Source organism: Protopterus annectens, chromosome 5.part1, assembly GCF_019279795.1.
Source record: "Protopterus annectens isolate FY-2018-M chromosome 5.part1, PAN1.0, whole genome shotgun sequence".
NCBI lineage: Eukaryota > Metazoa > Chordata > Ceratodontiformes > Protopteridae > Protopterus > Protopterus annectens.
The window spans coordinates 208138204-208210292 of NC_056736.1; positions in this window are offsets into that span (position 1 = coordinate 208138204).

Sequence of the window (72089 nt, forward strand, 5' to 3'; positions counted from 1 at the left end):
GTCCATCCATGTGAATTGCCTACTGGACACTGGTATAGGGCTGTACACATTTCACACCTGCATTTAGCATTCTCCGGTGGATGCTTTGCATTATTAGTGGGGAGTAAGGCAGGTACTACGCCCACATCCCTCCCATGGGGCGGGACAACGGATTATCTGCCAGACAGCACCAAGCCCCATTTCTGCATACCCAAGATCCCATGGCTGCAACCCTCGACAGTACCCATTACACATCCTTCATGTGTGCGGGACTGGGATGTGGACGCACATGTATGGACACGTCGATCTGGGGATTTCTGTTCATATGTCCTGCATTTCATGGACACCTGTCATCAACCTTAAACACGCTGGTGGTGCATATGTCTAACTGTGGCGTAGTCACGGCTATCGCACCATCTGTTGTTCGGAAACGGCTGGAGGGAGTTCTGTTAGAAGGTATTTTTGGGTCCTTCAGTGGACACCAATGTGCATATGTAAAGTTAGATGTTGCTGGACTGTGTCCAACTGGCCAGTGGTTTTGACTGCTGCTGTATGTTCCCCAATCGCGGATGTCTGTTTGACTACCCATTCTACGTGGTGCTACGTAACCAGGTGATTTAGAACTGTGAACAAATGGTGTACATCCAAAGATGCAGGTTAGCAACTGCTTTAAATAAACCTCAGACGTCCCAATAGGACATATCCGTCACTGTATTATCAACATAACACCACCGGAACATGTTGATCCCCTATGTATTCATTGAAGCATGTTTTCTTCATAGGTGGGAACGCCATAGTTTACATATCCTAGTTGACGTTGTTGGTGTGCCATTAGTATGTGTTCCACAGGTTGCCCATCTGTTCCGCAGTATGGTAGCGAGTGCTCCCCATTTTGTTACTGGCAGATTGAGTGCTGTGTACGCCGGTGTTCGCACGGCGGTCCAACTTTGTCTGGGGAATGTCAACTGTAGTCCCTATGTGTATTTCCTGTGTTATGCCTTACCACGGCTGTGTAATTCCACCGGGTTTGCAGTTATGGGTGCCATCTTGGTCGTACACTTGTCCATCCATGAGAATTGCCTACTGGACACTGGTATAGGGCTGTACACATTTCACACTTGCATTTAGCATTCTCCGGTGGATGCTTTGCATTATTAGTGGGGAGTAAGGCAGGTGCTACGCCCACATCCCTCCCACGGGGCGGGACAAAGGATTACCTGCCAAACGACACCGAGCCCTGTTTCTACATACCCGGGATCCCTTGACTGTAACAGTCGACAGTACCCATTACACATCCTTCATGTGTGTGGGACTGTGATGTCGACGCACTTCTATGGACTCGGAACTTTGGGGATTTCTGTGCATATGTGCTGCATTTCATGGACAGCTATCATCAACATTGAACACGCTTGTGGTGCATATGTCTAGCTGTGACGTGGTCATGACTATCGGTTCACGTGGGTGACGATGAAGGCTGGCACGCATTCCGTACGGGAAAATTTTTGGGTCCTACAATGGACACCAATGTGCATATGTAAAGTGTAGAGCTTGTTGGACTGTGTCCGTGTGGCCAGTGGGTTTGACTGCTGCTGTGTGTTCACCAATCGCGGATGTCTGCTTGACTACCCATAGTGTGTAGTGCTACGGAAACCATGTTTTCCGGGACCGGAACCAAATGGTGTACATCCAATGTTGCAGGTTAACAAAAGCTTTAATTAATCCCCAGAGGTCCCGGTTGGGAAGTATCGCCACTTTATTGTCGGAACGACACCTCCAGACTAGGTAAATCACGGGCACTTTGGCACGGTCTTAACGGCCATTTGCAAATGTAATTAGCAGACACGTGTCAATACATGTATAATAATACATATTGTCATGCCGAAGTTAATGTATGTTATTTGGACAATGGCTTCTGCTATTGACATCCGTTGCTGTGGGTGTTGCCGGTTACCATACACATGGCTTTCTCAAAGGCCGAATTCACAATTCTGAACACTACTGTGGTCTCCTTTAAGGACCCTGAGCCAGTGGTCAACAGTACTGCAGCCACTGCATCACTTACATATGGCGTCTGCCGGTACCTACAGGACTGCATGGATCAGGCATTCCCTTACCCAACTGTGGTTCATTGTACCAATGCCAAGCATCCAGTGTGGTGTACCCCAGCCATACACAAGCTGTACAACGAGGAGGTGGCTACTACAAGGCAGAGCAGACACCTTGTGAGGTATGACACCCTTGGTCATTATATGTGTAGAGCTACAGGCTGTCATGACATGGTCCGAGGCACGTTCCACAGATATATCTCCATGGACCTGGCTGACAATCATACAGCCTTCATTTGCTATGCTGGACACCTGGGAGGTCACTCCCACATATGCTCTGACTGGGTTCACGATGATGTGGAGTTTACTCAACATACACACATTGCCAACATACGGGCTGACAGGTTTGGTGAAGACATCTCCACACCCTCCCCCCCACATGAAGAGATGTCTGTACCGGCGGTTTGTGGTCCCCGAATGTTCTGTGACGCATGGGTGGAACATGCTCTCTCCAGGGTAGTGAACATAGCATCCATGGGACCAGCTGGTGACCTGACTGTGTACTCCACGATCTCATTGAGGAATTAGACCCACAGTTTGGACAGCTGTTTATTTCTAGCCTCACCTCGGGTAACGTACCCGGGTTGTGTCGCACGGCGACTGTAGTCCCACGTCACAGGGCCAATGCCTCCACTGACCCTGGTTATTACTGTCCCATTACCATGAGGAGACCTATCTGCAAAGACATGGGAAGGGATCATACTGCGGCTCGTAGATGAAGGCATAGGGGACCTGCATACTTTGCATCCAACCTGGTTTGGCTTGGTCAGGGGCAGTTCATGCGTTTAAAGCATGGTTGACGTTTTCGTGACAGTCACCGAGGCCATTGATGGGGGTCTTGCAGTCCATACAGCCTACCTCGACCTGGCAAAGGCCTTCAACACAATACCCCCCTCGGGTATCATTGATAAACCCATCGGCTTGGATGTGAACACGTACATCGCAGGATGGGTTGTAAACTGGCTATGTGACACGGCCCACGCGGTCATAGTTGCTGGCAGCATGTCGGGGTCCCACGGGGCTCTGCCCTGGGTCCACTCCTCTCCTACATCTACATTTCCACAGTACAGGCACACACAGGGTGTTATGGGCGACATTGTTTGTAGATGACTGCGAACCGGGTGCCATAGTGGGAGGGACATCTGACACAGATATCCTTAAAAGGGGCCTCCCAGATATGCATATCTGCTGTCAGGGACATGGCCTACAGCTAAATGCAAGGTAATGCAGAATCATACCCGTCGAGGAGAACGAGGTCACCCCTGTCCGGCATATGGGTGGCAGTCCACTGAGCGCGGGGGTAATTACCAGGGATCAGGGGACACAGGTTGTCAGTCACCATTCGTTCAACACACACGTTGCTTTCGTGGTTCGGTAGGACTTCTACATTGCCCACCTGTTTGTGCAGGGATTCACATCTAGATCAGGGTAGGTCATTGTCTCCTTGTACTCATTACGTGTTACACCTATGATTGAGTACATTGCCCCATTCGGAGGGTATCTGACCCGACACCTACAGCAGCTGGGAAGGCCTCATAGGTTAATTGTCATACAGATGCAGGGTGTCAGGGATTTGTGTAATGCTGCCCCACTGTTAGGACCCCTGCTCCATTCGGTCACATACCTCTTGTTCGGTGTTGACCTGTGCCTGACATACGAGGCCATGTTGACCCATATGTCATGTCTATGCTTCACCTACTGTATCTACATCCCTCGGAACCACAAGGGCAGGTGACGTGAACCTTGACGCGGTCATTAATAGGATGTGTTGGAGTGACACATACGTCACCCAGACACTCACTATGCTGTGGATCTACATCACAGTACATGTGAGGCAGAGATCCTTGCTAGCCTTGTTCGAGGGGGATCTTGTCCGTTGGATGGGGGATTGCAGATATACCCCAGGGATTACATCATTATCACTGCTTGACAGAGGTACGGCAATATCATAGGCATTTTATCTCTGGACCGGAAGGTTGGCAAAGGAATCCTAACTATGGACTAGGGTTATGGCTGACCTTGGGTAGATAGCCTACCCTGTACCTATGGACCTATGAACCTATGTTCATAGTTTGTCCCATTTACACTTGTCTATCCCCTATCCTCTTTCTCATGTGTATATTTCTGTGGCACGTGATTGTCCTCTGTATTACCTGCAGGTATGCTGTCTACAGTGCACATACATCACGGTTGATTACAGTGTATCTGTGTCCCTACTACTGTGATACTGAGGACTACCACACATCCTTCACAACATTACATGCATATGTCCATTCTATTATTCTTTGGCCTATGGGGGGGTGTTAAGGCAACGGTTACACGTGTCCCTGTTTGTGCACGCTTCATGGTGGTCTTTGACCAGCCTCCGTTGTGGTCATGGGATGGACGGTAGTGTTGCTGTGTGTTTGGCATGTGTTTTCATTGCCGGTACATCTGTGGGAGGTGTGGTTGGCACATGTTCCTCTTTGCAGGGAGCCCCATCCTGGGGTTTTGTGTCATGCATCTACACTTGGCACGTGCCATATGTCCTGTGCTATTCCCACAGTCGTGTATGCCTTCATGCATTACTACTGCATGTTACTGGCTGTTTGTATGTGGTACACATGGCGATTGTGGTGGTTGGCTTGGCCTATTCCCATGCTAGGATATACACATCTGTCAATTAAGTTGTTAAAATCAGACTGTAACACTCATTAGGCTTTTCAAAATGACAGTCAATAACACAGGAAGCTCAGTTTCACAACGTTTTAATAGTGTACACCAGGAGGCAAATAACTATGCAGTACAAGTATAGAGTTTTGTCTGACTCTATACAGGAAGCAGCTCTATGTGTATTGTGTATACAATCAGCTTTTGCCCACCTTAATGACGTGGTCAGTCACAGGGCATTTACATCACTATAGTCCACAATATTCTATTCATATGACGGTGCTAAGGTAATGCTTATTAAATGTTTTCCCATGAGAATAGCACAGCCTTGCAAGGCACCTAGTCAATTAGAATGTCCTTCTGTAAATGTTGCTCTGTCAAGGTTCCAAGCCTGTTCGGATACAATAGTCAGTTAATTTCCTACTAAGTTCCTTTGTCTCTCTGGTGAGCAGCTGTACTCTATCTTCGATAGAGCTCACAAGGCCATCCTCCTCAGTGGAAGGAAGAAAGATATACATGTACATACATTTATTATTCTCTAACCCAGCGGATAATTAATGCTGAATGACATACGCCTGCTGAACTGGTTACTGCCAGGGTCAGAGTTCAATCACACTGCAGCTACGCTTCAGGCAATTACATGCATGATAAGTTCTACTGCCATATTGTAAAATAGAATAAAATGCATTATACACTATTTGCTTCTAAACTAGCACGTCATATATGTTTATATATATATTTTTCTAACATTCTCCCTCCTTTTAATGCTTTTATTCTATCCAGAAACATATACAACATTATTTCATTCCCTAGCCTCTTCCTCTCTGGAACTTTTAACTAGGCAAGTCATTTGTTTTACATTTCAGAAAGAATTTCATTTGGTATTAACAAATTCCACTCCAGGTCTTGATACATAGTCTCGGTTACAGATCGTCAACAGAGTCCCTAACTAATCCTTTCATACAAGGTATCCCAACAGACACATGCTCCCAATATGAGCAAAACAACACAAATGGCAATCAAGATATTCATTATGAGTGAACCCCATCCACCAAATGGTTTCTGGAAATAGTTCGTCAGTGGGTTTGGGCCTGGTTCCGCCATGGCTGATACCTGCTGTATTACCTCTAGGTGGTCGTTGATATCGTGCTTATTATGTGGTATATACGCACAGCAGTCTTCTTTGATAAGCGCGCACGTACCACCTCTCGCCGCCAGGGTGCAGTCAAGAGCCATTACATTTTGTAGCACAACAGTTCTCATTGCATTCAGTTCATCAGTCACAGGTTTGAGAGCGGAAAAGTCGCATTGCTCACTACTTCGAGAGGTTTTGACAACTTCCTCAGTTCCTTGATTGATTTCACTGCTCCATAAGCTGGGATTATTCCAGCTCAGGATATAACACTGTCACTCAAGTCCATAGGAGTCAATTTTCCTTTATCTCTTACAGAAGAATGATCTTTCCAAACAGCTTCGATTTCACCCACTGGATTAGTAGGTTTCTCGACTGAGTTCCCAGTTCTTCGAGCTATATCTCTTACATTTCGTATCGTACCCAGAGGCAATTCTGCAGTATGTCATATGGCTGGAACCAGATAACCCAAAAACAACTGTCGGACCAATTCTCAGGTAACCATTGATATGCTTTTTTCCCCACAAACAAAATAACAATATTCTACTTTACTACTGATGCGGGTTAACTCTGCATGTAACATTTTCCTGTCTATAACAGACAACTGTTTATACAATTCAGGATGTTTCTGCACATCTTTCCACGTTGTTCTCATTAAGCTTACATACGAATCATAAATCATGCTACAACTAGTACTGTGATCTTTGGCTTTTATATGACATTTGTAAGACACAGTTATGTTACAATTACTCCCACCAACTTGGACTGTATCATGTTTATAAAAACAAACAATTCCTTTTTGTGTAACAGGTAAGTACAGTGCCACTTTGTCCTGTGATCTCACAGAACCTGTATCAAAAGGTTGATATTCACAAGTCTCAATTTATCCCCAAGGGGACAGCAGACATCAAAAGTCCTCCATATGCTGTAGGTATGGCAGTACAAACCCAGCAATTTGAAATGTTCATAGTCTCTACATGCACACGCTTCATGGCTAGGTATGTGTTGAGGTTTGGATGCCAATCTGTGGCCAGTTCATCACGTTTCATTATTTGTATCTGTGTAGTTATATGCAGGAAAGATCCCAGCAAAGAAAAGTCACCACAAACATGGTTAATAGGTGTATGATCAGTAGGACAGTAAACCAATGTCTTTGGGGTTGCTTTGTATTGTTATACACTCTGCCCCTGGTCATTCTGTCTCTGTGGTATATCGGCTACGACATGTAAATCAGACTGGATATTCTTTACCGGTTTGCAAAGGGTCAGGTGAACCCAGGATGACCTCTCCGCAACCTTTACTGCAGTAGGCGTTGCCAACAGTACCTGGTACGGACCTTCCCACGTTGGACTCGTCCGGTTACTTGTTTGGATAACAGTCAACCACACCCAGGATCCTGGAGTCAGCTCTGCGTCTGGCTTCATTTGTTCTTTATCTGAAAAAGAGTTTAACTGCAAAACAGTGTTATTGGTTAACAATCCTCTCATGTAACTGGCTAATGAGCCATCGACCTCCAGCTCTGCAGGCATGAGAGCTTTCCACTGTGGCACATAATATGCCATTCCAAATACTACTTCAAAGGGGTCAAACCCTTTACATTTGGAACTGTTGTCATGCTCAGCAATGCTAGAGGTAGACAGCAAATCCAATTCGTCTGGGTGTCACACATCAACCTCCTCAACTTATTTCTCGAAATCCCATTGTACCTCTCCACCAGTCATGCTGACTGTTGGTGGTACGTGCAATGATTATTCAAGGAAATCCCAAAGTATCCCCCAGGTTGCTGGGTTGTCTGGTTCACAAAATGTGTTCTATTGTCACTGTAGCTTCTTTCCGGTATGCCAGATCTAGGGATACTTTATTTTACTGGGGCCTTTGCCGCTGTTGCTGCATCCGGATTCCTGGTTGGAAATGCTTATACCCATTTTGAAAATATCTATAATCACTAAACAGTATTTCTTCCCTTCACATTTATTCAGCTCTATAAACTCCATACAAATAGTATGGAACGGATATGGTGGTGTAGGGAAACTCCCTCACTTCGGTTGGAATGCTCCCTGTGCATGATGTTTACTGCAAATATGACACGCTGCTCAAAATGTTTGTATGTGGTTCCTAATTCCGTATGTTAGGAATATTCTGTTAACCAACTGTACCATCCCCCCTGTTGAGACATGGCTCTGCCCATGGCTCAACAAAGCCGCATATCTATATAAATTAGACGTTAATATTGGCTTTCTCACTTTGGAGATGTACAGTCCGTCTTCAAGGATTGCTCCTCGTCTTACCCACGTCTGCTTTTCTGCTTTCGTAGTTGATGTTTACATTGTTTCTAACATTTCTAAATCTAGAATCTCTGAGAATTGTCATTCCTCATTCAAAAAGAAAGTTTCTGAGTGTGAGGCTGCTTGTTTTGCAGCTGCATCAGCTCGTGCATTACCTTTCGTAATCTTATCCTGTTGCTTTGTATGAGCTGCACATTTACAATTAGCTACTTTAGTAGGTAACTGAATGGGATCTAATAAATTCAAGATCAATTGCGCATGATTAATCGGTTTACCAGTGGATGTTATCATTCCCCATTCTTCCACTGCTGCGCATAAACATGCACTGTAGAGACAGCATACTGACTATCGGTATATATGTCCACACATCTGTTTTTCGCTAGAGTGCAAGCACGTGTTAAAGCTATCAATTCTGCTGCTTGAGCAGACAAGTTATGCTGCAGGGGTTGGGCTTCTACAATTTCAATATCAGTAACTACTGCATAACCTACTTGATTCTTTCCTGTAGGACCCTTTCTACATGATCCGTACACATAAACTGTCACCTCTGCATCATCTAAGGGTATATCAGTAATATCCTGTCTGGGTAAAGTTATTTGCTCCATTTCCTGTAGGCAACTGTGTGGTGTGCCATATAGGGTTGCCACCTTTTCAAATGGCCAAAGTGGGACATTTTTGGTACAAACATCAGATTTTACAGGCCGACACTAACCCACGGTCAGTACAAAGGATAGAACTTAACTTTTTTGCCTAAATAACAGCTTATTCTTGTAGCATTTTAGTTGCTTATTCTGTTTCTTATAACATTTAGGTAGTTTAGATACAGGATAACTGTTTTATGCAACTATTACATAAAATATAGGAAATAATTTTGTCCTAAAATCTCAGGACATTTGCCATTTTGCAATTTTTTGTCAGGACACAACTGCCCAAAGAGGGACTGTCCCTCGCAAAGTGGGACAGGTGGTAACCCTAGTGCCATACACAGGTGTCGGACGTGACGTTGATGGGTTTAATGTTGTACAATGTTCAATCACCATATGAGGTTGACTCAGGTGTATGGTCAAACAAGAAAGATGTCTAGCATGGGTCAGGAATGCTATTTTCTCTTGCAGCTAAATTATCGCAACTGCATGAGGCACTCTCACAGTGAGAGGGTGGAATAATACCATTGATGCCGAAGCCTGTTCTGCCATGGCTGCTGCAACAACTGCCTGTACACAATGTGGCAATGACCATGCCACTGGGTCCAACTGCGATGAGTAGTAAGCTATGGGGCGTTGCTTACTTCCATGCTGTTGCGTCAAGACTGACGTCATATATCCCTGCTTACAATCTACAGTCTGAAAACATCTGTTATGATAATTCGGGAGACCTAAAACAGATGTTGAAGCTATCAATCGTTTTAGTCTGCAGAAAGCTGTTTCTGCTACTGGAATCCAGTGTAGTATATCTTGTGCTGCCATAGGTGTATTAAAGATTAAAGCAGACAATAGAGCCGATTCAAAAGCATAGTTTGGTAACCAGCTTCAACAAAAGTTAGTCATCCCAGGAAGGACATCATTCCCTTCTTGGTAGTTGGCTTGGGTGCTTGTGAAATTGCTGCCTTCCTATCTTCATCTAATGTTCTACCCTCCTTGGATACCACATATCCCAGGTACTTGAACTTATTCTCCAAAGTTGCAATTTATGCTTGTTTACTTTATGTCCCTGTTCTGCTAAATATTTCAATAATGCTATTGTATCTTCCCTACATTGCTGCTGGGTAGGGGCCGCAAGCAGGATGTCATCCACATAAAGTAGAACTTGACTGCCCCCGGGTGGAGTAAACCCCGGCAGGTTGCTAGCCATCTCCTGTGCGAATATTGTTGGACTTTCACAGTATCCCTGCGGTAGATGAGTATGGCTGTATCTGTTACCCTGAATGTAAATGCAAACCAATACGGACTATCTGGATGTATAGGTATTGAAAAGGAAGCATAGCTTATATCTACCACGGTAAGATACTTCTGTTGCGGTTCATATCATTCAATATAGTGTGTGGGTCTGGCACCATCGGTACCCTAGGTATTATTGCATGATTTACAGCTTGTAAATCCTGTACCATCCGCCATTCCCCGTTTGCTTTTCTAACAGGAGATAGAGGGGTATTGCATGGTGAATAGTGATTACTTTGTGGATGGGGAATTCCCTCTGCAACTTTCCGGATATCTTCCGGTGTCCACGGTCTATACACTAGGGGAGTTGGGTCCTGGCCTTCCTGTCCTGCCTGAGGGTCCGGTACTTCAATTAATTGACAGATTTCCTCACTCTGTTCTAGTGACTCTCTTCTTAGTTGAGTGTCCCTAGGTGTTTTACATGTTCGGGATGTAGTTTCAATAGCTTCTCTTACAAATGGTTGTTGTGATACCTCTGTTGCCACAGGATAACGTGGGGGGGGACTAGCCTGCCCTCCCGCTTCATATCCTGGATGTGGTATCGGAGGGGGTGGAGGGGGGGCCGTCGCTACTACTGTATTATTATCTTCTTTGTCTACGTATGATGCTTTCGCATTTTTAGTCTTCTGTTCCCTTCGGTTCACTACCTCAATCCACCTATGTGCTTGAGGGATACCCAAATGTCGCTGTTTTTTCGCCTGAACATCTTAGGGTTGCCACCTTTTCAAATGCCCAAAGTGGGACATTTTTGGTAGGAACGTCAGATTTTGCAGGGCAAAACATACCCACGGCCAGTACAAAGGACAGAAATTTACTTTTTGACAGAATAGAAACTTATTCTTGTAGCATTTGAGTTGCTTATTCTGTTTATTATAATATTTTGGTGTTTCAGATACAAAATAACTGTTTTATGCAACTATTAAAGAAAATATAGGAAATAGTTTTGTCCTAAGATATCGGGACATTTGCCATTTGTTCAGTTTTTTTGCAGGACACAACTGCCCAGAGAGGGACTGTCCCTCGCAAAGTGGGACAGGTGGTAAACCTAGAACATCTGCATCACATTTTAAGTGATTCCAATATTTCACTAATGATATTTTGCCTAATATACCATCAGTCATATTTATTACCCCATTTTGCAAAATATCTCACATTATCTGCTCTCTGCAATTGCATATACTTCGCATCATCCGCCAAAGGCGGATCTCACGATCTCTTAGTGCACTAATTTCCCATGTCCTCTAAACGGCTGTTACGTAACCCTTCTCTCATACCACGTGGTATCTCCTTCCCTGTATCCACTGTAGTGTCTACAATGACTATTTACTCTACTCTGTGTTCCCCTGATCTATGTCCAAATGTAAAACTACTTGAATTGGTCTTCGACCTGCTATCACAACTGTTAACAAAAACACAATGTAGCCTGGTCCCTGATCTACAACAGAGACAAAGAGGCAAACTCTCCTTACCTGAGCCTCCCATTTATGACTGCATGTTTTCTTCTTGGGATCCAGTTTTCTGCTTTTCAGCCACAGATTAGAAAGTGGACAGCCTCTTTACACACAACAATTCAGTCGGAGGTCTTTTCACTCAGGAAGAACCATTTAGGCAACTTCTCCTGCGCAGATCTCTTACCACCCATGCACTCTGACTTGTAGCTTACCAAGAGAATTCCGGCTAAGAAGGACCACAATGTCAAATAAGTTGTTAAAACCAGACTGTAGAAATCAGTAGGCTTTTCTAAATGACAGTCAATAACACAGGAAGCTCAGGTTCACAACGTTTTAGTAGTGTACACCGGGAGGCAAAAAACTATACAGTACAAGTATAAGAGTTTTGTCTGACTCTATACAGGCAGCAATTTGTTTATATAGTGTTTACAATCAGCTTTTGCCCACCTTACTGACGTGGTCAGTCACAGGGCATTTCCATCACTATGGTCCGCAATATTCTATTCATACGAGGGTGCTGAGGTAATGCTTTTAAAATGTTTCCCCATGAGAATAACACAGCCTTGCAAGGCACCTGGTCAATTACAGTGTCCTTCTGTAATTGTTGCTCTTTCAAGGACCCTGGACTGTTCGGATACAATAGTCAGTTCATTTCTTAATACGTTCCTTTGTCTCTCTGGTAAGGAGTTGTACTCTATCTTCGATAGAGCTCACAAGGCCATCGTCCTCAGTGGAAGGGAGGAAGATATACATGTACATACATTTATTTTTCTCTAACCTAGCAGATAATTAATGCTGAAAGACATAAGCCTGCTGAACTGGTTACTGCCAGGGTCAGAGTTCAATCACACTGCAGCTAAGCTTCAGCCAATTACATGCAAGATCATTTCTACTGCCATATTGTACAGTAGAATACAATGCATTATATACTATTTTGCTTCTAAACTGGCACTTCATATGTGTTTCTATTTATATTTTTCTAACAACATCCATCTGGCCATATGCATGTTATTCCGTCCTTTGCCTTGGCCGTGGGTGTTTGGTCGTCCGGCAACGCTACTCTCCACATGTGATGTCCCACCTTCCCCTTCTGTGCCTGTGGCACCCTGTTAGGACGTCCTGTTTGGTAGGCAGATGTTCCGCTATATGTGTTTGACATGTCTGCATAGCTAATCATCGGTACGGTGGTTGAACATCCCGACTTGTCCACATGTGTACAGTTATGTGCACCGTGGCGTGTGCAAGCCTATGGTGTTTGGACGGGTCCATACCACATGCGGGATGTACACATTCTGCCGACACATTCACATGCAGCCATTTGCATATCTGTACCTGAGGTGGGTTGTTAACATGTGGGGTACATATTTGCCCGCGTGGCACTGCCTAAGACAATACTTCTTACCACATTTCAGGTATGCCCATTGTGTGTAGGTGTGTAGCTGCGCAAGGCTGCTAGCTGGGTTGGGTGCACTGTCGTACATGGGTGGGGGTTACATGCTATAATGGGGCTATTGTGTATTACATTTGCATGCATGGGTTCTGCTTCGGGATATCACGCTTAGACATACGCCATCCTGTGTATGCGACGAGCACGTTGCTGGGTGTGGTACATGTTGCTATGCACATGTTTGCCTGTGTTTAGGGTATCTTGGTTCCTTCTTGTTGTTATGTTGACATGGCTACCCGGCTGTGTACTCTCACTACTGCTGGTGACCATTACGGTTGCCACCTTTTCCAATGCCCAAAGTGGGACATCTTTTGTGGAAACATCGGATTTTGCAGGACAACACATACCCACAGCAAGTAGAGATGACAGAACTTCACTTTTTTGACAAAATATACGCTTATTCTCATAGCATTTGGGTTGCTTATTCTGTTTCTTATGCCATGTATGTGTTTCATATACAAAATATATGTTTTATGCTACTGTTAAAGGTATATTGAGGGAATATTTTTGTCCGGAAATCTCAGGTCATTTGCCATTTTTCGGTTTTTGGCGGGACACGACTGTCAAATGAGGGACTGTCCATAGCAAAGTGGGACAGTTGGTAACCCTGGTGACCATGCCCATGTCGCTACTCCTATGTCTGTGCAGCTCGCTGACATGCTGCGGTTCACCTTCTCTGGGTATGCCCACTGACAGTGCATTGCGGGACGAACACGGTATTAAGCGTATCCTTTGTTCCTTGGACGGGTGCACTTAGGGCTTCGTGGGTTGTGTTTGCTTCTCTGTTTTGTTGGGACAGGTACTATGTTGCATACTCTGCGTGCGTTTCATTCTGCACGGGCCCTGGCTGGTGCCATTACTATTATGGGCGGCCTGTGGAAATCAGCACTTTAGGTTGCTCATCGCCTGCCGGCTTAGCCACGCCTCCGGATGCATCCTACTTGGGCTCGCTCACGTAACCTACGCATGTGTCTGTGGTTGCGGCGCGCACTCATTACTATGCATATGGCGCTACTACACCGACTATTCACTGCACCGCCGGCGCAGGCCTTACACCGGCCTTGCGCCGAGCTTCATGAATCCCGGGGCTTATATTTTGAATTATATGTTAAGATGTCAATGAAAACAAGTCAGATAATAAGCAAAAGACAGTGAATTACATTCTAAGTCACTCACAGGAATTAAATACTTCTGAATGTTTTCAGTATACAGAAAGGCTAATTTATATACTAGCTTATAGAAAGTCACTTTAAAAAAATTAGGATTGTGTTTCTTTATTATTGTCTCTTTGTAATGATAACAAAACTTAATATCTCAGCACAATTTATTATGGAAAGTTTGAATCTTAAAAGGGTAGATTTTTCAGATGATTGTTCTGATGCTATTAGACATACATTTAAGGAAAAATATATATCTGATTCTAACAGTAGTACACGATTAAAGTGAATGAAATATATAAGGGTAAATATAAACATTCTAATATATGATATTCTACACAAGGATTATAGCTAAAATATAAAACCTGGGAATATAGTAATAGTACAAGACATATGATACAAACAGAAATAGAAAGAGATCAGAATAATAAGTAAATATGTATATAAAGACTATAACTCTGTCTACAAGGGTAGAAGGTTGGCTTAGTGGTTAACTTATAGGTGCAAGGTGCAGGTTTGATTCTCACATGGGGTAACGGCAGGGTTTGAATGGCCCACAAGGGCAGTTAGCCTGCTACTAATTTATGAACTTATGATCCTATAAACAACTTTACACATAAATAAAATAGAAAGAATATAAATCATCTGACCTATAAATTATTAAAAATCAAAATAACAACTGACTTCCTCCCTATAGTAGACTAGGGAGATAATGTCAGGTACAGGAAAAGATGATTATAGATATTCAGTTTAGTCAACTTATAATAAAGATTGTAAACACCTGTTTAACCTTTCTTATTCATAATAACTTAGTGACATGCTTTTTTAAGATAATGCATACTAAAAATATGGGACACATTAATATGAATCAGAAGCATGAGCTAAGTATTGGCTAATGTAGAGTCTGAGAGATAGTTTGTTCATTTTTTTCAACAAACTAAGATTACATTATTCCATTGTAGAATATTTTAGTGTTATATCAGTAGGTAATTATTTATTTCTTTCAAACGTTTGTCCATAGGTGAAGAATTTCATATTGTCATATATAAAGTATATAATAAGTTCTGTACATAAATGTGATTTCATTATACCTGTGTTTTTTCTCTTATATAAATGTCTGATTTTAAATGCATATCTCTTAATATTAATGGCTTGAATAATCCAGTAAAGAGGGGGAGTCTGTTCAAATACTTCCAATTACATAAAGCTCAAATGGTATTTTTGCAGGAAACATATTTACTTAAGAAACATGTAAATAAACTTTCATTAAAGTATTATTTGCTTTTAACATGTTCTGGCTTTTGAGCTAAAATAATAGGAACCCTCCTCATTTTAAGGGAGAATTCACCAATATTGCCTAAAGTAAAAGATACCTAATTTGATAAAAATGGTATGCTAAGCATTGTTACAATTGAGTGGAGCAGAAAACTATATACATTGTAAACTCTTATTGGATTCAAAGAGTTGGAGCTAAAGATACAAAAAAAAAACTTAGACACTATAACCTATTACATGAAAGTTGAAGTCATTATGGCTGACAATTTTAATTGTAATTTATTAGACAAAGATTCCAATTCAGATAGAAAGCTGAGAATCACATCTTCATCCAAACACTTAACATATTTTGTAAATCTAATAAATTTAAAGAATATATATGAGCTAAGGAAAATAAACTCACTTCAGTTTACCCATTATTCATATAGACATGGTTCACAGACAAATATTGATAACATTTTCGTCTCAAAAAATTATCACATATCAAAGAAGTTTCTATAGATTCATGACCATTATTGGACCATAATGCCTTAATCTTTAATATTATTTTAAAAACTGACATTTTAATACATTGCAGGAGATTACCAGCATACATTATTAAAATAAAAGGATTCAAGGATTGGTATGTTAAAGAATTCAAAAATTTCCTAGAAATAAACATGAACGTTGACGTCTTTGACATTGTCCTCTGAGATTCACTAAAGACTTACTTAAATGGAAAAGTTACAAGCTGGTATATTAGTAAAATAAGAGAATAGGACAAAGAATTGAATACACTATAGGCCAAAATAGAAACACTAAATTTAAATCTAAAACCAAATGACATTATCTGTCAGTCAACTTAAAAAAATAAATACAAAGTATGTTGAAATTCTAAATCATAAAGTTTCAATAAACCTGGAAAAACTTAAACTTTAGGCATATTCAGTAAATCATTTAAGCTTGCATAAACTTGCTCTTAGTTCAAAAAACAATAAACTAAATCATATCAAAGAAAGGATAACACATGTAAAATAAAAAAAGAAAGAAGAACAGCTGTTAAAGGTATTATTGAGGGTTTTAAAATATTTTATGAAAGTCTAACTAATAATACAAATAAGAACAAATCCAACAGGACAAAAAAGCAACGAGGAACAAAATGAAGTAGATCTCATAGCTTCACAACCACTTTTTATTCAAAAACTTGAGCGCTTTCGTTTGTCCCGGTATCTTGGACTTCATCAGAATGACAGTACAACCCACAAACATACTTAAATACTTAAAAAGTACAACCCTATAAAACCTAAGTAACCTATCAACAAGTAGAATTAATTAAAGTTTTCCACCAAGGTAAAATTAACTCTTGCAATACTGATGAACAGCCTTTTACTCTTACAAATATAAAAATACAAATATTCTAAAAATTTCAACATATAACAAGCTTTCATTCTTAAAAAAAACTGCTCAAAGAGACATAATCATTCTGACCCAGATGGGTCACAGCATTAGTTTGTAAAATCCACTGTAATTCAATATATGCTAAATAATCTGATTCAGGACCTCCCCTAGGACCTAAGTCACACTGGTTAATAATAGAGAATTTAAATACATGGTCCTTATACTCCAAAATGTGTCTACACAATGCATTTTTGGTGTCCATTTTCTTAATATCATACAGATGTTGGTATATCCTGTCTTTCAGTGCTCTTACAGTATTTTCCTATGTAAAAAAAACAGTTACATGACTGACATATGGCAACATATAGCACTCCCTTAGAGTAACAATAGAATCTGCTTGGAACTTTTATAACAGTAGGTCCCCCACTACACACATTATTACACACCAAAATGTTCTTACATTGGGCACAAGCCCCACATTTTGACATTTTTCCATTCTTATAGTTTTTTCTCTACCATTTCCAGCAGCTGTTTAAAGCTGCATTTTTATATACAATGTTGGGTTTCTCTCCAACAACCTGTAGAAAATCTGGGTCAGCTCTAAAAAGATCCCAGTTTCTCCTTATTATACTACAAATAGAGTAAACGTCCTTGTTAAATGGTACAATGCATGACTTGTTCCACTCGTCATTCGTATTCTTCGTGGAGGTAGTGTTTAATTCAGTACTAAACACAAACGTGCCTATAATGGGTGCATAAATATCAACATTTCTTTTCCTTCTTACTTTACAAAAAAATGTTTTCAACGAATAAGTCTGGGTAGCCCCTTTTTCCTAACATTTCCTTCAATATTTCACATTGATCAAGGAATAAATGGTTTTCTGACACCATCCTTGCTAAACAAACACATTGGCCCTTAACTAATGCTTTCTTCTGATGTGGAGAATGACAACTATTGAAATGTAATAAAGAGTCTGAGTATGTTTGGTTCTGGTATAATGTGGACACAACATTTTTATTAATTCTGTTTTTGTAAATGGTTACATCAAGATAATTAATTTTCTAAGCCTCAAAATTCATGGTAAACTTTAAAAATCCTGTACAATTATTTAAGTAATCATAGAATTCCATTAATCGTAACTCACTACCCTTCCAAATAATTACTATATCATCTAAAAACCTGCCATACATACTCCACTCTTCTTCAAAACCTGATGTAAAAGTACAGGTTTTCTCCCATTGGGCCAAAAAAAAATTTGGAAAATTGGGGGCACATCTTGCCCCCATTTCTACCCCGTTTGCTTGTTTGTATATTTGGTTTAAAAAAAAAAACAAAAATTTATTTTCTAAAACCATTTAAACCATTTCCATTAGACTCCTTAGGGTGTTGTCTTTCCTTCCAGAAAAAACTGGATGTTGACAGATAAATTCATAGAACATTTCCAAACCTTCCTCCTGTGGGATTACAGAGAACAAGACACACATCCACTGTAACTAATATTAAACCATCAGGGTAAAAATCATTTTTAGCTTTTGATAAAAAGTACCATGAATCTTTAATAATGTACTCATAGCCAGTGAGAATGTTCTTAAAGTGAAAGTCTAAATACCTAGCTATAGTGAAAGTGATAGAGCCTGATGCATCAACTATAGGGGTTATATTTTTGTGTATGTTTGGGATCCCAAACATAGTTGAGATCCTGGGTTGGTCCATAGATAGGTATCTACGCTCATCAACAGTGAGTTCTTCATTAGTAACCATCTGGTCCAAATTTAGTTTGACATTCCTATATACAATATTTAATTTGTTCCTTGAAGCCTCGTCATAGGTGTCAGTAAATAATATGTTGAACATCCTATCAATATAATCCACCCCATCCATTACAACCAATCCCCCACCCCTATCTAGTTTCATAACCATAATGTTTTTATTAAGTACAATCTCATTTAATAAGCCCACTTCTTCACTAGTTAAATTCATTTGAATAGTATTATCTGGTTTGTTTTTTAATATCTCACGTACCTGTTGCTCACATTCTTTTTCAAATAAACTATTCACAGGATGAGCAACTGGCAAAAAACGCACTTGGCCTTAATAATTTATGAGTTTGTTTATCACTTTTATCCTTAAATAAAAAACCTAAATTCAATTTCATTGTGAATGATTTAAGTTGTATAACAGTTTGTACCGCATTACTTCTTTGACTAGGTGGATTCTATTGTTACTCTAAGGGAGTGATATCTGTCACCATATATCAGTCAAGTAACTGTTTTTACATAGGAAAAATTCTAAGAGCACTGAAGGATAGGATATAACAACACATGTATGATATTAAGAAAATGGACACTAAAAATGCATTGTTTATACTAGGGGTCTCAAACTCAAGGGAGCATGAGGGCCACAAATAACCCTAAGGATTTTTTAAGGGCCCACAAGTCCAAGTCATCCACAAACTATATATATATATATATATATATATATATATATATATATATATATATATATATATATATTTTTTTTTTTTAATTAGCAACAAAGTAAGTTACAAAAAAATAGGTTTGAAGCAACAGACCGATACTAGTCTATTGTAATAGTTTCAAATATTCTAGTAATTGCACCCAAGTCTAAGACAGAGAATTTGTTGTTCATGAAAATGATTGCCTTTCTTCAATTTGACTGCTCAGTTGATAACATTTTGCAGAGACCAGGACGTCAACATTAGGCTTTATGCCACGTGAAGCAGCCACTCCCAAGGTAGCTGTTAAGTGTTCATCAGTCAACCTTGACCGTAAAACAGATTTGTTGAGCTTCATAGATGAAAAAAATGTTCACAAACATATGTACTAACAAACATCACAAGGATTCAAGCAGGCATAGAGAAAAGCTTTGGAAATGTATCTTGACTCATATACTTATAAAAATCTGGAACAACAGCATCTATGAACTTTTGTTTCAGAACACTATTGCACTGAAGTTCCAACAACTCCATCTGGAATTCTTCAGAGACAGTGTCAACACCTATGGAAAAAGGCATAGTAAAGATGGCAAATAGGGGTTCTAGTGCCTCGAAATCCTGAAACCGACGGTCAAATTCTGCTCATAATTTGCTGACTGCATTTAAATATTCTTTCAAGAACTGTTTTTTGACAGTTCTGAGTGACTGTATGGCAGTGAAATGAGCTAGGTTATCATCCATCAATTGTTTCACCCACAGGGAAAGTTTACATCTGAAAGCCTTGACACTGTCATACATCCACGTTATCATCTGTTTTGTGCCCTGGAGCTTGAGGTTGAGTTCATTAAGATATGTATTATCCATCAGAAAAGCAAGGTTAGATATGAAAGATGGATCAGCTAGTTGAGGAATTTCATTTTCTTTCATTGCCATGAAGATTGCTATTTCCTGTCAAAGTGCAAAGAATCTTTTCAGCACACTTCCCTACTTAGCCGTCTGACTTTGGTATGATAGAGTAATTCTCCATATTCGATATCAAGATTAGACAGAAAGTCATTAAACTGGCAGTGATTTATACCTCTAGAGCATATAAAATTAATCACCTTAACAACAACATCCATGACTTCCTTCATTTTGAGACTTTTTCCACACAATGCTTCCTGGTGCAAAATGCAATGAAGTGCAATGAAGATGTGAGTAACAAAACCACTGTTGAGCATTGCTTTCAGTAACCCAACAACACCAACTTTTTCAGAACATATTGATGATGCACCATCAGTCGTTACCTTAACAAGCTTATCCCATGGCAAGTCCGACTTTTCTATACATTTTTCAAGTTTGCCAAATATGTCATGTCCAGTGGTTGTGCCTTTCAAAGGTAACAGATCTAGTAATTCTTCCATAACATTCAAGTTCCTGTCCACACCTTGAATGAACACAGCAAAGTATGAGGTATCTGTTATGCCAGTGCTCTCATCAAATGCAACTGAAAAAGCTTCAAACTGTTTGCCAGCTGCAAGTAGCTGCTGGTGTACATTGCTGGCCAATTCAGTAATTCTGCTGCCCACTGTATTTGCAGACAAACGTATACCTTCAAACAATTTCTTCTTGTCTGGGTAAAGAATTTCATTTGCTTTTATGAAGCAGTCTTTAATGAACTGTCCTTCAGGGAATGGACGAAACAACTTTGCAATCATTTCACTGAAAACAAAGTTTGCTTGTACTGAATCTTTGCTCTTTTTGTTAAGGTTTCTGAAGAAATTTCGCTGCTTGGCATAGGCTGATTTTAGTTGATGAACTTTCTTTTCCCTCATTTTGCCTGTAATCACATCATATTCATTACCATGCATAGTTTCATAATGTCTCTGTACATTGTATTCCTTTGGAATGGAAACTGATTGATAGCATTTGATTTGACTATTCAACTCATTGAAAAAATATAATTTTTCCCACTTCTCTTGGAAAACGCACTTTTCACCTACAATCTTTCATTTCTTAGATGGCGACATCGCTAATACTCACTTATAATACTAGTCTGAAATAAACAAACATACAAAGAAAATTATAATAGTTTCCAAATTTTCTAATACTGAAACAAGCACTTCCATAGTAACAGATAATGACCACAAATAATAAATAATTATTCTCTCTCTCTCTCTTTCTCTCTCTCTCTGTCACTCTCAGTTCCATTCCTGCCACAAAATAACCTCCAAATGCTTTCTAATTTTTAATTGGTATTACAAACTTTTGTTGGGATCACAAACACGCGTACATACACACAATGATTTTTGCATAGTTAACGCCACACTATCCTGAACTCCCCAAGGCAGCCACGTAAACCAGCAGGATATGCAGCAGTTGGTGCAGACTGCAGAGATAACCGGCACCTACCAAATCGGACATTCCTGGTAATCAAATGTCAATAAACAAGTTTATGAATTCCTATCCAATGGATTTCAGGTTGCTGTGCCCATTTTACTTCATCACTCACACTTTTGTGAATCCTAGGTGGTGCAAGAGGATATGAGTTATGTAGGCTTCTCTGTACCGGGAGTCTTCTAGGTAAGCAATAGTTTATGACTCAGCATGCCTAAGTATGCACAACCACCGGAATGACACATTTTATTTTGCCCAGCAATCACATCAGCAGTTTGTCAAGTAGGCACAAGCACCAAAATGAAACATTTCCCCACTGATCCCTTCATCAGCATGTCATTATAGATCACTATTTGTTTTCCCCAAAATTCAGTATGACTTGCAATTACAACTAAATGCTTAAACTGAAAAAAAAAGATCTGTCCTTCCTATAACCTTAAAAAACTGTTGTTCTGACACATAACATGTATATTACAGAGACTGACATCACAACACTCCACTTTTAGCAGTAACAAGATGCAACTATCACATTACTTACATCACTTTACAGACCATTTAGGAAAACAAAATACATACATTACACAGTTGCATATACACAGGCGCACGCACAAAACCACTCAATACAGCCACACATTTTTCATTAGTACTGCGGACAACAAAGTCAAATAAACATATGTTATTCTCCAAGGGCAGCATATAAAAATTTACACGACAACCATAGCTAGCTCTCAACTCTCCATCTCCAAAATGAGGTACACTACCTCTTTTAATGTGCGACAAATGGGCAAAATGCTGAATACTTACTAACAGCTTACTAATAACTTCATCTAGGAAGCTCATACGATGGTTAAAATGTGCTATCTTTACATATAAAAATGTATCTTGATGAAGTAATGTCATTCTGCTCTCTTTATCATGGATATCCATTAAAAAAATGAATGTGCGACAGACGAAATATGGAACCTCACGGAACATGAATGTGTCAGGACCTTAAATGAGGACCCCCCCAAAAGAAATCACCCTATCTTTGTTAAAATATAGAGAATTTGCTTGCAGCACAGGGCACCAATCAGCCGACTTAAATGTTCAGAGAGATCTGCATTTGGTGCCCTGTGTTGCAAACAGATTTTCTCTGTATTTTAACAAATATTCAAAGAAAACAACTAGAATCACTACAGCACATTACCTCAGGAACACTCAGCTGACACAATTTGAGGGTCAGTCTGCAGGAAGGAGATGATCGCAAAAATACCCAAAAGCCAGTTCCACTGCTCAGAAATACACAGAAATGAATTGAACAAATGCGCCTAATTTGAGAAGGAGATGCCATTGGAGGAGGAAAAAACACCTGACTGCCACCTCCAATCACATATCCATCTATTAGGCACATTTGATGATGCAATCTATGCAGGATGTATGGAGAAGTCATATGGGAAAAAAAACAAAACAAAAAAAAAACTGCCACACAACCAGATCCTTAGTAAGTGATCATGAGCAGCAGAAAACTACTTTGCGGGCTGCATGTGGCCCACTGGCCGCATGTTTGGGACCCCTAGTGTAGTCACATTTTGGAGTATAAGGACCATGTATTTAAATTCTGTATTACTGACCAGTGTGACATAGGTCCTAGGGGAGGTCCTGAATCAGATTATTTAGAATATTTTGAATTACAGTGGATTTTAAGAGCTAATGCTGTGACCCATCCACTTCTGAATGATTATGTCTCTTTAAGTAGTTGATAGCTTGTTATACGTTGTAATTTATTAGGATTTTTCTATTTTTATATTTGTAACAGTATAAGGCTGTACATCAGTATTACAAGTGTTAATTTTACCTTGGTGTGAAACTTTAATTCTATTTTCTGATTGGTTACTTAGGTTGCATGGGGTTGTACTTTTTATATATTTAAGTATGTTTATAGGTTGTATTGTCATTCTGATGAAGTCTAGGATACCAGGACAAAAGCACTCAAGTTTTTGAATAAAAAGCTGTTGTGAAGCTACAGAGTCTACTTCATTTTGTTCCTGGTAATAATACAAATAACTTAGATGATGATATAATTGAACATTTTCTAAGGGAAATATAAATAATAAAATAAAAAGTGAACAAATTAAAAAAATGATTGACCATTCATTTTAACAGAAATAAAAGATCAAATAAAAGAGTTAAAAAAATAATAAGGCACCAAGCTTAGATCATCTTGTATCAGATCTATTTAAAATACTACCAGATGATGTAGTTAAAATATTGGTTAATATCTGCAGAGAAATAAAAACAACTGCTGAAGCCCCTCCCCCATCGTGTAAATATGCCCTTATATCACCTATTTTAAAACAAGATAAGAATCCTACAAAGTGCTCATCATACAGATCCATTTCATTTTTAAATGTGGACTATAAGATGTTCATGTCAAATTTAACTAACAGAATTAATCTACTTATACCTAAACTAATTAACAATGATCAAGTTGGGTTTGTTTTAAATAGAAAAATGCATAATAATATAATAACAATACCTAGTTTAATAGACTATGCAGATAAAATAAAATGAACTTTCTACAATTAGTCTTGATTTTGATAAGGCTTTTGATTCAGTTAATTAATTGTACTTGTTTAAAACAAAGTGCATAATTTCTCAAATGGGCTAATTGCATTAATTTATACAATATCTCTTGTGCTGATGTCAAAATTGGTTATTTTCTTTCTAATTCCTTTAAACTACAAAAGGGCATAAAACAAGGATGTCTATTATCACTTTTACATTTTTGCATTAGCTATAGAACCCTTTGCTAATAGTCTTAAATCCAATAAGAACATTAGTGGTATTAAAATAAAAGAAGATTTCAAACTAAAGAATCATGTCTTTGCTGATGATATTTTACTAACAATATGAAGTATAGATAACTCATTAGAACATATAATTAGCTCTATGAGGCAGTTTGAAGAAATCTCAAACTTAAGATTTAATCATAATAAAACAAGTACATTATTAATTAATAAAACATTTAAAAAAACATACAAAAATATTCTAACTTAAATGGAAGAGCAATCAAATGAAATACCGTGGCATAACCATTATGCCGAATAGTAAAGAAATGATACAGACTTTCAATGGGTTGAAACATTTTTAAGTTTAGCCACAAATTGGTACAGATTATTTTTTACCATATAAGTATGATTAATACTTTTTAGGATGCCAATTCTCCCTAAACTATTGTTTGTCTTGAAATCTTCAGTACTATCACCACCTAATCATTGATAAAAAAGATAAATAATATTCTATTTATTTATTTATTTATTTATTTTTTGGCATCCTAATAAACCGAGAATTTCCTTTGATTGGCACAGAAAATGTTGGGATAATGTGGAAATAGGATTCCCTGATATTGAATTGTACGATTCTGTAAAAATTATAAAGGTTATGGCATTGTGCATAAATTCACCTCATGATTCAAAATGGAAACAAATAAGTCAAGAAATATTATAAGTAAATAATGAATAAATCACAACTATTCATACAGAAAGAGTCCCTAATAGTTTTATCTGCTTATTAAAAGATTTTATTGTAAATGGAATTATACCCTCTTCTCATATTCCCTATTTAAATAGCATAATTTCCTTTTTCCAAAGGTTCACATATTCTAACCATTCTATAAAAGACTTTATAGTTTCTATATTTCTTTATTGCATATACAAATGACTGATGAGAAACATATAACTTCAACAAAATGCTAGCATTGAAACAACAAATTAACTTACATTATTAGCATCAATTCCTAAATGGCACTGATATATATACTGCTGGTAATTTAAGGTCCAAATACCCTTAAGATTCTGAGAACTGGTTAATTTTTCAAATATTTAGAGACTAATAAGATATTTAACTTAGATAAGAAATTGTTCCCCAAATTATTCAAATTCTTAATAAATATCAATAATAATATAATGAAAAATAAATCATATTTGTCAAAAATTTATAACATTCTTAAGTTTGATTTCACATCTGTAGGCAATTCCTTTTGGAGCTACTCCTCAAAAATTAATAATGAAGACTTCTCTGAAGAATGCAAGAAAATAATATTAAAATCTACAGATAAAACTATATTTTCATATATTGGACAATTTACACTTGGAAATTTGTACACAGAGAATTTGTTACTCCTAACAAAATTACAATTATATATAAATCATATAGTATTAAAGGCATATGGTTTGTGAATCTGAAGTCACCTCCCCTTTTTTGAAATAAATTTATAAATTCATTCAAGCTCTATGATCAGATAGATTTAATATTTCTAAGTGTTTCATTTTATTTAATGCTCCAAATCTTCAGATAACTCCAAAAACCCAAGTGCCTCTTATTTGGTCTGTTCTTGTCATAGCCAGAAACGTTGTTGTCCTTTTTAGCCTAATAGCAAGAAGTTCTCCCATTTGATTATCATCTGGAGTTCCTTCTATGTGGAGTCTGCATGTTCTCCCTGTGCTCGAGTGGTGTTCAGAAGACATATGGGAATGGGCGTGCTTCATTGAATGCTGGGCATCGGGCTGGCACCTTGGCACTGTAAAAATCTACTGCCAATCATTAGCGGACCGGAGTTCCACTGTGGCGACCCCTAACTGGGAAAAGCCGAAAGAAGCCAGAAAGGTAATTACTAAAAGTTGTAAAAATAAAGTTAACCCCTCTAGTGTTGAATTGATTAGTATGGCAAAAAAATTGTTTGCAGTGGTGAATTGCATACTATAAAGATGAGAACTTCTAATATTGAACATTCATATAAATCTTGTCTTAAACTTAATGACTTGCCTGAGAAATATTAATTGTTGATATATATAACTTTGATGTATTGATCACCTGTAAACCTATGTAAATAGTTATTTGTTTTATTTTATAATTGATTTGTTTATTTATTGTTTTAAAACAAAATTAAAAAAATAAAAAATAAAAAAAAATACTCATGCATTCCCAACCAATACTTACCTTATTTAAAGTTATATTATAAGGGAAAACAAAAACTGCAACAGATATATTTATGCTGTTAATACAATATTATGCAGTACTGCCAAGCTACAAAGTACTTGTTTGTATATAAAAAAAAAATTATGTTGTTAGCTTGACAAATTAAAAAAAATCATATTTTTAAAACAAATATAAATAACTATAAAAAATAAAATATATTGATGATGTTCAGCTTGTGGAGTTGTATGAAATAAGTACTGTTTCATATGTATAAATATTCAACTTTTTGTTATCTACTAAAAAGAGTTATAAAAGTTATCCCGTATATTTCATAAGAAATTCCTTTTCTCTTTACTTTCCCCTTAATCCCAGTCCACTCTCTACCCCCCTAGCATTAACTTTCATTACCTGCATTTCCCAGCCCTCCTCTACTGCAACTTTGGCTCTGTATTAGTAGAGTACATCACAGCTTACCTGGTCAAGTGCTTCATCCATCCAACTTAGTGCAACATATCTTAAACAATATCCTCATTATTTTTTTCCTGTTAGAGTACATCTTAAGGCTAAACTCTTTACCTAACACTGGATTGAACTACCTTGCAGACCTGTAGTTACTGATTGTTTTCATTGGTTTGCTTAGGTAGCACTGATTCCAATTTCAACCCACTCAGTTCACCCTTGCTATGCTCAGGTTCACTCTGCTGCCCTATCCTACCCCCATTCCCACCTAACCTGATTCAGTTTCCTTTATACTATCCAAACTACACTCATTTGATCTAATCATCCAATCAGATTTACCCACACCAATCTAACCAATTACACTACCACATACAGCATTTCAACTCCTCCCTTACATAGTAAATTCATACTCCAACTGCTCCCTACTACTCATGCTCATTAATTCACAATCTTACAACATGATACAGAAAATGTTACTTCTACACATAACCATTATCACCTTACTAGCACCAGCCCAGCACCTCACTAATCCTTAGAACCATAACATTATCACAACTCACACTCTCATACTCCCATCTTCTACCCAACCTTACACACCAATTTCCTAATATCACCACAGCTCTTCAACTATTCCGATATGGAGCTATGCTCATATAGATACTTTATCACAAGCACTCACTAACACAAACCTCCTACACTCTCCCAGAAAGAAACAAATCTACCATACCCATCTCATCATAAAAAGCCCAGCTTACAATTAAGTGGTGACATTCACTCCAACCCAGAACCCAAATCTGTTGACATTCACCCCAACCCAGGACCCAAATCTTCACAATAAAATCCCCATATCACAAAGCAATGAAATCAGCCTACTATATTAAATGACCCCTTGTTCATTACCAACAAGCCCAAAAACAAATCAGACATACTCCTCATTAGCATGAATATTAGCTTAGAAAACAAAATGCACAACTTTCAAGCCACCCTATCCCTATATTTCCCTAAAATAATAGACCTAACATAAAGTTGACTCAAACTCGTCATAAATAAAAATGAAATCTTACCTCTCAACTATAATATTATTAGACTTGACAGAACACAAAAACAGAGCAAATCTAAGCAAACCCCCCAGATGTAAATAAGACTGAACTTCTAGCAGCCTGACTAAAAATTAATCACATTAAAGAAATAGACCTACTAGCAGTTTACATACCCCCAGGTAACTCCCCATATATAACAGAAAACCTACTTTCATGGGCATCACTCACATTTAGCCAAGAGACTGCAATTCTAGGAGACTTCAATACTGACTAGCAAACATGCTCCACAGAACACCCCTCCTGCTTTTTAAATTTGCATGGTGTCTCCCAAATTATAGACAGACAAAGAAAGGTAAACAAAAACAGCAACAAAAATATTAGGTCTCAACCGGATCCTTACCAGCAAGCCAGCAGTGATATAAAGCAATCACCTACCAACTTGCCTCCTAAGACTTCACAACATCCCATCAGAAACTGTAATATATAAACAAGTTGACAATAAAAGTAACTTCCAAAGACACTCTTAAAATACTGCTCCAAAACTACATCTGCTCCCCCCTAAAACTCCTCCCACTAGATTCAACCGTTCAGTAGTGCAACAGCACATTCCTTGAAATACTGAACAGCCTAGCTATTATTAGGAATGTCAGAATCAAGGCAAATGACTGCCCATGGCTTTCTAAGGAAACACAACAAATACTAAAACAAAGGGACAATCTCTGGCTGGACCCAATATCAAACCAACAAAAGCAAAGCAGCTTTCAAAAACTATCGTCATCTATGAAACTGGCCAAAAAACAAATCAAGGATGGTAAAAAAAGTTATTATACCAAAATCCAACACAAACACCAAAGTAATCCACAAAAATTCTGGAGTACTATCAAACAACTTCTACATCCAGGTAAAACCTCAACCCCTACCTCCAGCACCACTAACTCAAATGAAAGTATAGCTACCCAATTCATCTCTTTTTTTCATTAGCTTTAGACTGTCTCTTATAAAAGTGAAGGACAACACTCTAGCAAACTTGCAACCCACAATCTCTAGTACACCAGCTACTTTCTCACTACAATCCATTTAAATAAACAAAATAAAAAAAATACTAACTAAACTAAAACCGACATCACTAGCCACCGACCAAATACCAAATGAATACCTGAAGCTAGCAGCTGATGTCATCTCCTACCCTGTATATGTCTTAATTAATACATCATTCTCTGAACAATACATCTCCAAAATTTGGAAAATATCCCACATTATACCACTTCACAAAGGTGGCTCCTCATTACAGCTTTCCATCTATAGGCCAATATCCATATTATTACCATTCTCAAAAATATTGGAAACATGCATCCACTCACAACTACTGGACCACCTAATAAATAATCTGCTAGCCAATTCAAAACATGGATTTAGACCTGGCCACAGCATCACTACTGCACTAATAAGCTTCACCAATACTATAAATCATTTCAAAAGTGACGGGCAGCTAATACACATAATCTTTCTAGACATGTCAAAAGCATTTGACACAGTATCATACCCACAGCCCTTGCAATAGCTTGCATCCCTTAACCTATCCAAACAAACCCTCACCTGGTTCCTTAGCTATCTCTCCAAATGACAACAGACCATTAAATGGCAAAACAACTGCTCACCCCCTATTATCAGTAACTGTAGGTGTCCCACAATGTTCTATACTAGGTCCTCTCCTTTTCTCCATGTTCACAAACAAACTCCACACAGCCACCAACCTTCCTACAATTATACAATATGCTGATGATTCCACTGTCATCTGCATGGCACACTCTCTGTCACAGTAGTAGAAATCATCCACAAATCCTTTTCTCCCATTGAATCCTATCTAAACAACTATCAGCTCATCCTAAACCCTAAGAAAACCAAATTAATGCTTTTTACCAACAACCATCACAAAACAAACAGTCTCAGTCAGCACTTTAAAATCTCATCATCTAACAACACTATAATCAAGGCAATCTCTGAAAAACTACTAGGCATCACCATTCATAACTGTTTGAGATTTTATAAGCATATATCAGAAGTAGTTAGAAAAGCCCGCATAAAAGTAAGCTTTCTCCACTGAATTAAAGCTTGTCTGGCATCCAGACAACCCATTGACAGGACCCATCTATTATTTACTGTAATGTAAGTGTGTGCTATATCCACAAACCTCAGAAAGACAGACTTAAGTAAGCTAGCAGCATGCTACCAGAAAATTCCAAAATTCGCTGCAGGCCTATCTCACAGAACCCACCATTTCATCCTGCTTAGACAACTAAATGGCTTGAATTACCAAATCTCTTATCTTTCAACCAACTCTTGCAAAGTTACTCAATTATATATCAACCTAAAAATGTCCATCTCTCAAAATGCTTGTACTTACAGAAACTAAAAATAGAACACTGAGATCCACTAACAAACTACTGTTAAAATTGTCAAAAAACAACTACAGCTTTGGGGATGCTCTTTTACTCAAACCACATATCAAAGTCGTGGACCTGCATACCACAGGCTATTCTGAACACTAGTAACCCCCAAACATTTAAAAACCTGCTTAGAACTCACCTTACTGATAACTGGCTATGCTCCTTTTCATCCCCAGGCTGAACACATTTTTTTCTCTTCTTTTCTACTTTCCCCTGCTCTCCCGACACTTCCTTTCTTCTGTTATTCTGCTCACTCTTCCTACTCCTCACTAATCAATAGTCTGTATCAACCACGTGATTTTTGAGGTAAATTAATCTATAGGATATCTGTGCTTATTTTCTTATCAATTAGAGAATCAGTGTATATTTCTATGTAAAATATATAATATTAAAACTATGGATTGCCTTGTAAACATTGTTACTGCCCTATTTTTGTAAATATTTAAAGTAATCTATTTTGTTGTGTTTTCTGTATGTGCAGCTTTTCTGCCCGGGCCTCCCCTGAAAATTGTCTTCTAACTCAGTTGGACCTCACTGGTAAACAAATGTGAAATAAATAAAATTAATGCAAATTGCTTAAAAATAAACATGACTGGAAAACACTGCAAGCATAAAACTTATATGCATTCATATATGCCCAAATTATGTGATATTTTGCTCATATGGTATCTATTTTTCTCTGAAAAATTGATACAAATACAAATGATATCTATTTCTTATAAATATTTTGCCTCACATATTATGCTCTTGAAAAAGACAAAATCCCACCTCAAAATGGAAAAAGTTGCATAAATGTAATATGTGGCAGTCTAACATTAAGTAAGCATATTTTCTAGTTCTGATGAGAGATGGAATACATTTTCTAACCTGTGACAAATAGCTTAATACATGGAAGGTATAGGAATACATTATGTAATCTATGATAGTCCCACTTGCCACAGAGCTTTCTTTGCTGGGCCTACAACACAAGATATAAAGCATATCAAATGCAAGACTCAAGCTATTGCATATGTTTACAAATGTAAGCATGTATGTATATTGATAAAGTTAAATGTACTTTGTCACATATGCTTATATAAATGGCAAACATGCCTCAGAGGCATCTACAGTATATTGCCTAGCAACACTGTTCCAAGTCCTTAGCCACCTATATCTGCCTCATACCATCTGACCATCTGGCCATCTCCTTGAGGTAGAAATACATAGATTGTGATATTTTGAAACAGCCTCATACCAATATGACCAATATGCTACAGATTTCACCTGAGTAGAAATAAACATATTGACAATGCTGGTCTTAAAGTACCTTTCATATGTATCTATGTTTAGATAATCCCCATACATTGCTAGCATATGCTGTATAATCTTTCTCACACTGTTTCAACTGTAATGATATGCAATAAGCTAGACAAGAAGTTCTGTCATTCAAACTAGGGGATTGTGTTGCATTTTTGTAGACCAGGGAAATTTATTGATGGGTATTATTGAATGCAACCCAAGCCCCTCATTTAAATGACAGGATATCTCTGTCTAGCTTCTTGCATATAACAATAGATAAACTTTGAATACTTCACTGTGCTATTTTGCTTCATTTTTATTCCAGTAGTGATCAAAGTGGTAACATTATTTTTTCTTAAGTATCTATTGTTAAGATTGTTACTTTTTATCATGCTACTATTCAATATGTTTTAGTGATGGAAGTTAAATTTGAGGTTCTGTTCCTTTAAACATTCAGCCTTCACTGCACCAGACATTGTGATTGGTTTATTCACATTTTACAAGACTGGATTTTTACTGTGTGTAATCTGAAGTTCTGTTTAATAAAGAATGAAAGCACTTATTTTTGCAATATGCTTTGGCTCTGTCCTTTGTGGAAAGGTTCTTCAGTGTTTTTACTTGGTTTACTTTGCTTATTAGTGGGGTTTTAATCTAACATTTCAAGAAGCTTAAAGTATTAATATAATCTACAGGGAAAGCTATAGAAAATATAAAATATCAAGCTTTAAATTCAGGATTTTTTTTAATACATTTTCTAAATACATTTAAATAATATTTATATATTGTGAGTATGATGTTTGTTAATATTTTTAGTAAACTGTCATTTTATAACAATTTACATTTCATCATCATCTTCTTTTGGCTGTTCCCATTAGGGGTCACCACAGCAGATCATCTGTTTCCATTTCTTCCGGTCCTCTGCATCATGCTCTTTCACACCAACTGCCAGCATGTCCTGTCTCACCACATCCATAAACCTCATCTTAGGCCTTCCTCTTTTCCTTTTACCTGGTAGCTCCATCCTTAGCATCCTTTTCCCAATATAACCAGCATCCCTCCTCAGCACATGTCCAAACCAATGCAATCTCGCCTCTCTTGCTTTGTCTCCAAACTGTCCAACCTGAGCTGACCCTCTAATATACTGATTCCTAATCCTGTCCATCCTAGTCACACCCAGTGCAAATCTTAACATCTTTAACTCTGCCACATCCAGCTCTGACTCCTGCCTTTTCATCAATGTTACCGTCTCCAACCCATATAACATAGCAGGTCTCACTACCCTCTTGTAGACCTTCCCTTTCACTCTTACTGGTACCCTTCTGTCACAAATCACTCCTGACACTCTTCTCCACCCATTCCACCCTGCCTGTACTCTCTTCTTCACCTCTCTTCCACACTCACCATTACTCTGAACTGTTGATCCCAAGTACTTAAACTCATCCACCTTTACCAACTCTACTCCCTGCAACCTCACCATTCCTCTACCCTCCCTCTCATTTACACACATATATTCTGTTTTAGCCCTGCTGACCTTCATTCCTCTCCTCTCTAAAGCGTATCTCCACCTCTCCAGGGTCTCCTCAACCTGGTCCCTACTCTCACTACATATCACAATGTCATCTGCAAAGATCATAGTCCACGGGGCCTCCTGTCTGACCTCATCTGTCAACCTGTCCATCACCACTGCAAATAAGAAAGGGCTCAGAGGTGATCCTTGATGTAATCCCACCTCCACCTTAAATGTATCTGTAACTCCCACCGCAGTCCTCACCAATGTCGCACTACCCTTGTACATATCCTGTACCACTCTTACATACTTCTCTGCCACTCCCGACTTCCTCATACAATACCACAACTCCTCTCTAGGCACCCTGTCATATGCTTTCTCTAAGTCCACAAAGACACAATGCAACTCCTTCTGACCTTCTCTGTATTTCTCCAACAATGCTCTCAGTGCAAATATTGCATCTGTAGTGCTCTTTCCTGGCATGAAACCATACTGCTGATCACTAATAATCACCTCCCTTCTTAACCTAGCTTCCACCACTCTTTCCCATAACTTCAAGCTGTGACTGATCAATTTTATCCCTCTGTAGTTACTGCAGCTCTGCACATCACCCTTATTCTTAAACATAGGTACCAAAACACTTTTTCTCCACTCCTCAGACATCCTCTGACTTTCCAAAATTTCATTAACTAATCTGGTTAAAAATTCCACTGCCATTTCTCCTAAGCACCTCCATGCTTCCACTGGTATGTCATCTGGGCCAACAGCCTTTCCATTCTTCATCCTCTTCATAGCTGTCCTTACCTCCTCCTTGCTAACCTGCTTCACTTTCTGATTCACTATCCCTATATCATCCAACCTTCTCTCTCTCATTATCTTCATTCATCAGCCCTTCAAAGTACTCTATCCATCTTCTCAACACACTCTCCTCACTTGTGAGTACGTTTCCCTCACTGTCCTTTATCACCCTTACCTGCTGCACATCTTTCCCAGCTCTGTCCCTCTATCTAGCCAATCGGTACAGGTCCTTTTCTCCCTCTTTAGTGTCCAATCTCTTATACAACTCTCCATATGCCTTATCCTTAGCCTTCACAACCTCTCTCTTTGCCATGCGCCTCATCTCCTTATACTCATGTCTACTTTCTTCATCTCTTTGACAATCCCACTTCTTCTTTGCCAGCCTCTACCTCTGTATACTCTCCTGTACTTCCTCATTCCACCACCATGTCTCCTTGTCCTCCTTCTACCAAAAATGAATAATCATTGTCACAATTAATTATGTTATTTCCATTGTGTTAGGAACATTAGATCGTGCAGTCTTCAACACTAATTCTTTATCTTGGCAGGAAACAGCTATGACAATAACAAATCTTTGTGAAGAGTGTTTTATTCCTTTATATTCCAAAGGGTAAGACCTCTGTCAAGCTTAATATTTTTGAAAGCCTGGAAGTTAAGACATTTTAAATATTATTGCCTTCTTGTTTTTCAGATATCATGTAGATTCTGATGTTATTTATCCTAGGTGTATTTTCAAGACAATAAATTATGTTTAGCTGTGAGTTAATTTGTTTAAAAATATGAAATATGTTTTTCTCCTTCAGGAATTCTTCTATCAATGTCATTTATTGCTTCTTCTATTCCAGATATTAATGCTTCTATTGCTTAACCATTTAATTAAGAATTTCTATTTGTTTACTACATTCCTCATCAATTGAATCCATTTTTGTATCCAGTTAATCAATTTTAAGAGAAAACCTTGAATGTTACTGAGTAAAATTTCAATTCTTTTTTTAACAGATAGTCCTTGTGAAGCAGTCTTTATGTGAGTCATTTTAGGAAATCAGATCCAGTACTTTTACTTGAAATTTTGACAGGGAGATTATAAAGGAACAATTTATTTTTTGAATAAACTTCTTTAAAGGTTTCTTGTGATGATATGTTTCAAATTATGGGATAGTTTAAAGTTTTGGAGAAATAAAACCCTGTCAGAAAAAGTGTTAAGATAGCAAATGAATTTGCTGTTGTTGTTTAATAGTTCACCAGCATGGCTATGCCCCCTCAAGATAGTGTGTTTTGTACTCATAAAGAAAAGCAAAGTACTATATAATACTTCAATGTGAAGCACTTTAAATGTCTGAGAAAGTTCATCTAAAACCTGTGTATTCAGGTGATGTAAGTTAAAAAAAACTGTCTAGTTGTTATGTATCATTTTTATGCAGGATGGAGTTCTTTTTTGAAAGTATCTTCTTAGACTTACTCCAGGATAAAAAGGTCTTCCTCTGCATTACTACAGAAATAACCATTGAATTCAAGCTTGAGCCATACAAAAGTTTAAAAGAAATCCATCAATACTATAAGACCCCTAGTAAACATAGTTCTGTGATCTAGATCCATTACTTTAAATGCTTTATTTCTTGGAGTAATGGTGTCTTCTTTAAATCCCTTTTATAGTTAATCAAAACTCTTATCTATGATGTTTTTATTTATGTCAAGTGGTTCATTTTCTATTCTAATACATGTCAATATTGTATAACTGCCAGTTGCATAACTTTGCATTTTTATAAAGTCAGCCTTTCATGTCTGCCTGCTTTATCCCGGAATTAATCTTGTCCAAATATGTATTAATCAAGTTCACATCATTGTTTGATGAGACCAGAACTCCTGTCTTATCATCAAATGTACATTTTGAGATTCAGTGTATAAATGTTGCCTGAGGGGTTGCAAAAATTACACTAAAACAATGTTTATCCAGTATATCAATCCTGAGACTCCTTTTCTATTTGCTGTAACATGAAATGCTTCTAGTAAGTTGAACCACCCTTCTGATTCACAATTAACACTCAAGTTCTGTCAGTTATTGCTTTCAATGAACTCACTAAATTCCTGGAAATTAACATTTCTGTAATAATTGACAGTAATTCTAGTACTTATTTAAGTAACACTTTTAATGAAGGAATTAAAGAAATTAGGGGAAAAAAACTCATTTACTCTTTCAAACCATGTTAAGATTTTTTTCCCAGATGGTCATAAAACATTTGAATCCCTAGTGAATATTACTTTCATCCCCAAAAATAAAAAAATTAAAAAAAAAAAAACAAGCCAGGGGATTCAATAAGCTCTGTGTAGGCTTTGCAGTGTTTACTGGAATGACCATCAGTGCTAATCACATTTTCACACTGCACATTGTACACATATACAAACACAGTACCATTGGCCAGGAAAACGTGCAGAGCAGCACAAATAAAGAAGGAAGACTTTTACAATTTTGCCTATGGACAAATCTGCTCATCGAGTTTGCACCGACAGTTGCAGTGACTACCAGCGGTGAAAATAGTGCAATAACAGCAGTATTAACACATTAATGAAAAGTGTATCCAGTGCAATGTACACTACAACAATGGAAATGCGTCATATATTTGAGGCAGTTTATTACTTCTGTACAGATAATATATTTAGATACATAGCCTTTGAATTAAGACACCTGGTGTTATGGAAAACACATACACACATGTGTATAGGATTGCTGACATGAGGGATGATATACATATACACACATACGTATGCATGCATGCTGATTGGCAGGTTGCCCCATGTGCAATTACACCTGTAAACCTGCAAATGTACAGACAGACAGTAACAAAAACATAAACATCAACATATACATTTATGCACAGCCTCGCATGCAGACACGTGCACACGCACGCATGCGCACGCGCACACACACACACACACACACACACACACACACACACACACACACACACACACACACACACACACATACACATACACACTCACACATATCTACTATGCCCTCTAGGAAAATCATTGTAATTGCATCAGGCTTCTTTCAGCTGCTTCATTACTTTGGATCAGAGCTTTTAATATTGTCGCTGTGGGTTTTTGTTCTAGTTTTTGCAGTACTTTCTATCGTATTGGTAATTGACTAGCTTAAACAAAACACCAGTATCTAGAAATATATTTACTATGATTCACAGAGGTTAAGTGCATTACACAGCACAAATTAGCAACGCTATTGTGAAAGACTGTAAAACACAGACAGCGTGGTTGCAAAAAGGTCAAAATAGTGTGTCATGCAGTGCATGCTAGAAGGCATATAATTACAGGATAACCAAAAAACAAAAACACCATGGAGCTCTGTGGAATCAATGAACAACTCAAATAAGCTCCAGTAACCAAGAATATATTAAAAAGCACAATGACAGTGTAAAATGTCACTATTTTAATTACATGATTGAGTGCTTTTGTTCCATAACCTGTAACTTCCTCATTATAACAGTCCTTCTTCTTCATTTCCTTAAATACCTTAAAACTTGATGAAACAGTAAAGTAATTAATCATTTTACATTACAATACAATACAAGATATAACAAACATAAATCATGAATTTCGTACACACGCTCAGCCTGAGTTATCCAATTTATCTATAAATAGATTAAAAATCCCTTAGTAAGCTTCTATTACATAAATATAATACCATAAATGTAATAAAATGCAATTTTATCAAAAATAATAACTCCCCCAGATTCAGCAAGCCAAGCACAGCATGCAGGAGTAGTGCAGGAGCTCCTGGTGGCAATATGGCTGCCGTGCGATCCAGGAATAAGGTGCAGGGACATGCACGAGCGATCCTGCATTATTCCTGCACGGACACAGTTCCTATATGCAAATTACCCCATTTGCAGGTGAAAACCATACAAAGGAGGTGAATTTGTGATCCAGGAAGCTGTCAGCCAGCCGTGCAGGACTAGTGAATTGTTGAGAAATATACTCGGTTAGTAACCGAGTACATTTCTGCAAACTAAAAAAATGGAACTATGACAGCTCCAACTAAAGGGTGTATATTATGTGGAAACCATGCCAATGGCCAAATATATGGCCAATGGCATGGAAAACAGTTGCAAAAAAAAAAAAAACATTTATTTTCTTTCAGCCGATTTTGGCTGTTTAAGCATAGCACAGTGGCTCGCAAATGGGAACGGGCCGAAAGTATAAAAAATAACCTGAAATAAGCATTCTACCTAAAATCACTACTTTGCCATTATACTCAATGGCAGGCAGAATGCAACATGGCCAGTGAATAGTGGTTGCTAAGGGGGAAGGCTCAGTGTGGGACCTGTAACTATGCATTAGCAGGCAATCCAATGCAAATGAGGGGAATGATACTAAATCCCAGATTTCCCCTCAATGCTAGCCAGCACCCAACAGTGTAAATTCAGGAATAGCATGGTTCAAACCTAAGAGTTAGCAGACATCATAGGGGTGTGTGTCAGGCATATTGTAAGCTTACTGGAGCCCTGTGGCTTGAGTTTGCCCTTAGCTTAGCAGAGCTAAGCAAGGGGGAGTGTGTCTGAGGCTGCCTAGCACTCTTTACATTGTCTAAGCAGGTGTATGCGCCACGCACAATGTTTTAAAGGAAACAAAAAAGTAAACCAGGAAATACCAGCTCTGTGCACATGTGAGCACTGTGTTTGTGCAGTGCGCCCCCGGGCTTAAACAGGAAGGCAAAGGGAAGGGAAAGCAGCAGTAAGAAGGTATTCAAGGAGAACTAGCAGAGCTGACAGGTGAAATGTATCAGAATCAGCCAATTACACATGCAGCAGCCCAGCCCAGGACACTACTATAAACTATGCAAACACCTTTCCCTCTGTTTTTTCCCCACATACTCTACACCACCAGTGTATACAAGCGAGGAAATTTTAGCAAACAAAAGCAAAAAAAAATGATAGGGGCTGCAGCAACTATCATACATCAATATGTGGAAGAGGCTGAGGGCGGTGAGGATGAGATTGCTGTCGACCAACCCACAGTGAGGAAACAGAGAAGAGTGTACAGACCCAGGGTAACCTATCAGGGGCTACATGAGCTGGAGATAGTGGAGCACTATAGGGTGGACAGAGACCTCCTACACCAAATTGTTGAGCTATGCCGGCCACGCCTGACACAGAACTAACAGAGGGGAACCCATACCAGTGGATACCAAGGTATGTGTAGACCTAAGAATACAAGCCACAGGTACCTTCCAAAGGCCAACTGGGGATATCATGGGGATCTCACAGGCTTCAGCATCCAGGGTACTCCACCAGTTCCTGGATACCATGTCAGAACATGCTGGTGAGCATGTAAAGTTTCCCAACACCTGTGAGGCATTGGCCAGCAATATGCATCTCTTCCACCAAATAGCAGAATACCCTGAGGTAGTGGGTGCTATAGACTGTGCGCACATATGCATCAAAGCACCACCTGATGAGCAGGGTAGGGTCTACATCAACCGCATGGGCTTCCCTCCATCAACTGCCAGGTCATGTGTGATGCCCAGAGCATTATAATAAATGTGTGTGGTGGCTGCCTGGAAGCTATCATGACTCTAACATCTAACATGTGATGCAGCTGTACCAGAGATTTGCCAAAGGGGACATCCCTTACAGTCACCTAGTGGGGGCTGCTGGTTATGAACTGGAGCTATGGCTGATGACACCCATCAGAAATGCACACAGCTGAACAAGAATTCCATAATGAGGCACACGCACAGACCAAAATCATAATAGAGCATGTGTTTGGGATGCTCAAGTCACATTTCCAGTGCCTGGACACATCCAGTCGAGCCTTGAAGTACTCACCAGCTACATGTACCCAAATTGTGATCGTATGTGCCATGCTACACAATATAATCCTGTGGAAACAGCTGCAAAAGGAAGAGCATGGGACAGGGCCACACAGCCCTCCACCCTTGCCAAGGCCTGCACAGGCACAGAGTGACTTGGAGGAGGAAAAACCTGATCCTGCCCCGGTAAGCAGAAGGAGGCATGCCCAGAATGCCCTGGTCTAGGCAAAGAGGCAACGCATAGCACATACACTGACACAGTAGGGACTAAGGAAGTGACACCTCTCTCTGACTCGCACATACAGTAAAAGGGATGCCAAACATGACACTGCCTGTGCTTAACCCTGTGTAGGGAGTGTACTATGTGCATCTGACATAGGCAGCCCTCCAGCACCATCCTCAATACTGGTACACCCACAAGGTAAGTCACTCTTCTTACCAATAGCCAAATGGAGTAGTATGTGTTGTTACTTGTATCTATGGAATGGATGTGAGCATGCAAGGGAATCGGGTGGCTGAATAGTAGACACCTATAGTGGCAGCATGAGATCTGTAACAAATACTGGTGTCACCATAGTAGCCAGTACTAGACAAGGTGACAAAACCCACTGCAGGAAATGTAATGGGCCATATGTATGTCCATATGAGACACACATGCCAGTCAGGGAGACTCACATGCCCAACAACAGTCTTAGCCAGCAGGGCAGGTATAGACAAACACAAACAAAGGCTGTGCTAAGGCCTCTGATTGATGGCTATGGGTAACCTTCCCCTCCCAGGCCTACACAGACAGACAACAGCAGGTCAGGCAGTGGGATGTTAGTTCTGAAGGCAAAAAGTCAGAAACTGAAATGTAGGTTAATCAAACCTAAGACCTGTAGTACACTGATATGCCTCTAGTCAGCATGATAGGTTATAATACAGAATGAAATGGAATATCTGACATACCAGTACAGTCATATCAAATGTGTACAAGTGTCAGGTGTTCCACCTGCAATACTATGTAGAAATGTAGTAACAGTCTGGTGTGCCCCCCCCCCAATCTGCTATAGACACGTAGTAACAGTCAGGTATGCCCTCCTCCAATCCTATGTAGAAATGTAGTAACAGTCAGGTGTGCCCCCATACCAATGTAGACATGTAGTAACAGTCAGGTGTGCCCCCCAATCCTATGTAGAAATGTAGTAACATGTATGCATAGTATAATAACAGTGGAGCACAGATTACCTGAGCTGGCCAAGGTAGCCGGATAGATTGTAGCATGTGTACAATAAGGAGGACTGCGTGTATTAGGGTGGTGTGTGTTGTATATTGTGTGAGAATGTTCAGTATGTATGCATGGTGAGGTCTGTCCTGGTTGCCATTGCCCAGTACTGCCGATGACAGGGCCAAGTCCACATGGAAGTAATATGTGTCACCATCTGAAATATGGACATGGCATGACTGTCAGCCCAGATATAAAAGCAGTACACAGGGGGAAGTACCCCAGACAGACAGTGTATAATATGTAACTGTCAAATTGACACATCCTTGGAATTGTACATACAAGTTTGCAGCACATTATCTGGGCTTGTAGTAGGGAATACCAATGTTGTCTGGCCAAACACTGGCAGACCGCAAAGATCATAGGAATGATGTACTGAGAAACAGCTGATGTCCCTCTACAAGCCAGCATAAGTGGAATCCCCCATGCATATCTGTGAGTCAGATGCAAGTAGTGTCCATAGCACACATGCACCCAGGTCTCCCAACCACCACCCACAGGTACCTCTCTGGTCTTATTACTGCTGTTGGGAATGAGTACAATATGACCCCCACATTTGTATGGCAATAGTGAAAGAAAGCAGCATGCAGAGCAGGTGTCCCATGCAGATGTGTCCCTAGCTGTAAGCAGAACCCTGCCAGCATCAAGGCCACTGGATCAATACTAACAGAAAGTATTGGCATGAACACCTTGCACACCTACCCTGTCACCCCAGGGGAATATACTGTATTGCAGTCTGGGACTGTAGGACTGACAGAATGCAATGGCCTGCTACAGCTGGCCTGCATCACTACCAAATGGCCTACAGTCCTCTGCCAAAGGCTGTGTCTCACCCGTACTGCCAATGTATGTTATTTCATGGACTCCCAAATAACAACATAACACAGTCCATAAAACCCATATGCAAGGCCATGTGAACAAATCACAGTAACATGTCCACCATGTTCTACTGTATGAACTGTGGACCAACACCAATTTACTGCTGTGTTGAGGTGATAACTATAGGGAAAATATCAGAGAATGTTCGCATAATTTATGGAAGTGGATTGAATAATGGGGGGCGGGGGGGAGCATGGGTGGCATGGAGTGTGTGAAGTCCAAAACTCAGCCGTGTGCACATACTATCCCTGGCTGCAAACACAAGAATGGGTGGCTACAAACCTGCTTGAAACCACAATGTGTAGGGGGAATGTCCAGAATTATGAACCCTGCCTCTGGGTAACCTGTGTGAATCTGTGCAGCTGTGAGGTATTGCCACAGCAAGATATGGCCATACTGTCACGTCAATGGATGTACAAGCATGGGATCCTCTGCCAACAATGTACCAAGGTGCTGAAACAATTCCAGTTACACAGATCCAGCAGCAAGTGCCAGCAGCTCTTCCTCCAGAATGGCATGAGTGTGCAAGAATATGTAGGTGTTTGACCACAATACTGGATAGAGCTGCATTCACCCTGTGCTCCACAGGACATCACTGCAAGCAAATATGTCTACCTGATAGTACTTGATGACATACAACATCACAGTGTATAACAGTATACATGTCTGAATATCTCTACTAACACCAGGACCATTTAGCAGAAGCAGCACAGGCACAATTACCTACTGTAACCCACTGTCCTTTGCCCATTTTGACCCTGTATTGTCAACTGATCTACAGATATCCTACAGAAACAGTTTGCTAGCTGCAGGTGTAGAACACAAAGTCTGCACTGGAGTACAATCTTCCTGGAATGGAGTCACACATTCAATACTGAAAGGTCATACTGGGCATGCTCACACACAAAGAAATGAAGCCCATGTCTGGCAACAACAGTGGAACATACATATCTGACAGTCGCAGATGTTAGTCCATACACTCCTCAGTATGCTCCAGTCATGCTTTGCACACACATTGGATAGGAATACACACATATATCCAAGGACAACACACTATAATATGCCAAAAGTACACATACATAGATGTGTGGAAGAGAGTGACAGTGACAAAGAGCCTTCCATAATGAGGCCTGTCCCTCCCAAAACACAGCCAGTCGAATAAAACCACATGATGTGTAAATGTCACTGTAGATATTTGCCTCTGGAATCCCTCAGTATCATAGAGTCTGTAGTGCTAGTGCTAACTGTGCAACATGACTGTACAAGTCAGTAGTCATCTAGCAGTTGTATACATGTACCTGTGGAATATAAACCTGTGTGTGCCTGAGTGTGGTGTGACTGCCTCTAGATGAATGGGTTATGGCCCATGCACGCACACTGCCCTCCTCATTGCCCTACTATGGAAATTCTGCTGATGTCATTCGCTTTGAAATACACCTTTGGGGAGATAGTAGCCCAGTGATCTCTGTTGTGCATCCTATGACTGTGTAATTCTGCAGTGTGATAAAGTAGTTAGGTAGGAGGAATTCAGTTCCCAGACATAGCAAGTGTGGATGTTTGTGTGTGTGTGTGTTTGTTTGTCCATGTAGGGAGCAATGCTTTTGAGACCATTCACAGTCACTACAACCTCCATTGCCCTTCTTTGACAAGCCTGCTGATGTCATTCACTTTGAAATACACTTTTGGGAAAACAGTAGTCCAGTAATCTCAGTGGCACATCCTATAACTGTATAATGCTGTAGTGTAAATTAGTGAAATAGGAGTTTTATTCCCAGACATATCAAGTGTGGATGTTTGTGTGTGTTTGCTTGTTTGTGGAGGGAGCAATGCTTTTGAGGCCATTCACAGTCACTACAACCTCCAGTGCCCTTGTTTGGCAAGCCTGCTGATGTCATTCACTTTGAAATACACCTTTGGGGAAATAGCAGCCCAATAAGCTCTGTGACATGTCCTATAACTGCATAATGCTGTAGTGTGATAAACTAGCTAGGTAGGAGCTCTATTCCTAGATATAGCAAGTGTGGAAGTTTGTGTATGTGTGGTTTGTTTGTCTGTGTAGGGAGCAATGCTTTTGAGGCCATTTCACTGCTATCTCCAGTGCCCTTCATTGGCAAGCCTGCTGATGTTATTCACTTTGAAATACACCTTTGGGGAAGTAATAGCCCTGTAATCTCTGTGTCATGTCCTGTAACTGTGTAATGCTGTAGTGTGATAAAATAGTTAGGCATGAGTTCTATGCCCAGACATGGCAACTATGAACCTTTATGTGTGTGTACAGAGAGCAATGTTTTTTGGCTATTCACAGTCACTACACACACCTACAAATGAAGACCATTGATAACTGTGCAGTAACAGAGACATGATCCAAACATCCAGAGAGCACCCCTGCAATACCAGGTACAGCTCTCACCACACCTGTTGGCCAGCAAACCAGGGCCAAAACAATAAAGGTGGAGGAGTGTCCATATCCACCAAGGATATTCACACCACTAGGCTACTTGCCCAAAAGAATGTGTCTGAAATACCCCAGGTGCAGATAACAGTATGTTAGACTGCATTCCAAATTGTATAGCTTGCTACAGATCCCCCACCATGCCCCATGATACCCACTACAGCCTTTGTAACATAATGTGAAATAGTATGGTACAAGCAAACACCTTAATACTGGGTGAGTTACACTAGCCTGCCATTAACTGGGAAAACTACTTGTGTACCAACATGTGTGCCCAATGGTTCATAGATTCATAGGTTGATACTAGGCTATCTGCCCTAGGGCATTTATAAGCCTAGCCAGAGTGTGTTTGGCTTTCGCCAGCCTTTTAGATTAGTTGACTGTGCCTCTGCATGGAAGTCATAATTCCCAATGCCCTGGATCAAGTAACTCATAGTCCCACCAGGGGCTCAAATATCCTAGACCTGGACATTGCCAACATGGGACATCAATGCTCCACACCTATGGCTACCCCATTGGTGGTCAGGTATGACCATGAGCTAATCATCCTTAACATCAACATCCCTCCTCCACAATCCAGTAAGGACACCTCCATAACACACATCTCCCAAGCCAATGTTATGCTACACATCAGATGTGACTAACATCATGACAACCATGCAGAAGGGAATTGAAAGGACAACTGCTGAATCATACATGAAGGCACTGTATGAGCACATCCACTTGTGCATGAATCGTCCATCCAATATATAACCAAGACGCTCCCCATCCAATAAAAGGATGCCAATGTGGTGGCCCCCTGCCATAAACATCCTATACAACAAAAGGAGGAAACTCTTGCAGAAATGCGGGACTTTTCAGGATGCAAAATATTTTCTTGCCAGCTACAGTAAGAGGCAGAGACCCCTCATAACATCCAACAAGGCTAGTTACAAACATAATATAGCCATGGATGCCAAAGACAACTGCAAGCCATTCCATAGCTATGTGAGGAATCTAAATGGCAATGCTCAGAACTGCTGTGATCTACAACAAGCTGGCACTGAATCTGCTCCTCCCAGGGATATTGCCAATATCCTGCCAGATTGATTTAGTGCCAACTGCACCCCCCTCCCAACCCCCAAAGGGCCGATGTCAACACAGATAGATTGCCATATGCCGGTAATAATGGCCACATAGGTAAAAACCACACTCTACACAGCTATGACAACAGCAGCCATGTGACCAGTCAACATCCCGGGTTATGTACAACCTGAGCTACAAACTGCACTTGCACCTCACCTATGTGCCATGTCTAATCATAGCCACACCTCAGGCTTTGTTCCCACTGTGTGGCGCACAACTACAGTTATCCCAGTCCACAAGGGGGGATCCACCTGGGATTCTGGGAATGACAGCCCCAGCAGTATGACATGCCTGCTCTGCAAGGCCATGGAATATATTATCAGGAAATTAAAACAAAGGCATTGGCAACCTGCAAACACTGGACCTTAACCAGGTTTGGTTTGTGATGGGCCAATCATGTCACCTCAACCTGAATGACAACTGTGACTCTGTCTCCAGAGCCGTGGACAAGGGTAAGGTGGTTCACACAGCCTATCTGGACCTCGCCAAGCCCTTCGACACCATCCCTCAGTCTGGAATCGTAGATAAATGTATCAAGCTAGCCATTAATCCCAATGTCACCTAATGGGCTGCCAACTGCTGTATTGACACAACCCACACTGTAAATGTAGGTGACTCCAACCTGAGCCCCAAACAAGTGACAGCTGGAGTACCTTAGGGCTCAGTCTTGGCACCGCCCTTTTCCAGCATCTACTGTTCTGAAGTACAGTCCAACAGTAAAGGATACCGGCAAACAAAGGTCGTAGATGACTGTACAGTGGGAGCCAATATTGAATCCCCACATGATGTGGATATTCTACAGAAGGGCCTTACAGGAAAACATGTTTGATGCCTGAGCCATGGCTTCAAGATCAATACCAAGAAATATATAGTTATCCCCATTGGGAAGGGACATGCACCTGTGAAGTACCACATAGGTAGCAGTACACTAAACTCCTAAAGTGTGATGACAGACATAGGGAGACAGGTGGACAGTGGTCTCACCTTTGATAACCTCATTGCTACAACAGTCAGAAAACCCACCTATGTGGTACACCTCCCACTAAGGGCTTTACATCCAGGTAAAGGAGCCCTTTGTCCCACTGTAGGCATCTCTCAGTAAACCCAGTACAGACTACAATGGCCTGTTACATATGTACCTCACAAGACATCTGCAACAAGTAGAGAGGCTGCAGACATACCTCATGAAATGACCACAGGCCTAAACCAGATGCCCTATGCTGATCATATGATAATCAGCCAACAATACTCTGCCATGTATTGTGTTCTCAGAGGTTATCTTTGCTTAACATAACATACCATGTCAACCCCATAGCTGCTGGATATGCTACACTTAGAGAATTCCAAACCCTCACAGCCACTTATTCCAGTGATCCAAATCCTGTCATCACAATGAACAATACATGCAGGAGGTATGTCTTTCTGACCCAGAGACTTCCCAGACTCTGGAATAGACAGCCCAAACCTGTCAATCAGAGTGCCCCTTTGGCCCTCTTCAAAAGGAACCTGGACGATTGGATGTGAGATTGGACATTTACCCCGGGGATCATGTCAGCTGCCCTGCTAGACAGGGGTGCAGGAAAGTATATATTGTGGGAAGTCATAGGCAGAGAAATGTCATGTCTATGCATCTATAAACCCAAGGGCCCATAGCCTATTGTCAATGTATGAACCTATAAAACTATGAACTACACCTTCCATTGCCCAACCATGGCAAGGTTGCTGATGTCATTCACTTTGAAATACATCTTTTGGCAAAGAGTCAACTAGCAATCTCTGTGGTGTGTCCTATAACAGTGTAATACTGTAGTGTGATGGATGAGCCAGTAGGGGTTCAATTCCCAGACATGGTAAGTGTGGATGCTTGTGTCTGTGTAGGGAGTGATCCTTTTGAGGCCATGCACATTCACTACAACCTCCATTGTCTTTCTTTGGCAAGCCTGCTGATGTCATTCACTTTGAAATACACCTTTGGGGAAGATTTATCCCAATAATCTCTGTGGTGTGTTGTGTAAGAAAGTAGTGCTGTAGAGTGCTATACTAGTTTGGTGGGGGTTCTGTTTCCAGACATGGCAAGTGTGGATGTGTGTCCATTTGTTTGCCTGTGTAGTGAGCAATGATTCTGAGGCCATTCACAGTCAATACAGCCTTTATTGCCCTTCCTTGCAAGCCTGCTGATGTCATTCACTTTGAAATAAACCTTTGGAGAAAGATTAATCCATTACTCTCTGCAGCACATGCCATAACTTTGTAATGCTGTAGTGTGATGCACTAATTAAGTAGAAGCTCCAATCCCAAACATGGTGACTCAGTGTGTGTGAGTGTCTTTCATATCCTGTGTGGAGGTGGCTGTGAGTGTGTAACAACTGGACTCATTGTGGAGTGGGTTTTGGATATTTCTTATATGGCGGGCCCATTATATGTCACAATGTCCACCTTACAAGGATAACAGATGTCAAACAGCAGAGAGGCTGCGGTTAACAATCCATACCCCTACATGTTTAATCAAAACCTGGTGAACAATTTAAGCACCCCTTGTATTACCTAGAGAACACTCTCAACCCATGTCTCATACACAAACACATCGGCTAGGCAACAACCACTTTGTTGGTAGATCCCTGCATATTGCCCACAGATAGCAACCATGGTGTGATTGCAGTGGACTACAGAGGGCATGGCACCCAGTCCCATCACTACAAGAGGCACATAATTGCAGACAGTGCACCTTCACTATATTCCCCACTGGACCCCTGCAACAACTGTAGTGCCATCAAATATAACTCACAAAGGACATACCATGCCTTAAACACATGCCCTGTATGGACAGATGCCACTGACACCAGGGAATACATGTATCATGCTGTCAGTGTAGGTGCAGGGTCAACCTGGTGTCCATTGCCAGTTCCCAACACATGAGGCCAGGAATGGCACATCTGATGATAATCTGTGTGCACAACATGGCCCAGACACCACAGGTACATTTCCACATGTCATAGAACATGTATGTGGGACGTGTGCACATCCACATCCCAGACACCATCCATGTAATGGCCTATAGAACACATACATGGCAAGCATTGCACAGTGCTGGCTACCCACAATAGTATCCCAGATGACTGAATGGTGAATACAATACCTACCTGTGTGGGCCAATCCGGACACTAAACCCCTGAGCCACACTGCAGACCATTGTCATGTTGCCTGATGCCAAGGTATACCCTTCACCTAGCCTTGTACAGTCTTCTGGAACAGTCAACCACTACACACCTGTGAAGCAATACACCCATGCATGTCAGTACTGGCACCCTGTGTCTGTGTGTGTGGAGTATAATGATTTCAACCCCATTCATTCTCACTACACCTCCCATTGGCCTACTGAAGAATGCCATCTGATGTCAGACACCTTCACATACCCTTTGCCCATATATCATCCTGATAACCCCTGTGGTGCATGTGATACCTGTGTATTACTTTATTGTGGCAAACTAGCTAGTTAGGGAGTCTATTCCTGGCCCTGCCAACTGTATTAATGTGTGCGAGTCTCTGAGAGTGTGGCTGTGTTGATGTTGACACCTGTTCATGTGGACAGGCACGTGTACTACACCTACCTTACCACTCCTATATCATTGGTGCAGATGTCTCTCACCATCAGATATACTTTGGACAGCTCCCCAGCATGTAAGCTCTGTGGCGCATGCAATGACTGCATAGACATGTGATAGCAGAACATAGTCAGTTAGGGGTTTGAACCCCTGTCCTGGTAAGTGTGTGACACAAACATGCTTAGGTTTTCCTCTCCCACCCCCTCCCTATCCCACGTTGTCTCTGTCTGTCTCTCTCACTCCCTCTCTGGTGGATGTGGAGAAGTACACCTGCTTTGCTTAGGCAGCAGCTTGTGTTTTGTAAGTGATGCTCATGCTCAGCTCATAGCTTCTGCATGAAATGCAGTTCCCCTCTAGCTGATTGCATATAGAATAACTGTGATAACATTCCCATAGCCAATTGTATAGAAGCACACTCCAATATCTAGGAACATCATGTGGGTGTTGGGCCTTTTCATTCACTGTGAACATGACCTCATGTCGGTGTTTGCCAAACAGCATCACAGATGGTATTGGGATTTACCTCTAACAACATACACTGTGGGGACAGGCCAAAAAACAGGAGGGGGATGTGCCAGACATGGCTACAGAATGTAAGCGCTGCTCTTCTGCATTTGGTGTAATGTCAGTTTAACAGAGTGTGTGTGGATATGGCTGGTCTACATGATTTAATACCTGTCATGACAGTGTTATATGTTTGAGGAAACTCCCACCTGTGGGGTTATCTGCAGACTGAACAGTAGTTGGAGTCTTATGTTTCTGTGTTACTCATAGATCACCTATCTTAAAACTGCAGAGGCATAGTCTGAGGATTGCAGTCAGTACATGGTGACAGCCATGAGGGTTACTGACTTCATAGCCCTCATAGGAAATATGTCACAACAAACCCTGTTACAACAGTAAATGTATGAGGGTATCACAGCAAAATGCCAATATTGGCACAGTGATTGTAGCTCCAGCAACAAGTCTGTCAACCTTTGTACATATGTCATGCAGTAAGTGGTGCATATGTTCTGTACACCATTATTTATTGACATCATACCTGATAACAAGCCAGTCATATATCAGACTGCTAGACATGTTATGTATAGTAGGGGTTATTTCTGAGGACGTAACCTGGGCATTCTGCGGTTGTGTGTACAGTACTCGGGTCTGTGTACTTATGGTAACTGTTGACAGTATGTGTTTTGTGAATACGTACCTTGGCCTGTACACAGACTGTTGTAGATGTCATTCTTCTTGGTCCTGTTCTATCTGATGTTACATGCTACTCCAGTGTATGGTACCCTATTGGTTCACATGTTTGTAGGGCCAAACACACACACACGTGTCCCATACCACAGACAGGGATTGGACCACACTGTGTCATGACCCAGTTTATGTAGGGTTAGTGTGTGAGAGGCACATATGAGGATGGTGTTTATCAGACAGTCCATATAGTGTCATATTAAGCTTGCATATCATATGTGGCTGTGACTGTATTAACATTGGTTGTGGGTATGCACTTTATCACAGGTGTCTGTTACTCTGTGCTGTGACATGCCTGTAGAGCCTGCTATATTTGCAGGTACATGTGTATTCCACCATACAAAATGTAGTCCAGTGTTGTGGCAGTCTGCCTGTAGTTTGCACAGTACTTTGTTACATGCCTAACAACTAATTGCCCAGTGTGATATCATGTCCAGATATTTGCAAGATGTACTGCTGCCAGGCCACCATAACTGTTGTGTATTACTGACAAAGTGGCAGTATTCTGTACAGATGTATGTCACTAACTTCTAGGTAGTATGGGGCCATGTGACCTCTGCAGCACCAGTTATTATGTGTCAGGAAAGACAGGCATGTGTGAATGCATACACTGTGTGGGCATATTTAGTATACTATTTACGTGATATACCCATGTACATGGCTGTTAACATTCACATTGTCAGACTTGGTCCACATGTCTCGCATGAAGGGGATCTGTGTACACCTCTGGACTGACCAGAGAGTACCAGACTGTCCACATATATTGGACATATCTCTGCTGTATCTCTGCTGTAGTCCACAGGATCATTACTGTTTTATCAGTGGTACTGTACTATGATGACCTTAGGATGTCTGTCAGTAACCGATGGTGTACGTGTCAAAAGCAGATGTGACCTCCCACACACAACATGTCTGTTAAGACAACCCCTGTTACAGTAGTAACAGCCTACATATATACCTGCAATACATACATGACATCCCCTTGCACTAAGAGGTTGAGACTATTGGTGCTAAGGTAGGACTCCACTCCATGTTCTGGACATATGATAAACATATATGTATATACATATATATATATATATATATATATATATATATATATATATATATATATATATATATATATAGGCATATACATATCTACATACATATATGGGCATATATATATATATATATATATATATATATATATATATATATATATATATATACATATATATATATATATATGTATATATGTATATATGTATATATATATATATATATATATATATATATATATATATATATATGTATATATATATATATATATCAGTGGCGGCTGGTGACTTCAAATTAAAGAAGGGCTGCAGGAGACAGCTGAATGGGTGGGGCCAATGGGAAGGGGTGTGGTCAATTAGAAAGGGGTGGAGCTATGTTCAAAACCACAACAACTGGAACTTTAATTAAATACGCTGCCCTGGGTGCCAAACAGTCATTATGACAGTCCAGTCAAGGCAAAATGAAGTGTAGAAGAAAAAAATATTTCAATGCATTGGCTACATGACAACTTACTTAATATCCAGATGGAAGCAGATTGTGAGGCATGAAAAAATAAATTACTTTTTAAATACATTACTGGAATGCCAGTCAAATTCAAGTATAAAAAAACAAGCAACACTCAACTCAAACCACTACTCCTTGCACTGCAGTTCTAATTATAAATTTATATTCAGCTTTATAAAATTACCAAATAACATGCTGAAAGTAGCAATCTATGTGATACCCCTACTTGTAAAAATGTTTCTTATCCAAAAAAGACCTGCTGCCTGACACAACTATCTACTTGTTTCATGGGGAAGACATGATAAAAGTAAAAAATTAACAGTGAACAAGAAACAAGCTCAAGATAAATTGCTTAAAGGATTCCTGCACAAGTTATGGACCACACATGATAGATTGGCATTCTGTTTAGTTTACGGGTAAGCCTGCAAAGATGACTGCGAGTCTCCAACAAAAGATGACTGCAAGTCTCCAACAAACGTAATGAGCTTCTGAAAATACTGTAATCCTGTCCTTTTATTACAAATACTGTCATATGCATTTCAATACCCAAGGATTATACATTATCTAGTTATGTAAATATTCTCGGCATGGCAACAATGAAAAGGCTTTCAGTGCTGGTAATTCTTTAACAGTATGCTTATTAAAGCTTACTTGCATCTTACAATCTCCGACAAGTTTACCTGATGGTCATTAAATCATTACTACTTAAACAGAGCAACAGGGCACTGTGACAGCATGCATTTCCTGAATAATAAGAAGCATAAATCAACAGTATAAAAATATGACAGAAAACCAGAACATTCTGCAAAATCAAGGACAGATGAAAAGCCACGGTCGTACTTGTGGTCTACCTTGGATGGGGGAATACTCTGCACACGTACACTGCATAACTGCTCTATGCCTTCCTTGGACACATCCAGAGGCACTACAATGGGGCGTGGGGTGCAACAAGTATGTCACAATTTGAAATGTTTCTGGCTGACAGTGATGGCTCTGACACTCATACCTCTCAACTTCAGAGCAAGAAATCTGGGCAAAGCCATACATAGAACTAGAAGTGGGACACAGGCCCAAAATTAAGGACAATTTTTAAACATTGCTCTTATTAACTTAGATAATAGAACAGTAGTAGGTCTTGCATTAGTCCAAATTTTCTGAAGGGTATGAAATCTGAAACTCAAATGTCTGTCATTATTTTCTAACATCAGTCTTTAATGACTTGCCACTAATTTGCCAGAAAACCACAATTTTACAGACCAAAATGTGATGCAAAAATATTAAGTTGCCACACAATACAGCTGGGAACCTGTCAAAAAAGGGACACCTTTTTAATATTAACACTATTAACTTGAGCAGCTAACAAAATAAGAGCATCTACATGCATTTCTGAAATAAAAGTAATCTATAACTCTGATCATTACAGTTATATATAATTATAAACCCTCCACGTTTTCTTCCAAAATTGCCATTTTGAGGAGGGATTATTAGGGGAGAGCAACATTTTGAGCCAAAATTGGGGACAATGGAGAGGTTTGGATATTCCTAATTCTACAAAGCGATTTGCATATCCCTCTCAACCTCTTAATGCAGAAAATCTGGAGAAGGCCAAATATATTGGGGGAACATACAAACACAACTAAAAATTGCTCTTGTATAAATTTAGGACAGTTGATAGACTAACAGGTCTTGCATTAGCATGCATGTTTCTGAAGGTTATGACGTCTGAAACTCAATATCTATCATTTAGTGACTTCATTCCTAAATGATTTTCTAGAAAACCACAAATTTTATGAGGAACAAACCAAAAATAAGAAGCAAATATCTATTCATTCTGCAAACATATGGACAAGTGAGAGGTATAGTTCAACCGGGGCTGTCTGAGTATGCTACACCCCCCCTCACAAAATCATGGTCGAATGGAGCCCCCCCCCCCACAGCCATTCCAATGTCCCATTCCTTGGTTATTTTGCCCCATTTACCATAAACACTGTAATGTGCATACTGCTTTACTTCTGCGATAATTTAGATTTCATTTGAAAGTTTTATTTTGCATTTTACAGCAGAAACCCTAATAGATATCTGTTAAACAAAGCAATGCAGTCTCACAATGAAAATAGACTTAGCATTAAAACTTCTCTGCCCTTGAAACTCACATGTGTTGAAACAGCACTGAAACCCACATTCAAAGAAAATACATTTTGCCAGTGGCAGATAAAGATTAACTCTGGGCTGTTTTCAAAATCATAGGCCCCTTGAACATGAAACATACACATGCTCTTTGATACACCTTCCTGACTGTATTACATTATATTCCTTGAACATTTCAGTACAGTTGTTAGAGGGCATTTTAAATGTATTGTTTTGAACATTTTTCCAGTAAACAATGAAACAAAATGCATACACCAATGACAAAACTGCCCAATTCAGAACATTTCCATCATAAAAAGTCTACTCAACCTTCTATAGTCCACCAGTATCAGTAAATATGCACAATCTCTGAAGTAGTAAAATCCACATTAAAGAAATCTGTAACTAATAAAGAGGTTGCTGCTAGCAAACAACTTTATATGTCATTGTTTCATCTACAAATAAAATGCCTGTTGCCCTGGAAGAATAAGTTGCCTATGTTGCATGCATTAAAAAAATGATACGCTAGTAATACCGCAATAGGGAATGGATAGCAAACTGATAGGTTCATAGTTACTAGGTATCTTTGCCAAAAAGGACTGCAGCATCCCCCTTTACAACACAGTACAGTATCAGCAATGCATCTACTTACTGTGGGAGTAGAACCCACAGCCTTCTGCATCAAAAGCAAGTACACTACCTGTTGTGCTATTAACAATGCAAACAGGCTTAGCATAAGCAGCACTAAACTTTTGTTCCCCTGCAGCTCTCAGCTCCTTGTAAAATCTACTCGACACTCAGCTGTATCTCTGAACTTTGCAGCACAAGAAATCTGGAAAAAGCCAACATTTATTGGGGGGGGGGGCAAAAGGTCAAAAAACAGGGACACATTTTAAATATTGCTTGTATAATGTTGGAAAGTTGCTAGAATAAAATGCTGTGTTACCACCATACATTTCACTGCCACATCTTGAACCCAGGGGACCCTGTGCAAAACAGTCAGAGCAACATACCACTATGCCAAATCAGCTGTTTGGTAAAAGAGGAAGACAGAAGCATAACTGGCTACCATTTAGTGAATTCAGTTCTCACCATAGCACAACTGTCAACCTCTTAGCACAAAACACCTGAACAAAGCCAACAATGGGTGATTACAGCCCCCAAAAATTCAGTGAATTCAGTTCTCACCATAGCTCTCAACCTATTAGGAAAAAACACCCAGACAAAGCCAGTAATGAGGAAATATAGCCTCCAAACATATTCAGTGAATTCAGTTCTTACCATAGCTCTCAACCTTAGCACAAAATCTGGATGAAGCCAATAATGGGGGAATACAGTTCCAAAAATAGTGACACATTTCAAATATCCATTTTATACACTTAGACAATTGCTAGAATAAAAGCTTTGGTGTTACCATGCACTTTCTGAAGAATATGAAGTCTGATATTCAAATGTGTGTCATTTTTAACATTTGTTAACCAGGAAAGTCTGACTTGGAACAAAAGCTAATTTTTAGCAGAGGCCCAGGGAGAAACACTCCAGACAGACACATGTCTTTGTAAGATGGGAGGACACTACAGGAAACAAAAACAGGGAAGGCATACAGACTCCACACAGAAGGTAAAGCATCCCAGCCAAGAATCAAACCAGAGAACATGCAGCTGTCAGGCAACAATGCTACCATTGCACCAATGCACTACTGGCTTTGCAAGGAAACAAAAATACAGAAACCACAGATTTTATGAGGAACAGAACAAGTATGAGGGAAAAATATGCAACATTTTTACAAATGGTGGTGGGTAGGGAATTCAGGCTCTTGCCACCTGGGCCCAAAGTGCAGCGTTCAAGCCTTATTCTCTACCCACCACCATGTAGCACCTGGGGCATTTTACACACACACACACACACACACACACACACACACACACACACACACACACACACACACACACACACACACACACCCTGGATAGATGTAGATCCGTTTGTTGCAGCATTAAATAAACTACAAGCCTGCCTGCGCACAACATCCTTCCCTATGTCCGTTGGAGCATTAAATCCACCACAGCTGGTGAGATGTTCTTCCCCCGACGAGACTCCCAGCCTGCCGACGTTGGAGTCCCATCCCTTTCCAGTGACATTCTATGCAGTTACAACTGCATAGACTTCTGGGATCTCTGTTCTTGAATGTTTCCTAATCCAGACTGCTGCTGAGACAGTCTGCACATGCTCCAGACTGTCTAAGCAGCAGTTCGGAAATGCTTGCTAGTGTGCATGCACGAAGGTTTGCTATTTGCGATCTTTTTTTATTCTTTTCTATTTTCTTTTCTTTTCTTTATGTTTTACAGCTGGGGGGCCTGCAGTCTGGCAGTCCAATAGCATGGGCCACCCCTGATAAAGATATATATATATATATATATATATATATATATATATATATATATATATGTATATATATATATATATATATACATATACAAACACATATATATACATACACAGCTATATATATATATATATATATATATATATAAAAATATATATATATATATATATATATATATATATATATATATATCTACACATATACATATATATAGATATATATGCACATATAGTTATGGATATCTACATATATATCGACATAAATATATATATCTGTTTAGATATATATGCACATATAGTTATAGATATTGACATATGTATCAACATAAATAGGTATATCTGTACATATATGATGTACATACATATACATATATAATATATATATATATATATATATATATATATATATATATATATGTATACACACACACACACACACACACACATATATATATATATATATATATATATATATATATATATATATATATATATATATATATATATATATATATATATATACAGAAAGGTCTATAAATGGCCATATATATGATGCACTATACAGTGTATAAATACATATATATGAATATATATGTGTGTGTACATGTAGACATATATCTGCATATGTATATGTATATATCCATATCCTTGTCATGTGTAAACATTACTGTTGTGTATACCTTCCCAGATGTATCACACCATATGCATCTGATATGTGTATATTTGGATATAACAACATATGTGATGCAACAGTAATATCATTACCAAGTACTACACAATTGTAGAAGTCACAGCAATTGTTCAATACTACTCAATATGTGTACTGACAGATATATTGGAAAAACAGTAACTCTTTTTAGAGATGTCATGGTGTAGTTGTTAACTGTTATGTCTATAGTGTACAGAGTCCTGGGTTTGAGCCTTGCAGAGAGTGTTTATTTTGCTGGTGGGCAGAACAAGGGCCGTTGGATACAGAGTGATTAAGACATTTTTAAGCAGTTGTAAACGGATTTGTGTGGGTTTGCGCAGAGGTAAGCACTGCTAACTTCTGGTTACAGTTTCTTATACTGATTTAGCTTCTCAATTGCTTAACCTGTGTGGGCATTGCTTACCCCCATGCAAACAAGGTTAAATCCGCTTACTGCTGCTTAAAAGTGCTTACATCCACTTACCCCCGCACTAATTTCTTTAAAAGAAAAGAAAAAGGTTTGATAGGAAAGTGGTGAAAAAGGGGCACAAAGAGTGAAAGACAGTACGGAAAATAGTTAGGGATGTACAGGATGGGCATAGGGACGGTCCATACTTGCCCTATTTTTTCTACAGCAACAGCTGTGCATATACACTGAATTTGGAGATAGATTTGGACACTCAAACCCCTGAGAGTGGGTGAGGACAACAATAATATGTTGTGAAGCCAATTAGACCAGATTACATGTGTCCAGTGGACACGTGTGTGAAATGGACAGCTATGTGTGGGGTGTGATTTTTTTTTTTGGGAACAGATTGCCCTTTTTTCATTGTTTCAGGTGAGAGTGGGATGTTGAGGATGGATAGTAGGTATATTTGGGGAGATAGGTTGGGTAGGTTAACAGACAAGGCACATACAGGTGCGGTATATTACGCATGTGCGGGGTGAGCACCTTGATGGCAAGGGCTGTTTGGAAATCAGAAGTCCATGAGCCCCCAAGTGGAAATAGTGGGACTGAGGTCCCCACCCATGGGCAGTCACCACTGCACCTTCATTGCCCCAAAGGTGGCTTTGCTGTGGACTGAGGAGGCGAGCCAAGCCGACCTTCTAGTTGCAACACGTGGCCCTCAAGCTGGTGTAGCAGATCTCCAAACTCCCTGTGGAGCTCACTAAGCACCATGCCCCAGACCTGGTGAAGGGTGACAGTGTCCTGTCCGTGCCCCTCCCAGGGGGGTGAGCCCCATCCCCTGAGGTGGTTCCACCTGAAGGTGGTGCAAGACCAACAGATGTGGCCATCCCAGGGTGGTCCCTAGACATGCTGTTGCCCGGTGCCATGGCCAGCTGAGGTGGGGAAAGGTGGGTTTATGGGGACCGGCCTTCCCAAATGTGCTATGGTATTTCAATTTTACAACATATGTGGGTTAGTAATAGTCAACACATTCCAGGATTAGTTATAACAGCATGCATAGATATTCCCATTAACCCAAACACCAGATATGGAACAGTTGCATAGCAAACAGAATACATGCATATATGGAACCACAGTCTCCATTACAACAGCATACAGGTACATTGATGGCAGCAGGCCACCATTGTGGGAGTATTTCAACATGGCACATGCATAGAAACAAATGTAAATAATTATCAAACAATAGGACATATGCCCCAACAGTAGATTTAATGCAGCACATACTCATTGAGTTGTGTATTTAGTTTATTGTTGCAGATATGGTGAGGGGGGAGAAAGATGTCAATTAACAACTAGTATATTCCTGTAGTTCTCATTACTTTCCTAGTCAGTACTGTGAGCTGTACCTTACAGGTATTAATACACTACCCTATTGCCTTAGTTTGGACAGTAGTATGGATGTAGACAACTATATATATGAACTGAGTTTTACCTGCATTATACACCTCTTATCTGGTATACCTGTGGAGGTATTATTTGTTAACACTACTTAACTGTTTCTACACATTTCCTGATTACATGTTGATGTTATGCACATACCTGTCCATCTCTTATTGCATACACTCTGGGCATGTCTTGACCACATGCAGGTGAACCGGGACATATTTTGACTATTGCCCTCTTAAACCTTTAGTAAATTGTACAATGACAGGTTTGCTTTCATTGACATTTTTCCAAATATGTACAGGCCTGACAGTCAGTTATATGACATGAAATGCTGCCTACATGTCAGAGATTAGCACACAGATATGGCAGGGGGGCAGGGTAACAGCTGGCAGATATGGGCCAATTAACTGGACATTCTGGACAATTCTATACACTTGTGGGGTATGATTCTGCATACAGCTTACTACCACTCCCAGGATTTGAACCATGGCTGTGTCTTCTAAAAATAAAACACTGCCCATCACAGTTGAGTGTGCTATATAGATATTGCTGTGTATCTCTTGTCTGATTTCTGTCTATAATTCCCCTGTGGTTTTACATTCTGACCTTGAAATTACAACACTCTTATACAGGATTTCCTAGACAGTTTTATTATGTAGCACAGTGTGGGTGACAGTGATGAGTAATACCTTATTATTCACAGCAGCTGCAACAATGCCATACAATACCAGAGTAAACAGTATCAGTACAGGATATCAATCTTTTATTTCTAGGCACAGTGTTTATATCTGACAGACATGTGGGAGCAATGTTTGTTAGCACTACCTGAATGTTGCCACACAAATTACCTGATTCCACATTAGTATTATGCACATACGTCTCACTCTGTTACTGTACACACTCTGATCACAGCTTGACAACATCGGGGTGTAGATGGGACATACTTGGCATATTACTTTCATAACATTTTGGGGAGTTGCTAGAGTGACAAGTTTTTTCTTATATTTTCTTTGTATTTCTTGTATTTCAGTTATATTTCTTAACATCTGGGATCATCCCGCTGATTTGCCAGGGGGACAGGGTGACAGGCAGCAGATATAGGCCAATTTACTGGACATTCTGGACATATCTGTACAGTTGTGGGGTATGATTCTGCATACAGCCTACTACCTCTCCCAGGATTCGAACCATGGCTGTGTGTGCTAAAAATACAACAATTCTCATCTCAGTTGAGGGTGCTGTTTGGATGTTGCTGTTTGTCTTTTCACAGTTTTCTAAGTCTCTCTCAGTTGTATTATATGACCTCTTGGGATTACAACAGTCATATACAGACAGTCCTACACATTTTATTTATGTAGCACAGTGTGGGTAACAGTGCTTAATACAACAGTACTATTAAGAGACTGCAGCTCTACATTACCATATGATACCAGAGTACACACATGCAGTCCAGAAGTTAGACCTTTATTGTCAGGCTCTTATGCTTTTATTTACATACAACCTATATGAGAATATCCCTGCCATATTCTCTGGTGTATGGAGTACATGCCTTAAACAATACAGGTTTTATACAGGCAATTAACTTACTACTACTTTTAGATTTATTTCCTATGACAGCACATGCAAGAGTATTACTAACCTGCCTTGCGTTGCAACCACTGCAATTTACAGGCATGGGCTTCCTGGTTCACAGCCCACACATCTGCCAATGTGAAAGACATAAGAAGAATATTTAGCCATACCTAGCCATAATATACATTAGCTGGCAATTATTAAACAGGTAGTAGACTGATACTTACACATGGCTGGGACATCCCATGTCCTCCTAGCCTCTTGGATCCACTGATGCAAGAGATCCCCCTTTCTCCACTTCAGGTCGGCATAGTGATGCCTGACCTGCTCACCAGTTCGGGGTATGCCAGTGGCACTGGTGAGGTCATGGGCAAGATGGTCCCAGGCTTCCGCTTTGTATTGGGAACCCTGGTACTGGCCCTGCAGCAGTCTCTGGTCATGGTATTTCACAAGGAGTCCTGCCATGCTCTGGACTCCTGGATGCCCCAGTGCTGTGCCCATAAGTGCACACCCTCTTCCATACCAGACATATTACCTACAGGAGGAAGGTGCAACCTGTTATGAGATGTGTTCCTCCCTGTTGGGTTTAAAGAGGGCTGGTTTCCCACACTTTGCCATGATTAGACTGTTTTGAAAATGCTAAGCTATGGCAAACCTGCTTACCTAAGCCTGACATTGCATAAAGGGTTATACCTATGGGCAAACAAACTGATTTAGCTGGCCTACACATTGCTTACACCTACTAAGCTGAGCTGTTCAATGCTTAGCATTGCTTAATTTTTAATTTGCATTATATTTGCTTTTAGGCATTGATTTATTATTCATTACATGTTATATATGTGTTTGCTATCCATTAGTCATGTGTACATACATTGTATAGGGCCCTTGTGTTTATTAGGGGATTTCAATACTTTATTACAATGACACCTCACATTTGGGCTTAATGCAGTGCTCCAGTTCACATATTTATGTTATGTAGTAGGTTATACAACATAAAACTGTATATAGAGTCCTTTCACATGTTCAGTTTGAATTTCCTATAGTGTGGATCTGTTTGGTGATACCTCAGTCTTATGTACTGCTGTGATGGCTTAGTGTACAGCATCCTGGTTTCAAGACCTGCAAAGGCTGTTTATTTTGTTTATGGCCACAACAGTGGCTGATGCATACAGAGTGATTAAGGCACTTTTAAGCAATTGTAAGCGGGTTTGCGCGGGTTTGAATGAAGGTAAGCAATCCTAACTTCCGGTTAAATATGCTTACAGAGAGTTAGCTTCAATATTGCTTAACCTGTGTGCACATTGCTTACCCCATGCAAATGGGCTTAAACTTGCTTACTGCTGCTTAAATATGCTTACTCCCGCTTACTACTGCTTACTCCCACTTACCACTGCACTAATTTAGACAGTAATGTCAAATGGTTCTTGGGCAGGTGGTGGATTTGGAAACTGTATGGATTCATCATTCATTACACATTTTACCTTTCATTTGTATCCCTAATTCCTGTGTACATATACTGTATGGGGCACTTGTGATTATCTGTGGACTTTACATTATGACAATGACACCTCACATCTGCATTTAATGCAGTACTCCAGTTCACAAATATATGTTATTTAGTAGGTTATGCAACAAAAAATATTGGTCATAAAGCGATTTGACATGGAAAATGGAATGTACTGGAGTGGGACTTGAACTGGGAATGACTGCTTGTAAGGTGAATGCTCTAGCCACTGCACTAATGCAGCACTGCTTCATTTGCATGTATCTTGCTTTTTATCCTCCTGTGCCATTTAAGTTGCATTAAACATAGCTAAGCGTTGGACAAACCTGTGCACCTACGGTTAAATTTAATCTGTTTCATAAAAAAAGAACTTCTTTATATTTCATGTTATAAATATTGCACTTATAAACTTAGGGGATGTTGCTGGGGGTATGTGAACACCTATGAGTGGTCTCACTCATTATTATTCCTATACTGCTGTTCTTGATTGCAGGGGCATGTATATTCTGAGAGCTCTGCTCTCAGACATGCCCACTGCACTCGTACATGCTCTGTGTCCATTTAGGAGCTCAGGCAGCGTGCCTTCATTGATATGCATGGCATGCTGCCGTCCTGCTTTTAAATGGCCGCTTCCGAGCAGGACTAGCTTAGTCCTGCACGGAGGGATAGTGAATCCAAGTGACTGTCTCAAGTAGAAAAAGTGTATGAAAACTGCAGACTAAGAAATATGATAAGAATGTATTAAAAAAAAAATATATATATATATAAATATATATCTATATATATATATATATATATATATATATATATATTGTTGTGTCTTTCGGCTTTTCCCAGTGGTCACCACAGCGGAACTCCAGTCCGCTAATGACTGGCAGTAGATTTTTACATGCCGAGTTGCCAGCCCTGATGCACAGCCTTCAATGAAGGTACGCCTATTCACGCATGTCTCCACACAGAAGACGCTCTAGCTGAGAAAAGAACAGGACGTCTTACTGTGAGGTGACAACGCTACCGCAGCACCACCACCGCAGTACTATATATATATATATATATATATATATATATATATATATATATATATATATATATATATATATATATATATATATATATATATATATATATACACATATGTATATATATATATATAAAATAAAAATTTAAAGCTTAGCTGCCCTCAATTTCAGAACAGAAAGTATTGAAACCATATAATTTAATCCTGGTGGATTCATTGTATCCAGTCTTATTTGCCACAAGAATTCCTTAATTTCAAGCCTGGATTCCCATTCTGCACCTCTCAGATTAATTTTAACCTTCTCCAAGATACCAGATTTTAAACAATTTGATTTTTTGCCTGCAGCAGAATGCTTATATAAGGCATTGTTACAAGTACTAGTCTTAATATCATACAAATGTTCATATATTATTTTATGTAGTGCTTGCTCTATTTTTCCCTGCATAAACCCTAGTACAGCCCAAACATATTGCAATGTAAATCACACTCAATGTTTTACAACTGCTTTTGACTAATTTTACTCTAATCTGTAGGCTGTTACCCAAAACAAGACCCTTCTTGGTCAAGATATAAGATCATTCTTTACAAGCTCCACATTTATTAGTTCCTGACTGTATAACTGTTCCCATCTCTTTATTACCATATTCAAATATTTTTTTTAAATCATATGCTGTCTTAAGCACAAAAGTGGGATCTGTTCCTAAAACTTCAAATACCAAAGCACTGATTTTCAGTATATTCCAGGTATTTTTTAATAACTAATTTAATGTTATTAGCCCATTTATTATATTAAAGGACAAGTGTGCCCTCATAGGTTAACCTGCCTATTGAAGCTGAATCAACACTTCTACTAGGGGAGGGGTCACTAACTTCTAAACCTACTCCAAGATGGGGTTCATATTTTGCCTCCATTCTCTAAAAACTGAACTATAATCCATCCAATAATCTAATAAATTCTAATGGGTAACCTCTCTCTAAAAAACATAACCTGTAATTTTACAAGCTCTTCTTGCACACCTTCCTATTTAGAGGTCATGTGGGTGACCTTAATATATTGCCCTTTAATTCAGCTTTTCTTGTAACTCATTGGATGGAAACTATTAAAATGTATGCAGGAATTACTAAATTTGGTTTTCTGTAAATTCTTGAGCAAAACCCTTATCATCTGATGTAATCCCAGTGTTGAGGCTTTATTTTTTTGATAAAACAATATTTTATTACATTTATTGTATTATAGCTATGTAGACAAATTTAGTAGGGGATTTTTAATCTATTTATAGATAAATAAGATAAATCAAGCTGAGCATGTGTATGAAATTCATGATTTACATTTGTTATATGTTGTTACATTGTATTTTAATGTAAAATGATAAATTGCAGTACTGTTTCTTGAAATGTTAAGGTATTTAAGGAAGTGAAGTAGAAGGACTGTTATTCTGAGGAAGTTCTGCATTAAGGAACAAAAGCACTCAATCATTTAACTAAAATAGTGAAAATATTACGCTGGTGTTGTGATTTTTAGTATTTTCTTTGTTACCAGAGCGTATTTGAGCTGTTCGTTGGTTCCAGGGAGCTCCATGGTGTTTTTGTTCTTTGGTTATCAGTTTGGAGCTTTTGCTGTATAGAATTACAGGAAAATGAGAAGCTGCATGTGAAATCACCTAGACAGTTTAAGAAAATTGTGATGCAAATTGGTAGATGAACAAAGAAATGTACAAAACTTACTTAGAGTAATAGAATACGCAAGAGAAATGATGGCAAGATTAACAGCAATATCGTATTCTACATAACCTGTTCATTACCAACCTCTACCAGAGCCACAGCCTATACTTCTGAGCACTGAGGATATCTACAAGAATGGATGGGGTACAGACATTGCGTGACATACTAGCAGCCACCAGTCGAGTAGATTCTTGACCATTTCCCTGTGGACAGGGAAATTATAAGGCACCTTGTTGAATGATATCAGTCTTAATCACAACAAAGGGGTATGCTTGGTTTACCTATTCCTGTGGTCATTAAGGAATGTGGAGCTTTAACTACCTTAGGCATAGGACCATTCAGCAATCTACTGGGTATTGAGGGTGTAAGACTCACAAGTCTTGAACCAGTTCACTGATACTATGCTACAGTATGTAGAGGCGCAAATCTGCCACCCAAGGAATGCAGAAGAGAAAACCAGCAACATGAAGGCATTTTATAACATAGTCTATTTCCCTAAAGGCCTGGGCTACACAGACTGCATGCATATTTCCATCTTGGCCACACATATTTACGTATTCCAAAGGGACTATAATTCCTCAACAAGAAAGACTCCCTCTCCTTTAACTGCCAGTTGATCTGTAAAGCCCATGAGTTTATTCATAATGTGACCATGTGCCATCAGGGCAATTCCCATGATTCACACATTTGATATATGTTTAACATTTAAAAAAAGTTCCTGAAAAAAACCCTTCCTAGATAAAAAGGTCTTTATGCAATATGTCAGATGTATTATGTTGGGTGTTGCAGGGGTACGATATATGCTCTGCAGCTCTGGTTGTTGACACCGAAATTGCCTTTAATGTACCACATGATAAAAAAGTGAAATGCAGTGAAGCATGTGTTCTGCCTATTAAAACAACACTTCTTTTGCCTAGAGAAATGGTGGTGTTGATGGAAGGGCACTGCAATATGGCTTAGACATGCAGCAAAAATTTTCTTGTGTGTGGTAGGCTGCACTACAAAGCATTGCACAAACAGGTGGAGCAGCCGATGAACATCTTCTCAGTGTTTTTCCATAACAGCTATACCAGGAGCATAAGAGCAAGCAACAATACCACAGCCAAGATAGATGTGATCATAATACATTGTGGAACTGGCAAAGAGATGATGGTTTATTGACAACTATGGGCCAGGGCACAGGCAACTCAGAATAAGTGATGTATGCATTATCTCACCCAGGTTTTTCAGGGCAGTGCATGAACTGGCTGAGCTATATTTAACACATTACCATACCTACAGTGGTTGTTTGGTTGGTTGGTGACAGGACAAAGTCATCAATACTTTAACAGGTAGGCATGACACAGTAAAAGATGGCTACAATATTATGAGATGAGTAGACTATGGGAGGTGAACATAGTAAACATATACTCTAGAACATTGCAGAGAGAAGCAGAGATTACATCCTCCTGTACTGAGGTCAAGCTGACTTGATGTGACCATTAGATTTATCCACTATTCTGTTTGCATTGACAAGGATTGATGTAGCCTTATATAGGGAATATGCAGAATTGCTGTACCATGAGAATCCAGCCAAATGGGCATACAACGTGTTGATCCTGATAAGCATCATTGCATATGAGCAGGTCATCACTCATTATCAGGGGTGGTAGACGGTGTGCCCACAAGTAACAGGGAAGGGGTAGATTTATGGAAATGATTAAATATAGCCAGATGAGGTGCCCATGGTGTTCCAGATGTCCTAGGTGTTGTGCTGGAAATGCACCATTGTCATGATCTTGATAATACCCAAGAACACTGGTAACAGATTGTGAAGCTTCAGATTACAAATTTGCTGTCTCAACAAAGGTCTCTGTAGTGTGAAGTGGAATGATCTTTTGCCAACCTGCTTACATCTGGACCTTCCCATGTCATTGGAAAGCATGGCATGTTCATAGGGTCATAGTTTCATAGGTGTTTATGAGGCTAATGTCCACAAGGGCATTTGTAACCCTAGCCATGCACCCCAAATCTCTGACAAGTTCTGGTACCCTTGATATGTGTAAGCAGGGGCTTGGGAAATGAAACATTTACAAGCAGCACCTGGGAGATGAATCATTTACAGGCTGCCTTTGTCCATTAGAGACAAAGGTGCCAAACCAGGGATGAATTTCATGTTCCCCATCCAATTGTCCAAGTTGTACTTGAACTGGATTATGGGAGGAACTCTGCATCACATGGATGGGTAGCCTGTTCCAGAGACAGAGTAGTCCCTGGGATGCATACTTGTCTCTACAGCAGGTCCTTTGTATATCACAGGCAAAGTTTAAGTCTTTAGAACTGGAAATTCTGCTGTTGTTTGTTTGCAAATATGAAAGAGGTACATCAGAATGGGGTCTGACAATGATGTGTATGCCAAGCATAGATTGCCCCTCAACAGCTTGTAGGAGATAGAATACAGAGATAGGGCTTCGAGGCAGTCTGCTTAGGTGAGATTACTTACATCCTGTATTCTGTGGACATTCCACTTGTTGAATATGCCTGATTAAGTACAAATTAAAGGGTCACTGTAATCAGTGATAGGTCTAATGAATGCTGAATACAGTGGAACAATAACTTCCTTGGACCTAGATGCCATACCTGTGTTTATAAGTTGCACAACATAGAATGATTTCCTCACTACAATAGACACATGATGGTCAACTGCAAGATTACTGTCTTTGCATGTCCCTAAGTCCTTGTTTACTGGGTCAGCTCTAAGGGGTGTTTTGTCAATATGTTAGTTACCAGGTGTGGATGACTTCCTGAAGAATACTATTATGCATTCCTTTGCATTTATTTTTAGTTCATGGCTCTAATGCCACTTGTTTGCCTGTGTCAGCCCTTCCCGGAGAACATTTGTGTCAGTGTGGAATTCAATGACAGCTCCTAATTTGCAATCATCTACAAATATAGTAAGCCAGAGGCCACTGACATTAGCCTTAACGTCAGAGAAGTAAATGCCAAAAATGAGCAATCCCAGGACTGATCCCTAAAGGACTACACTTGTAAATGGCCTCTTTGTAGAGTTGGACTCCTCAATTCTAACTTCCTGGGTCCTGTCTGGGGGCCAGTTGTCTATCCATTGGGTGACATAAGGATTTTTACCTTACCTATTGAGTTAATAAACAATGACTGAGTGGGGTATTGTATCAAATGCTTTGGCCAGATCAAGGTAGGCAGTGTATACCATTTTGCCCTCATCCATTGCTTTGGTGACATTCTCAAAGAAGTCCTTCAGGTTGAATAGGCATGACCTGTCCTTGACAAAAAAACAATCTGGGTTGGGTTTAGTATCTGGAGGACTATTATATCATTACTCATAGTTTGGCATATGGAACTAATAAGACCTATAGGTCTGTAGTTTCCAGGTTAGGGAGATGACCCACCTCTGTGCAATGTGACTGATGCTGCTCTCCATTAATCTGGCACAAAGCCTGTTTGGAGGCTACAGTTAGCAATCCGGGTTCCTATTAGAAGTCCGAAGACTCATTCTTTCAAATGCATCTTGGCTTGAACTTAAAAGACTGGAACGGCAAAATGTTGAAGTGTCTTTTAAGCAAATTCTTTCCCTGGGAAAGAAGTCACTTGGCCGCTTCATTACTTTGCCATTTTTGGCACTGTAGTGCGGTCTCGGAGTTGGTATATTTAAGTAGGGGGGAGTGTGGGGGGCAAAGCCCCTCACTTAATGTAATAAGTAATGTAATGTTTAAAGTGTTTTGCTTATTTTTTTATTTTTTGGTTGGAACAGCGATTTTTTTCCCCTTGGAAAAAAATCGCTGTTTTGACAGTTCGACATTGTAAGCTTTCACTTACATAGGTTCGATTAATCACTGTTCACTTTTCTAAGTATTCAGTGATCTAATATAGACCCAGCAATTCCAGAGGGCCTGCTAGGTCATATTTCATGCTGTTTAGAAGGCATTCTGGCATACTGTCTGGGCCCATTGATGCAGTGTAATTTTTTTTTTCAAACACCTTTTTTGTATCATCACTTGTGACAGGCAAATTTACATTCATATAAATATAATCTCACTATAATTAACATAAATATTTTACTTCACATATACTCCTATATATCATATAACCTGAGCAACATTACATAAATTATTCAATTCCTGCCTTTTTTTAAACAAGAAACATCTTTATTAAACCATCACTTACTACATAGGCAATCATACATCTATACAAATGAAAACAAACCACACAGACACAATCCTAGTTGCAAACATTTTACATCACTTATAATCTACCCAATCTCTTTCAGTCAAACATTACATAGCTCATTTAAGTCCTGCAACCTTTTAAACCTCATTCCTCTCTTGTGTGTATTTTTCCCACAATTTCCATTTTTCCTATGTAGTTTGCTCCTACCCTCTTCTAAAGATCTCAATTCCAGTTGTTTTATCTCTTTTGCTATATTCAATACTTCTAGTATAGTTTATTTAGATTTAGATTTCCATTTTCTATTAAGTGCTTTTTTGGCAGCTACCATTATTATATACAGCAAGGCCTTACCATGCCTAGGGAATTCTGATTGTGTATCATAGCTCAGAAAAATCATCTAGCTCTTCAGACCAATCTGCCCACCCAGCATTTCCAACAGTGCATCCTGCAGGGAATCCTTAAAGTCCACCAATTCACTGCACTCCTGGAAAAGTGTTCTTGGCCTTAGATACAGCATTAAGGCCCTGTTTCCTAGTGATAGCAGGGGGAATTATATTTGATGGTATTTCCTGAGAGAAGGTTGAGAGGGACAGAGGGGTAAAGCTGGAGCCTAATTTGTTGGCCAATAGGTTTGCTATATCTTCTGGCTCAGTATAGGTGGCTCCATTTATAATGAGCTCTGCACACAACTGTGAAGGTAGTTTGGTTTACCTGTCAGTATGTATGACTTGTGCATATCCCTATATGGGGAAAACAGAGCGTTCACTGTAGTGCAGAATTTATGAACACTTGAATAATATAAAAAATAAGAAATGTAGTAAAGCTCTGTACAAACATTCACTAGATTTTGTTGATTTTAGAAAATTCACATTTGGAATATTAGACAGCATCAAGGAAGATCATAGGGAAGGGGACTGGAAGAATATTTTGACAAAGACATAATGGCAGATTACATTAGCTGCAATGTACCCCCCCCCCCAGATTAAATGACACTATTTCTATTTCCCCTATTCTTAATGAAAGAGTAAATAATATTTAAAGGTGTATATTAGTATTTTTAAATATATATATATATATATTGTATATATATATATATATATATATATATATATATATATATATATATATATAATAGATGTATGTATTTTAAAATAATTGTTTGTGAACATGTTATTAATAAGATTTTATCTAATTTTGCAAAGCATCATTTTGGTTCAACCTCCTGTGCAGATTTGATTTATGTTTATTTTAACTTTTGGTTGGTTCATCAATTATGATGTCAACTTGGATGAGGTATTTATATTGATCAAGAAGTGTTGTATTTTGTATTCTGATGAAGTCTCTTATGATGAGATGAAGCGCTTAATACTGTTGGAATAATAAAGTAGCTTTACATGGTGAATTTGGATCCTTTTTTCTTCAGTTTTTTTGGTTGCAATTGGTGTTTAGTCATAATTAACTTGGATATTAGTTGCATTGTGACTCGTGGATGCACCAATACAGGCAATATTTACCACTACCAACCATAGCAGTATTATGTACTTCTTGCCTCTATACACCATGTCACTGTGCAATTGCTGCACATTTTTGTACAAGCCATGGGGTTATATTCAGCATTTCTGGATGCTGAATGTAGCAGCCAAATGTGCCAGGATCACAGGTGTGTCCATCCATTCAATAGCAATGGGTGTTGCAGCCATATCAGAGATGATTCTGGATTCAAAGTAGCATCTAAACTTCCCTGTTATGTGTATCTCAAGTTATGGGTATGTGCCTCTTAGGAAGTACACATTTTGGTTTCTGCTTGTACTGGCTACACTGGCAGAACCCATGGTCAGCTCTCACCTAGTTGACTGCCATTCCTTGGTAAGGCTGTGTGCCTAACCTGAACCTCTTCAGGGGTTGCTTTAAATCTGGATGTGGATGAGACTTCCCTCTGTAGACTTGCAGACAGTGTCATTGTGTCATTGGACTTTGCCATGTTCATGTTGCTATCATAATCAGCCACAGGTTCACTGCTGATGTTAGCCCTAAATTGACCTATTTTTCAAAACTGTCTACCAGTGGAACAATGGAAAACAGGAATGCATATGCCAATATTATCTGCTCAATCACACATGCCTCATACCACATCCTGTTATATGCAAAGTGCTAAATATTAAAACACAGGTGTAGCATAGATTGACAGACATTCCTTATCCTGTTGCAGTTGCAGAACAGAAGTGCCTAAAAGCAGAAATATTCAGGTGAGCTTTGGTCAGTACTTCCATTCAAGTATGCAGTGGTATATGTAATATATTGTAATGAATGTTATACGAGTGGTTGTTGCCAGTCCAGCTTGTACATCCAAGCCATTCCCAGATGATGGGCTACTCTACCTGGTAGACATTAAAAATCTGGATGAAAACTGTTGAAAACTGTACATTTGGCCAAATATCTGGTCAGCCAAATAGCATACAATTTTCATACTTAAAATCATGAGTCATCCCACTTCCTTGTAAGATTGTAAGATACCGCCACTCAGAAACAAAAGTTTCAAAAAAAGTGGCAAAAAAAACCCCAAAATATAGGCAGATGCTAGATTAAAAAAGAAAAACACCCACCAGGGCAGATTCCAATAGTAAAAAACATAAAAGGCACCACAAAGTCCAATAATTGTCTCAAGGAAAGGCAAATTCACCAAGGAGAATTTTATTGAACACGCTTGACCAGTACAGACTGACTAAGCACATAAACGCTTTCGCCAAACAATTCGGCTTCATCAGAGTTAGTTAGATGCTAGATTAAAGCTTTTTCAGAGTGTTAAAAATGGGAATAACAATAAAGAGAGGGCATTTGAAAGAATGATTCACCTTTTAGCTTGATACATTAATTTAAGAATATTATTATTTCAGAACTATAAACAAGGGCAACTAAACTTTTTGATAAATTTGTTGATCACAAATGAAGGACTTTCACAAGATGGAGCAACTGAAGAAAC